Raw genomic sequence first — 66,903 nt, forward strand, 5'->3', positions numbered from 1 at the left:
CCCAGAGCTGCTGCCTCTTTCCTCGCTGGGGGAAACTGGGGGGCTGCATTTGCTCAGAGAACCTGGGAGTCTGGAAAAGCTGAAATGCAGAGCTTGAAACACACGTGCTCGTGTTCTCTTTCTACCGCCAGTGCGGGCGGTGGTTGCAGACACCAAAGCTCTTCCAAGGATCGGGGCTCACCCGTCCCGTCCCACAGCACCGGGAGCCCGAGCGCAGGGCCCCGGGGGAGCCCCGGCTCTGTCTTCTGCTGCCTCCCACACTCAGTCACTTTCCCCTTTAAAACCTTTATTGAAGCTTCGCTATTCCAAGTGAGGGGTGTTTTAAAGTCCTGGGCAATACTGCAAACTCTCAGCAGAGTAGGAAAAATTCAGGCTTGTTTTTCTGCCCAGCACACAAATACCCAGGAAAGGTAACTCGGCAGTGAGTGACAGAACACCAGGAACACCTGTGCTTATCTATTTCTCTGCAACATCATCTACAAGAGCACAAGAAGAAAAGAGAAGTGCAAAGAGGCTCCCTGCTACCTCATCCAGCTGAAATGAGCACAGGATGAGAAGAACATTTAATGTCGTGTTGCTTATGAACCGGGAGCAGGACAGCTCAACGAGACGCATTAGCAAGTTCTGAACTGCTCACTGTCCTGGAAGTAACTAATGCAACAATGCAGTCAAAAATCTTCTAAAAGATGAAGCCATTCTTTTCCTTTATTGGGCGGCGTTAACAGACCGAGGACCGAGTCACCGAACAGCAGCCCTTGGTGCAGGGACGCGCGTGCTGGGGAAGAGAAAAGAGACCGACTCCAACTATCCTAACGGGTTTGCCTTGGAATGCAGTCTGAGATCTCCTATGCCTCCAGAAAGCATTTTTGAAGATAGTCTCATTCGTTCCCTTAATAGTGATGACTTTCAAACAAGAATGATGCCACTGGGGTCCAGTCATCATCATAACCAATTTCCTACAAAAACTACAATTGCATCTAGGAATTCATGAGGCTCTCGGCTCGGAGGAGATGTTTGGGAGGAGGGACCCGCAGAAGAGACAGAAACGAGCTCTGCGATCGTATCACCGCTTTCCCAACAGTCAGAGTTTGAACAGAAATACAAAAGCCCATGGCAGAGCTCCTGTGCAGGAGGTTTCCACCGCAGAGTACAGCATCCCGCACCTTTCCTTTCTACTGCTGGTTACATTGACTAACGACCTCTCTTCAGGCTGGACAGACCCAGGCGTTAGACCAACGCAGACAGCTTCTCTGAGGGTTTGTTTCCCCTGCTCACCAACAGATCATGAGCAATTGCAGCTGTCCTGAAGCCCGTGGGGATGGGGGGGATTTTGGGGAGTCAAATAATCTAAGTTGGAGGTGTTCCTCCCCATTCACTTCTCAGTGAGTTGACCCCTTACAGCTTCACTTCGCAGGTCTGCAGCGACTTTGGAGCTGACACACGAGGGGAACGAGGGGAACGAGGGGAGAGCCGGCCCGGGTCCCCAGCCACTCACCTTCCCGAGCAGCTCCCACGCTCCAGGGCCCTTCAGGCTCATGGAAGAGGAGAATTTGTTTTCAAGCAGGCAGGAACCATGCAGTTTTACCCCCAAAGGGCTCTCCTGCAGCCTGGGCACTTGAGGAACTGCTTGCCATCCAGCAAGGCTTCCTTTATAAATTGCCAGTTAATTATTCATCTCCACAAAGCAAGCACCTGGGACTCTGCTTAATGCCCTGGGCCAGGAACAGCTGTGGCTGCAGACGGCCGCTAAGCGGCGGTCCTGCTGACCAAAGCTGGGTTTTGCAAAGCACAGGCTCTGCCCCCAGCCTTGGAGCGGCTTGTGGGCCCGGCCGGGCTCTGGGGCTCCGGCGCAGCCGGTGCCAGCGTGGGGGCGGCTCTGGGTGCACCCGGGCCGTGGTGACCGGGGGAGCAGGGTCGCTGCGGGAAGGTGATTCAGGCACTTGCTGTCCTGCGCTGCTTCCCCAGCCGGGCTGAGCTGAGCCGAACGCGTCCTTCGGAAGCACAAGTCCAGTTTAAATGGCACCGCACCAGCTGGAGGGTGCTGACCAAAGACTAAGCCAAAATACAGAGATGCACCCAATGTCACAACAGGAGCTTAGAGGTGAGAAATGCTATTCCTGTCTTTAGCTCTAATCCTGATCCCTCCGAAATGAATGGCATTCTTTTCATCTGTGTTTTCCTAAACTTTTCCAGAATTTAGCCCTTTTGAAACACCAAAAATAACAATCTGGTTGGGAACAGGATGTCTCGTTTCGTGTGCTCAAAACAACAGCACCTCTAACGCTGGCCAAGAAAGGTTTTATGCGGCTGGCCACCAGGGTGTACCTGATTTGCACATAAATCCCACCTCCAGAAGGTATTATGAATTTTTAATTATAGACAATCCGCAGCAAAGTGGCCCTGGGTGGCATCCAAACTTCTCCCGGCTGGGCAGAGGGTTCTGCCCCCGGCAGTTTTTAAAGCGCTTCAGCCAAGGATAACGCTGAAACAGCCTTGAGAGTCTGGAGTGGAAGCGGCTATTAGTGCAAAGTTGTTGTTATTATCAGCAACAGCTTCTTAAGTTGCTGAACCTCAGATGCTAGTACAGAATGTCTCTATAATTAAATATCGGCTCTTTCTGAGTCATATTGGAACACGTGCTGTGAGGCAGCCCGAGGCAAAACAAGGGCCCTGCACACAGAGGATGCCTTTCCACCCGGCGCCGCGGCCGTGCCTCGGCACGGGAAAGCAGCAATAATCACGAACAGCTGACCCAATATCCAAAAGCATCGCAAAGATCCCTATGTGTGTGAAAAAAAATCCAATAAAGTATTTTTGCAGAAGCATTTGGTTAAGGGTTTTTTAATTTGTTTTCGTGCCTTTCTTCTATAGAAAAAGCAGGCCAAGTGAAGACAAGAGCAGCCCCGTATTTCTAGTCTCCATTTTGGCCAGTCTGTTACTAATTAGCACTCAGGCAGTAACGATCGATTCTGTCTCCCCGCGGCCAGCGGGACTCGGGAGCTGCGCTGATGTCCGAGCGCGCTGCTCCGACAGCAACCAGAACCTCGCCCGGGGTGCTGGTGAGGAACACGGGCACAAACCGGGTGCTGGGACAGCGCGGCAGGGAGGGCTGGAGAGGGTCAGCCAGGGCTGGGGTGACCTGCACCACGCGCAGGGTGACGCGAGGGAGGGGAACGCTCTGGGACGCAGACGGTGGCCCTGGGGCAGTCGGGAGCGAGGATCCGCGGGGGTTGTGTCTGGGGCTGTGCCGGAGCGCGGGGGCTGCTCTGCCTGGCAGAGCTGTGACGTGGACCGGAGTCCCCTGTGACACCCGGGCAGCTGTCCCCGAGCATCACTGGGAGCCTTGCCATGACATCAAGTGTTACGCTCTCCGGCTGAATGTCTGGGGTGAGCTGCAACCTGCTTTTCCTTTCTGGCTGCTTGAGTGAAACAATGGCTATGGCGTTTACATACTTATGAAACAAAGCCTGTGCTAAAAGCAAGCTGACCGGTCTGGAAAGTGAAGGCTTCTGTCTGACAGAGCTCCATGGTGAGGATTTCCCCGTGCTGCCCCAGCTCGGGCGGTCTCGGCTCTGGGGGTTTCGGGGACACGAGGGGCAGCGCCCGTGCCTGGGGCTGCCGGGACCGCGGGGGCGATGCTGCGGAGACCCAGAGCTGACAGGGGCGTTCACAGCCCCTCTGTTCTTTGAAGCGCTAGAAATGAGAAACACCCCATTGTATACAGCACAGGAATACTCTCCAGGCTCATCTGGCACGGGGACCCTTCGCCCCAGCCCTGCCCTCCTGCCGCTCCGCTCCCAACTCCCCAGCACACAGTTGTGTCAAATATCTTGCACTTGCCTGTACCAGACATCTTACCTCTGCCTGCCTCGATTTTTATTTAAATACTAGAGAAGATAGAAAATACGTGTAGGAAGGAGGTAAACCAGCAGTCTGCGAGGCTGTGGGATGTGCCACGAGGTTTACATCTCACCTAAGCTGTGTTTTTGCTTCTCGAGTGCTCTTTGTCAAGATACCGCTGTCCGTCATGACACGGGGAACCAGAGCGTGGGTTCGCTGTGCGGCAGGAAACACAGGTCAGGGAATTCAGCAATCTCCCTTATCTCTGCCTGCAGCCCAGAAATGGGATAAAACAGTTTTTCTAGAGTGCATTCCTCAATACTTTGGCAAATTTTACCGTTTCTTGATAACTAGAAACAAAACACACATTTGTAAACTGATGGTGTGTTTTGAGCAGCTGCAAAACTGTAAGTTGTTCTCTCTCGAAACACCACCTTAGCTAAACAGCAGCCATCTACTCAGCAAGTGTAAGGAACGGCCCCGCCAGACCCGGGAGACCCTCAGGCGTGGGTCAAACACCACGAGGGCAGCAGGAGCCTCCCGGCCCAGCCACCGCTGGGTCCGATCCCTCGCTGGAGTCTTTGCGTTTGGGAGCGGAACCCTTGGCTTTCTGCACACACGGTTTGTTAGAAGCTTTGGGTACTTGCATCTGGTAGCTCAGCACATTTGCCAGTGGGCAATGGAGCAGGTCGGCACAGGGTCTCCCACGGGGAGCCCACAGCTGCTTTGGACAAGTTGTGTCTGGGTAGCCTTCAGCTTTCGCATTAGGTTTGTTTATCACGTAACTCCAGCTCCGTGGTCACCTTTTCACGCAGCAAGTACTTTGTCCATGGCGGACTTACTGCCCAGCGGCACGAAGCCTCAGCCCCTGCCAGCCCCCGGGAGCCAGTGCGGTGCTCGTTGGAACGGGAGCTTTGCCATCAGCCCAATTACACAGCGAGCAGCGCCCGGGCCGAGCCTGCGGGACCCCAAACCCACCGCCGTTTCAACTTCTGAAGCCTTCTTACCATCCGGGCAGCTCATAGCTCTCAGCTGTTACACAGCTCCCAGCAAAAGGATTATTCTTGACGTGCTCATTTGCAGAGGCACCCGTGGGCTGAAATTGCTGAGAACAAACTGCGGGTTCCCAGCCTGTCTGAGTGTTTCTAAATGGTGCTGGTTTCTGCATGCAGTGCGAGCAATCCGAAAGCAAGTGCCCGAATAAGTACACACGGCTCCCAGGTGAGCTGAGGAACTCTCGCTGTGTTTGCAAAGCGGGGAGGAACATGTGAGAAAAATGCCTGATTTTCCACACTGTACTGTGGGGCAGAGATAAAAAATGAATGAGTGACTGAGCCCAGGGCTTCATCAATCCCCTCTCATTTGAAACTCTCAGTTTAAGCAATGGCTAGAAAAGAGAGCTTAGTCATCCAGAGGCAACAAATTGTCTCCTTTTCAGCCGTGCCGGAGAACCCCTCTCAGCAACGGTTTCAGGGCTCTGGAGGAGCCTGTCCCGCAGGCAGGAGCCGGCGCTTTTGTACGGAACTTACAGAGTCACGGTGACAACAGCCGGACGGTGACCGCGCGTGGGGCCCCCAGGCTGGCGGTGGACAGCCAAGGGACCCTGGCTGGGTCTCCCAGCCTCATCGTGGAACACCTCATAGCTGAGGATCGCTAAAGCATCACGAGCCACGCTGGCACGAGGCTCGGGCCACACCTGCAGGACAGGGAGGGGACGGCGCAGCCGCCGCGTTCAGGTGACAGCTTCACTCAGACGCTGCCCTGGGCTTCTGCCAGTGGCTGCAGAAAGGGACAAACCCCAGACCGGGCCCCTGTAGGCTCCAGTCCCAGCCCAACCCGTTCACTGCCTCCCCAGCCTTGCGCAGGTCAGGTTCCCTAAGTAATCATCAGGTATGGAAGCAGACAACTGAACTGCTCCTGCCCTGCAGTTTATGTAGGTGGCCGGCGTTGTTTATAACAGATACGCTCACTCTCTAAGTTTCAGATGGCAGGAGGCACTGGGTAAATCTCCTGAAATACAAAAAATGAGAGAGTGAGAAGAACTTCTGTCAAGAATTTACCCATACTGATTTTTCTTGTAGTTTCAGTCATACCTTGCAAAAATCAAATGAAACGTTCCAGTGGCATCAAAACATCTTTGTAAACAGACAAGATAATTTCCATTTTCCATTATGAACACCTTTTAAAGACAGCTCAGACAAAACCTCCCTCAGGTTTTCAGAAAGCAGAGCTGGAATGCCTGATTCAGTTTTATGGAAGCAAAACCTTCCAGTCAGGAGATGCACGTTGGCTTTTTCTTGCAGAACAGCAAGAGCACAGCTGAGGAGCGGGACGCGCGGGCGCGCCTGCGGGAACCGAGACGCGGCGGCCGCTCGGCCCTGCGCCCGCTGCTGCGGGACGGGACGGGATGGGACGGGATGGGACAGGACGGGACAGGACGGCATGGGACGTCCCCGTGGCCACGGCACCGCCAGCACCTCCTGCCTGGCACACGAGACTTTAACTCGATGCTGCGGACCAGGCCAGCGCAGAAGCGTGCACGTGTCCGCAGGCACCCATAGTCCGTGGATTTATAGATGTGATGGTGAACGTGTTGGCCAAAGCACAGGTTAAATGAAGGAATAGCTCTCTCCACAAGAATGATTTCTCTTGCACTGAAAACGAAGCAGAAAGGAAGTTTTCTGGGATAACCTACTGAACTGTATATTCGCAAAGCATTGGTGAAAGAAGGTTGAAGAATAGATCAGCTTAATGCACCGCTAACGAGCTCCTCCAGACGAGCTGGAGCACGGCTGTGCTCCCAGTTAAATGCAATCCAGCTAACAAGGCACCTGTATTAAAGCCCACGTTGCTGTGACACTTTGAGGTTTCTCGATGTTTAACAAATTCAGAGCCTGTGAATTGGATTAGTGGCCATCCTTACGCTCAGTCCTGCTCAGCAGGCTGGGTTTTAAAAGCCTGCCCACTCCTAACTGTGAATCCCCAGGACACGGTCCCCAGCCACAGCAAGAGCAGAGCGCTGCAGACCACCAAACGTGGCGAGAGCAGAGCGCTGCAGACCACCAAACGTGGCGAGAGCAGAGCGCTGCAGACCACCAAACGCGGCGAGAGCAGAGCGCTGCAGACCACCAAACGCGGCGAGAGCAGAGCGCTGCAGACCACCAAACGCGGCGAGAGCAGAGCGCTGCAGACCACCAAACGCGGCGAGAGCAGAGCGCTGCAGACCACCAAACGCGGCGAGAGCAGAGCGCTGCAGACCACCAAACGCGGCGAGAGCAGAGCGCTGCAGACCACCAAACGCGGCGAGAGCAGAGCGCTGCAGACCACCAAACGCGGCGAGAGCAGAGCGCTGCAGACCACCAAACGCGGCGAGAGCAGAGCGCTGCAGACCACCAAACGCGGCGAGAGCAGAGCGCTGCAGACCACCAAACCCAGAGAGGGAGGCTGCGCAGGGGCTCACAGCAGTGGCCTCTGCCGCACTACGTGTTCGGCTCAGGAACTCTCTGGTTTTGGCACGGGCAGGCAGTGAGAGCCCCCTCGCTGGCAGCTGAACCCCCCAGGGCCAGCACGTCTGGGTCGCCGCCCAGCACAGGGCGCCCATGGACGGGCAGGGACGGCCGCTCCCTTGGCACCCCCAGCTTCGCCTCCTGCCCGCTCCCTTCTCACAAAGCGAGGTTTAAGAATGCAGAATGAGGCCTGTTTTGCAAGAACACTAAAGGATGTGAGGTTTATGAAGAACACCTGCTGAGTATAGATCTACTTTCCCCAAAATAGGAGCAAATTAACAAAGAAATTGATTTCCAAGACAGGCTGTCTCTGAATTTTAACACCATAAACACTAATTTCCAGTAATAGCTGTTTCACCAGTCACATGCCCAGTCCTGCTGTTCTCACATTAGTTTAGTCATAGACCATTCTGGCAATGGTTTGTGAGACCAACGCTTTGGCAGGTTCGGTACCTTGTGTTCCCCTCCTGCCTCACTCCTGTATTCCGCATGGGAATGAGCTGGAGGCTTTTACTTCTGCTCAGATCCATCCTCCGACCCTGCAGAGCCCTTTGTTTTGGCAGCTACTGTGCTTGAACTCCCTTCCGCGGGCAGTGTATGTGCACATAGCTCCAGACCTGCAACCACTCCCATAATTCGCTATGCCTACAAAATGATAACCACTGGAAACAGTCCACGTGGTATGTTATAAAGCGCATTTAATTCCAAACCAAAGACCGCATCACACCTCAAAGACATTCCAATCCTTTCACCGACAATTACCAGTGCCAGCCTCTTCCATGGTGTGCCTCAGGTTAATTTGACATGAACGCCTATGTTTTGAGAGAAAAGGAAGAAATGAAGACAAACGTTTTACACTTCTGTCCTGCCACCTGCACAGCCCGGCGCTGACTCACGTCTCGCATCGCAGCCGGAGCGGGAGCACGGAGGAACGGCAGCCGGACGCTGCCCGGCCGTGGCGCAGCGAGGTGACGGCGCCCGCAGAGCGGTGCGGTGGTGGTTGTGCCTGCCACTGAGCCAGGCGACGGCGCTGACAGAGGTGCGGTGGCGGTTGTGCCTGCCACTGAGCCAGGTGACGGCGCTGACAGAGGTGCGGTGGCGGTTGTGCCTGCCACTGAGCCAGGCGACGGCGCTGACAGAGGTGCGGTGGCGGTTGTGCCTGCCACTGAGCCAGGTGACGGCGCTGACAGAGGTGCGGTGGTGGTTGTGCCTGCCACTGAGCCAGGTGACGGCGCTGACAGAGGTGCGGTGGCGGTTGTGCCTGCCACTGAGCCAGGCGGCGCTGACAGAGGTGCGGTGGCGGTTGTGCCCGTTGCTGAGCCAGGCGACGGCGCTGACAGAGGTGCGGTGGCGGTTGTGCCTGCCACTGAGCCAGGTGACGGCGCTGACAGAGGTGCGGTGGTGGTTGTGCCTGCCACTGAGCCAGGTGACGGCGCTGACAGAGGTGCGGTGGCGGTTGTGCCCGCCACTGAGCCAGGTGACGGCGCTGACAGAGGTGCAGTGGCGGTTGTGCCTGCCACTGAGCCAGGCGGCGCTGACAGAGGTGCGGTGGCGGTTGTGCCCGTTGCTGAGCCAGGCGACGGCGCTGACAGAGGTGCGGTGGCGGTTGTGCCTGCCACTGAGCCAGGTGACGGCGCTGACAGAGGTGCGGTGGCGGTTGTGCCCGTGGCCGAGCCAGGCGACGGCGCTGACAAAGGGGTTTTCATCTTGGCCCTGCTGCAACCTTCCAGCCGCTGTCACGGAGAGGAGCGACAGCTCTGCAGCCACCTGGGACAGCCTGCGAGAGTCTGGGTGGCTTTGAATAGATGAGGGATCATCTAGGTGAGCTTCTGAGAAGTTTATCACACATAACTGGGGTCTAGAAGGGGAACACTAGAACTGCAGACAAACAGCAAATTTCTAGCCTTCTGCCTCTAGGAGCCACGCTAGTAGATTACCTGAGCACTTCTTTCTCAGTGTACACTATCACGACCCACTCATCTCGAACCAGCACAGAGCAGAGCTTTACCTCTGCTGGTTCACCCCGCACGGCAGGAGAAGCGGGAGCACCCACAGGACCCACGGCCCCAGCTGCGCCCGGAGCTGCTGCCACCCCACGTCCCCGCGGAGCAGCAGGGCCTGACCTCCCACCCACTGGGGCAGGGGCCCCTCGCTGGCCACGCGCGCATGGGGACCAGCACAGACGCTCAGGGTGCTCAGGTTTCCTGCCAGAGCAAACACACGTTTGTTCGCAGGCTCCAGCTCAGGGGCACCAGAACAGCGAAACCTCCAGCTCAGAGGCACCAGAACAGCGAAACCTCCAGCTCAGAGGCACCAGAACAGCGAAACCTCCTGCTTGTCGCATGCCCATGGGCTGGGAGAGCCGACTCCTGATTAGAGGCCGCTGTGAAGTTGCTGATAAACTGCTCTTCATCACAGTTCGCTGCAACAGAAAGTGTTAGAGTGTCCAAAGCTTTCCCGAGTGCTCCCAGTCTGGGGTGGAATTGCTTTGACACCGTTCCCACCCAACCAGCCACTCGGTTGTGGGCTCAAGAGCGTCCCAGCTCCCCAGGCCGGAGAGGAGACCTCTGCCACGGGTGCCGCACTTGGCCCCAAAAGCATTACATGGGCGACTTTTGGCAGCCGACTGTTGAAGGAACACGAACAAACCTGGGGGTGCAGCCCCAGTCCCGGTGCTGCCCCACCGCGGAGCCAGCACTGGCACCAGCTCTGGGCCCTGGCTGCAGTAAACACCATTACAATTCCTCCTTTGCCTCAGCATGGGCTCAGGACACTTTTTAAAATCTATTTTTTCCACAAGCCAAGGAGAAAAAGTTTCCTGCCCAGTTCTGCCTTCTGCTGACAGAGCTGCTAAAAACCACCCAGGACTGGGTAAACCTCTCGTTTGCAACGGCAGCTGAACCAGAGCTGACAATAAGCAAAGGGCACCCATGCTCAGAGCATTCGTCAGCCCTCCAGCTCCTCACCAGGCTTAATGAAGTGTAATGAAAGGAAATTAATGAGCTCTGTCCCCACTGCCAAAGGAAAGGGCAGCTGGAAATATGCACGACCCAATATGAATTGAGCATGATTAAGTATGTTATAACTATTGTTCTGAATAAAATGGTGCTGTTATACCTAAATAGCCTACAGCAGCCACTTGTCATTACAACCATTTAGCTGGCTCTGCTTTAATTGCCTCTGAAAGCCACCCAGAATGGATTTCTTCTACACCCTTCCCTATTTAAAACCAGGGACAGAAATATCCGAACACGAACCTGCATCCATTTAGATAATGGGGATTCAGTGGGTGAGCCAGGAAGACACAGATGTTTTACAGGGACCCACTTGGTACCTGACACACAGGGTGACACCATGTGGCTGTGTGGCTACCAGCCTGCAGTGTGGGCTACCGAGCTGCAGGGTGGGCCATGGGCTGCAGCCCCCAGCCCAGCCCGCGGCTGCAGGCAGCTGTGGCCACCGGAGCAGCTCCACGCACCGCAGCTGATCTCCTCCGGGCTGCCGAACCGCGCCGGCACCGCGGCCGTCTCCCTCTGCACCGCGGCCGTCTCCCTCTGCACCGCGGCCGTCTCCCTCTGCACCGCGGCCACATCTGCCTGGACAGAACGGCCCTTGCACTCCCATAACTCCAGCTCACACAGGCCTGAGCCTTAGGCTCAGCTCACAGCAGTGGCGCAGCAACAGCTCAACTGTGGAGACCATGTCAATACAATATATTTGAAAGCAAGAGAGCAAACCACAGCGCAGCACAGCCCAGCGGCCCTGTCCCTGCCGCAGGAGGAGGCTGAGGTGCAGCCCTGGGCAGGGCCCGGCAGAACCGCCGTGCAGGGCGGCCAGGACACCGCAGCTCTGGGAGAGGCTGCTGCTCCCACACAGGACACAGGTCCTGTCACCAACGCACGTGGCCCGGGGTGGCGGGAGCAGGAGGACGTGTCCCAGCAAGGCTGGTGGCGAGGCACAGCTCCAGGGCACCAGGACATGCACTGCCCTGAACGTCCATCTGTCCAATCACTCATCAAAAAACAGCGATCCAAATCTAAATTAACATTCTCTCTTCTGTATTCTTAATTGATTCACAAAAATGAAAAAATTATCTTCCCCTCTTCAGACTAATCATTCAACGGCTCGCAGCTCCTTGCGAGACAATCCCAGCTCAGCTCTGGCAGTGGAGCAAGACAGGAATTCGGCCGACGCTTGTCTGCTGAGAAGGGCCAAGCGGAGTCGTTCTGGAGAGAAGAACACAGGGGAAACGTCTCTACCCTTCCTCAGGGAAGAAGAGTATTCTAGAAGGACACTTTTGTTACACATCTTCAGTCAGTTCAAGGGGTCCCTGGGTCTCTCCTGGACAGACCTTTTCTTTACGGAGTGCTGAGGAGAATACATGAAGAGGTCAGGGCTCTAGCTTCCCCTCCTCAGCTTCTAGAAGTACAGTGTACGACTTAAATGATGCCCCAAAATCTTTGCTGCGGACAACGACCCAGCCTTGCCCCAAGCGCACAGCCCGAAGTTTGTATGTGGCTTTTATAGCGCCGAGTTCTTTTTAGACATCAGTTTGAATCCATCGTCCAGGATGGACCTTCGATTGCGTCTCAGCCTCTTCTGTCTCTCCAGGTAGACGACCGCTCCCAGGAGGAAGCAGGCGACCAGGAACAGCACCAGGCCCGCGATGGCCAGAGCGATGATTGTGGCCTCCACCTGACCTTGAGCCAGCTTGGATCCAAAAAGCCTGATCTTCTGGGACTCATCTGTATCCTCAGGTGGCAACTCTGAGAGACAAACAAAAACACAGTTCCAGTGAGAGCCAGAAATTCTACAACTAAAAGGTTCTGGGAAATACAAAAAGAGAACAAAAGACAGACCCAAAACGAGTCAAAGACGGTCCAGTTGCTGTCCATCCAACAGACCCCTGTCCCCAAGGCCACACAGGAATTTGAGAATGAACGGTTCTTTCCCTAATCCGCTCTGCCCCAGGACCTCAGCACGTCTCACAGTATCACAGTATGTTTGGGATTGGAAGGGACCTCAGAAGATCATCCAGTGCAATCCCCCCGGAGCAGGAGCGCCCAGGTGAGGTCGCACAGGAAGGTGTCCAGGGGGGTTTGAATGTCTGCAGGGAAGGAGACTCCACAGCCTCCCTGTTGGGCCCGATCAGCCAACCATTGCTGCTCCCGCTAAGGAGGGAGGTGACCCCAGGCTGCTGGGGACTCGGTGGCTGGGCTGTGGAGACAACAGGTGTCCAGAGCAGGGCTGCTGTGTGTCCCCCGCCCCAAGCCCCGCACGTGGCTGCTGTGTGTCCCCCCCACATGCTGCTGTGTCCCCCGCCCCAAGCCCCGCACACGCTGCTGTGTGTCCCCCGCCCCAAGCCCCGCACGTGGCTGCTGTCCTGAGCACCTTCCAGGGGTCCCCACTCAGTCCTGCCATGGGGAGCCCTGAGACCCTCCCAGCTCCCCTGCTCCGGGCAGGGGCAGCAGCCTCCTGGGAGACGGAGCTGTCTGCACAGGTAGCAGCCGCGCATCGCGGTCCTGCCTGGTCAGACGCAGGCTGAGGGCCGAGGACGGCATAAAACTGAATTATTTAATGTTGTCGCTACTGCTGACGCATTTCCTACTCCTCTTTACACGCACTTTGAGTAAGGGAAACATTGTTAGGAAGGAAATGACTGAATTATCAGTAGAGAAAGACTGAGGAATTGTAGGTCAAAGGCTGCATTTTCAGCTGCTCTTAAATCAGCCCAGCTGGATTCATTCACAGCAGCTGAAAGATGGAGTCGGAGAAAGATGAGAAAATCCAGGAAATAAATCATCACCATAAACTATTCAGACGTTTCCCAGAAAACTTTAAAGGGATCTTATCTACCACTCCTCTTCTCCCTCGTGCTGCCCAAGCAAACGTCTTCTCACATCTGTTCTCTCAAATACCTGAAAGGCCCGGGATATGTGCTCAGGCTCTTTCCTGCGAAGAAGAGGGCAGATGTGCCCGTTTACGTGCTGACTCAGTCCCACAAACCACAGTCACTGACTGTCAGCGGGAGGACACCTCATCTCGGGTGCCCCTTGGGTTTGGATTGAAACAGATAATTAATCTCCCTTGCAGCACCCTCCTTCAAAGCGCTTTGAGCCCTGCCAGTTCCTCAGCGCGCACAGGCCTCTGAGGACGAGCCCACACAAACCGGTACAACAGGACATGAGGCCACTAAACCTTTTCACCTAACAAGGTCTAACAAGCCCAGCCTCGGTGTTTTCAACCATCAGCGCAGAGGTGGAGAACACACAAACCAGCCCACCTGGAACCCTCCCCGCCCCCCCCGGCAGCCGCAGCCCAACAGCGGCGAGCGGTGCCCGCGCCCCTCCAACTCCGTGCTGACCCGGGACGTCCCTTCCCCGCTCGCACCGACAGCGCCTGGCGGCGCCACACACCCCGTACCTGTGCTGGTGTTCAGCACCAGAAGCACCGGCTCTGAAAGGAAGCAAAAAGAGGGTGAGAAAGTGCTGGGCTGGAAGCAGCAAGTCCAGAGCAGGGCGTTCGGATGGGATCGGATCCGGGGCAGCACGGCTCCCCAGGGGCCGCAGGTTCTCTTCTCCTGTCAGCGCTTTCCCTCCTTGCACATCACCGGAGTGTTGTGGCATTACCTGCTTCCAGAGCGGTCCTGCTGCCGCACAGCCCTGCGCGGCCGCCGAGAGAGCGGCACAGAGCCCCCCGGCGCGTGGGGGCCGACCCGGCTGGCAGGGACCCCGCGCCCCAGCAGGACCGCGGGGGGAGTCCGAGGCAAAACAAAGACAAAAAGCCTTGTGGGTTGAGACAGACACAATTTAATAAGTGAAGGGTGGCAAGGAAGGGCCAAAAAAGCCCAAGCGATGCAAAAGCACCGGCCACCAGCAGAAAGATGCCCAGCAACAGCTACTCTGGAAAAAAACCACCTACCCACAGAGAGGCAGACCCTGCAGGGCACGAGCACCACCCAGCACCACCCAGCACCAGCCGAACCACGGGTGTGTTCTCAGCCCTGTTTTGGTAACAAAGCTGAGCCACAGCACCGCAGAGGCTGCCCTGAGGAGCATTAACTCCATGGCAGCCAGAGCTCGGACGGACTGCCCCGCACCTCTGAGCGCCCTCCAGCACCTCCTGCTGAAACGAGAAGCCTCAGGTGTGCATTTAGAGCATGGGCAATGTTCTTAAGAATAATTACTAGCTGATGGCTGAACATCACTTCTCATACACAAGCTAAAATAAAACTCATAATAATAATGTAGGCAATATAAACCTCAGAAATTGATTTGTTAGTAATTCCAGCTGCAGGTATTACCACGTTCAAAGGGAACATCTTAAATTAACAGTACTTAAGTACCGCTAACTGCTCGGTTACCTGGCTGTTTATGGTATGTAAAGGAGCTCTAAGTGTGATGTAAACACCCAATTTCGCAGTAGTAGCAAACAGCACTGTCAGGTGTTTTCTGGTCACAACCGGTGGCAGGTCCCTACCTGGTCTGGGCAAGACCGTGAAAAGCGTCTCCATCCCAGCGTGGATGTGGTCGGACACATGGCAGTGGAGCAGCCACGTCCCGGGGTTCCCGACCAGCATCTCCACCATCTCAAAGGTCCCAGGGAACAGATCCACAACATCTGCTCTGTAGCTTTTGCCATTCTGTCAAAGAGAGAGGAGAATGTTAGCGTGCAGCTCTCTACTTCTTCTCAGACAAAAAACTCCGTCAGTGTCACTGAGACCACGTCAGGACTACTACGGTTTGTAAAAGCCCAAGAAAAGATTTCAAAGAGCAGCTCCAGGCCTGCAGCTGGGAAAACGAGCACTATCTGGTAACGCCTGATCCTAAAAAGGGTTAAACTAGACATAGCACAACGCAGAGGCTCAGCGAGTCTGATCCGGATGTGTAAAACCCCATCCCTTTCCTAGGTGGGTGAAGATGCTGTGAAGCTAAACGCTGAAAAGTTAAAGCTGAAAAACTTCAGACAAAAGTGATTCCATCAGTGGTCACTCTCTGCTTTATCAGCAGGACAGTCTTACCTTGTACACGAAGGTCTCGGCATGAAAGTGGACTGTGTGGACATCAATCTCCTGACCCATTCCCAGCAGGTACCAGTTCACCCGTTCACCCTGGAACATGGTCAGCCCAGGCAGGTTGGAATAGAGCCTCCCATTGATCGCTGTGCAGTAAATAACACGCAGAGAGCAGAAAAGGCTGTTACTGAAGTGTTAAAGACGCCAAACCACCTCAGGAAAAACATGCGGGACAAGCTAGATGCTGCAAAGCTCATCCAGAACCAGAGCACCAGCCGTCAGCGCCTTCCCGTGACAGTCCCCGAAGCTCTGTCTCTCTCCAGCTCAGCCACCCATCCACCCTGTTAACTCAGGTCTCAAGAACCACCTCGTGCTGAACACCTGCAGTCAGTCAGCAGAGATGGTCACTCCTACAGGTCAAAATGCATAAAAATGGCCTTCTTAGCCCAGTGATAGGGAAATACATAGATATCTATATACACATAAATCTCTGAACAATTTACTTGCTGAAAGACAAAACCAGGTAAATCCTATCAACAGGCAACCCTGCCATTCTGTGTCCAAAGACCTGTGCCACATGTGTGCAGCAGTATTGACAACAGGCAGTCAGTGCCATCCGTGCCACTGACAAGGGGGCAGGGTGAGGACACTCTGCAGGAGTCGGGCTCTCGGGTCAGGGTGCCTGGCCACTTACAGGGGTCAGAGTCACCATCAACTTCGCGTAGACAGCAATGGGTGCCCAGGTGCCTAACGGGTATTACCGTGCATTTTGTTGCTTTCCACAAATTTGTCATCCAGCAGGTTGATCTCCTTGTGACTTCCCTTAGTGTAACGTTCCACATTCTCCTCCAAGTACCAGGACTGATTCTCATCAAACACCAGGAACAGCAGAGCGAACTCCCTCTCCACGTCCCTCCTGAGCCCACCAGCCCGCAGGGCCCCTCTCCGGCAGATCTTGAGGGGCCCGATCAGCCCGCTGTACACATCCTGATCAGAACGGAGGAGAAACCTCTGAGGCCAGAATCTTCTCACCCTCCCCTTCGCACGCAGCTCTTTGCCTTCCAGCAACCACGCTTTCTGTTCCCCGCATCACCCCACTCAAAACAAACGGTGCTAATGTCTGAGCACTCTCACTGCTGAAAATCAGCTCCCCAAGCACAAGAGCAGAGACTACAGAGGCTCTTTTGAATGCAAATCTGAAAGTCATAAATATGAATGTTTTCAAAATATTCCCCACTCTCTGGTTGCAAAAACATCTGCAACTTGAGATCAAAGGCAACGATCTCGGGGATGAACGGGATGGTTTACTGCAGGATCCTTGAGGTTGTTTCCCTGTGTACCAAGGCTACAACAACTGATCCTGGCAACGCTCAAATCTTTCTCCTTTATCCATGAGGCCTAATTCTGAATGATTTCCACCTTTCCAGATTAACTCTACGGCGCTCGCCAACAGAAACCAGGACTGACAGGGCGATGTTCTCATATGCTGCAAATAGCTGAAGGAAGGTTGGTGTCAAGGAGACAGCGGAATTGTTTTATGAAGGTTTGTGCTAGGAGGAAATACGGACAAATATCAAGATAAATTGGCAGGATTTCCTCTCCAAGAACACTGGAGATGTCACCAGATGGTGCTTCTGCCTCTCAACTGGGTCAATCTCCAAATTGTATCCAGCTCCCATTGTTTTCTAAAGGGTGTGAAAAACTGGTCTGACTGGGCCTTTCTGGTTCTAGCTTCTATTTTACCTTCACCGGGTCCACCGTGGAGTAGTAGATCCAAGGAACACAGGCTGAATCATTTGGCCCCGGACCAGACCTCTCAGGAACCTCCCACTGGTACGTCAAAATGTCACCTGAGCGGCACAGAAGCGCCATCAACACCAGTGTGACACTCCCGCAGTTCGCTGAGCAGCACACAGCAAAACAAGGAAAGAGGACCCTGTCTCCAAAGCGCAAATTCGGTTCTGATTTTGTCAGACATCCCATCTTCCTTCCCCAGGCACTGAAAGGCAGGGTGGAATCTCCTCTCCCACAGGTCACAGGACACACACCAATTATCTGCTATCAGCACAAATCCCTTTTGTCTGCACCTCTGCGTGCGGACCTGACCAAGGAAATTCCCCCTCTCTTCAGCACAGGTGGAGCCTGAGATGATCTTTCCACTCTTTGAAGTATATTTATGAAGCTTATTCAGATTATTTTTTGTAATTATTATTTTGCATATTAGTACTAGGTTTCAGAAAGGCAGGGCCCAGCTGAAAACCGTTGGTTACTTAGGCAGCCTGTGCGAGGTGAAGGGCACCAAAGGTTACACAGACTGGTGTCCGGATTGTGAAACAAACCGGTGATGTCATTCAGTGTCCTGGCGAGCGATGGTGCATTTCTCCTATCTCCTGTTATTTTCACACTATTGTGCACATCAGTACAGATCCCAAAGAAGGAGGACAGGGCCACCGAGGGCTCCCCGGGCTGTGAGGGGCTGCCATCACCTTTCTCCATCCTACAGACAGACCTGGGGGATCCAGGGATGAGGCTGCACATGGAAGAGTTTGTGCTACAGTTATCCTGGAAGCCAGAGCAGAATATGAACAGCCCGGGCTGCCGTTCCAACACAAATTGTATCTCTAAAGCCACGGTGAACCTGAAAGACCTGTTACTGCTTGGTTCCAGTTCCCTCCCAGAAAACCTGTACACGTAAGCCCGCTGAAGGAACCCAGCCGAGCTAAAGGCCGAGTTAGCTCTGCGAGCCCCCAGAGGAGCGGGGCAGGGGAGCAGGGACTCACCAGGGTTGGCTGCCGGCACCCGCCCCGTCTCCCGCTCCAGCACCCCGTGCGCGTGGATGGAGTAGGGCCGGCTGGCGTTGTTCTTAAACACGACGTTGAGAATGTCTCCCACTTCCGCCCACAGGAAAGGACCTTGGGATAGGAAGAATGTGCTCCGAGACCAGCAAACACTGCCAACCTATCTCCTGAGGATATTTCCTCCTCTCTCCCATCATCTTCTCCCCAGAGATGCTCCCCTACAGTATTTATGATGCTCCCCTCCTCTTCTCTACTTTATCCCTACCTCCCAAAAAAAGAGATGGAGGTCAGTCCCAATTTGAGTACTGAGCTTCACAATGAAGGTTGTTTAACTGTGCCCAGTACAGGTAAGGCTTGATTTCCGAATACGGCTATGCTATATTTCACATCAGTTTGATCGTACCTTGCTGCTGTCTTTAAAAATATGATAATAATCCATTTGGCCTGACAGTGCAACAGTGAAGAGCCGCGGCCTGTCTGGGACGGCACGCAGTGCCTCAGCCTTGCTGCCGTGGCACCAGCGTCCCGAGCCCCCACAGATGTCCACGGTCACCGCAGCAGCTCCTCCACCTCCCAGGGCCTGCCCGTTTTGCCCCAGAAGCATTTCTCACAGCTACGGATTTTCACCCGCCTCTCTCAGCCTGGTCTCCAGCAGCCAGCAGTTATTTCTGTTCTACAGCCAGAGAAATGCCCGTGTGAAAATGCTTTGCCCGAGACAGGAAAGTAGGTTTGCGCAAAAGCAGGCATGAGAATTGCTGTCCCCAGCGCTGGCAGAGCTGGGTGACAGCCTGAACTTCTCACTTGCAAGCACCGCAGATGCCTACGTATCTAGGAGGCCTCCGGATCACAGCCCGTGGCCACTGAAGTCGCGGGGTGGGGGCTGACGCACCCTCGGCTCGTATCCTTACCTAGGATCCCAAGGTGCTCAGCACCGCCTGTCCTGACCTTGGGGGTCTGGAAGGTCCCGTCGGTGTATTCCCTGTAAACCGCTTTCTTGTACCTGGAGCCAAGCAGTCCGTTCTCATTGCTCAAAAACACGTCGGCGTAGCTGAGAAATGCAGAAGCAGTGCTGAGATACCCGAAAGCTCAGGAGGAACCAACAGCTACCCTGGGGGGGCTCGCTAGGTGCTCTGGCTGCAAAGGGAGACGCGGGGGCTGCGCTCCCGCCGGCAGCACCACCGGCAGCGGCACAAGGTGGCCGAGGCACCTGAACGGGCTGCGGGGTCTCTGGGAACCAGAGGCCTCCCCAGCACGAGGGCTCTACCTCTCCACGGAACCGCTGTGCCGCTCCCTCTCCCAGCTCCGGTCAGGCGCGTAGTCCCACTCCACCTCCTCGGCCACGATGTAGTACGTCCGCACCCCTTTGTACTGAGGGGCAGGGGCAGGATCCCTTTTTCCACACTTGGAAACGGAGTAGCGTTCCCTCATCCCAGCCTGGTAATGATTGCTGGTCTGGCAGTAGATCTCAAAAGTCCCTGAGGGAGGCAGCACAAACAAGGAAATCGGCTTTTAAAGATCCCAGGAAACAGCCGCTTCCCACACAGAGCTTATGGCATGGCTGACAGTATCTGTGTGTTTGTTTAGGGAGCTCAGTTGCTACGGGCTGGGATTAAAAGGGGTTGTCAAAGAACGCAAGCAGGAATGACACAACGTCCTACAGAAAAATCATCTCAGGAGGCCTTCTTAGGCAATAACCAGCTTATTAGATGTGAAGAAACCAAGAAAGCGATGTAATCACGCTACCACTGCTGAGACACCAGTTAAGCAGAAGATCCAGCCTGTGAACGCCGCAGGGGAGGAGAGGACGGGCAGCTGAGGCCATCCCATCGTGCGAGCGAGACAGGCGCGACGAGCCTGCTCCGTGAACTGCGAAGACCGGGGTCTGTCAAACTGAGTCTCCCCAAGCCACAGACAGGGGAGTTAAGCACAGGCAACTGTCTGCTGCTTTATTCTGAAAGACATGTTAGTGTGGGTCCCAGGCAGGAACGTCCACTGGGGCTGCTACTCCAGATACTTCATGGGAAGTGGCAGCCTAGAGAATCAGTCTGGGACAATATGGGACGAGATCCTCCATCCCCTGTTCTCCTCCAGAATCAAATGCAGATACAGCACCTGTGGCCTCATACATGGGACCAAACAGGACGTAAAGCACAGCTTTGCGCTGTAAGGGTTTACGCTGTGCTAAAGAACCAGCCACAGGGGCAAATACTGCAACAGGAGCCTTCTGCTGCCCAGTCACCTGCGCAGGCACTTACCGCTGTTATCGGGTTGCATGAAGGCGGTAGCGAACGTGTGGGGAAACAGATTGGTGGAATCCCTCCGCATCCCATTGATCTGCAGGGTGTTTCCCTGGAACACAGCTCCGTGCACATCTGCTTCGCTGCCCAAGCCCAGAAGGTGCCAGGCCACGTTGTCTCCTTCACACACATCCAGCCCAGGCAAGTTACCAAACATCAGTCCATTGACGGCTGCAAAGGGGAGAACAATCAACGCTCCGCAGGTAGGTATCAGCCGGATTAATTGTGTGCGTGCACTTTGACAAGGCAGGGCTGCCACTGGAAACACAGCCTGCTCGTGCCTCACCCGACTGTCCTCGGGCAGCTGCTCGTCCCGCGCCCCACCCGCTGCCCCCCAGTTTCCAGCCGGTCCAGCGCAGCCCCCAGCCCCGGCTCCAGGTGAGCAGGGCCCCGGGTCCCGCGGGTTCACTCCCGCTGCACGCAGAGCGCGCCAGCCCGTACCGTGCATCCTGTTCGACTCCTCAAAGCCATCGTCCTTCACAGAAGTCTCTTCCATCTTCAGATAGTACTTTATGTTTGCATTTAAATACCAGCTGAGGTTCTCATCAAACACACTGAAGAGAAGGTAAAACTCCTTGTCGATTCCTTTCTAAGATATAATCACAATGATGGCTGTTAATTTTTTAAGTGGATCAATTAATTATCCTTACAGTTAGAGCCGTTTGGCCTGGCTCTCGCGTTCCCCTTCACCTTAGCTTGGCTCACTGAGGCCAGAGCTCTGTCCCTTTACTCGCGTTGAATGTTCCTCTTTTGTCCCACGAGAGGCACCATGTCTGGATTTTCCATGATATTTCACATGAGCAAAACCATCAGAATTCAGCCCAGGATCTGAAGCCACCACCTCCTTCCCCACAACCCTGCTCTTACGTGGAGCTTTCACTGCCTGTCCCCACCAGACCTGAGATGGGAGCCCAGCCCAGAGGCCAGGCTGTTCCAGCCCTGCTCCTGCAGGCCTGGGCTGGGTTTTAATTACCCTAAACCCCTGAACACATTAATTCTCCTAAGAAATGCACCCCAAAGCACGGTGTTTCCCCACTCCGGGAACACGCCCGGTGCTGTCTGCACTCACTGACGCCGGGCTCCTGAGCACCCGCGGGAGCTCGCCCGCAGGACTCGGCGCTCCCGCCCGCAGCACACGCGCGCACCCTTCCCAACCGAGCACGCGTTAAAGGGCTGCCTGAGATTGCGGAGCCACAATTGCTGCCCCAGGTGATTTCTCCCTGTCCTGCCTTTCCAAATAAGTCTGTCTCTTTTTTGTTTACACCCTTTCAATAGCTGCATGTGCTTTCTCATCATCACAGCTCATTCACATTGTGGGCTGTACATACTCACAAGCCTCTGCTCAGAAGATTCACGTTTCCACGCTGTGTAGCACCCTGCTCTCTCTGCACTCCTAATGCAGGCACGCGGTGCCACCGCTGCAGGCAGACGGAGCAAACTCACGGAACCGCTCCCTGGCTCGTCACCGCACGGCACGCGGGACGGCACGAGGTGGTTTTTCTGCCGCCTACAGTTTTTCACAAGGCTCTGCTAATCTGTCTAGCACTTTCCCAGTATATTAATTTACTGCCTTCTCTAGACTTGCTATCCCTGAGCAAAACTCCAAGAGGCAGGTCTGGCTGCCCTTCAGATTTCACTTCTTTCATCAAAAGCATAAAGACAGAGATTTTCTTATGCTTTTATGTAGTCAGCTCTGATGGAAAATGAACTGATCTTGCAGAAGAAAGGAGGCTCACCCAAACCCCAAAGCAGTGCACGACTCGAGCACAACACCTGCCAGTAAGTGAAAATGTCTTTCCAACGTTTGAGCCCGCAGTGACTATCCCACGGGACTGTGACAGCAGCCTGCTATGTGAGCCTGGGGACACAGTCACACCTAGGGCACGCTTGTTCAGCCACATTTGTCCACGAGCTTTAAGCAGAGCCCAGAACACACCGGCCACCCCCCGCCGAGACCCGGGCACCATCTCTCTGACGTCAGCATGCCTCCGGGCTGCAGCTCCGCTCTCTGGACCCGCACCGTCCTGTCTTGTTTTCATTATGTTCCTTCATGTTTCACCAATGCTCCCTTTCTCTACAAGAAAACAGCCTGCTAAGCCCTTTTCACCTGTCTGTTGTTGTCATCCAACGTGCCCGGCCTGCAGACGAGCAGAGGCCCCACCAAGCCCGAGCTGGGGTCCCTGACGGGGTCCACGGCCGAGCTGTACATCCAGGTCAGGCAGGGGGGGTCGCCGGGACCGGGCCCAGCGCGCTCCGGCACGGCCCAGCGGTACGTGAAGTTGTGCAGCGGCGCCACTGACACCCCGTTCTGGGACAGACCTTCAAAAGAGAGCGGCACGGTTATTCCCAAGGTGCCGGTACAAACTGTCACACCTCCTTACCAGCTGCATTCATACCAGGCTTTGCTTCGCTCACATCACCAAAACACCCGGCATGTCTGAAGCGTGATGTGGGTGTGTTTATAAGCACACGGGAAGATGCTCTTAGGGATCGTGTAAACTCCACCATGCCATGGCAGAGACGGGCACAGTGATGGGAGGTAACAGTGAATCCAGCTGCTTCTCCATTATGAAGATGGGAAGCACGAGGTTTTCTAAGCTGGAGCGCGCTGGACACGTTCCTCTGCTCACAGGGTCCCAAACAGCGGGAAGCGGTCTGAGCTTTGGTTTGCAATTCTCGTCTGAACAGTTCTGCCCCTGCCACCCTCCCTGGACACCAGCCCGGGGACGTGTCCTTCGGCGAGGCCTGGGCAGGCTCCGAGGACCAGGCTGGCTTCCAGCCACAGGGCATCCCGCCCCTCCTGGCTGCAGAGCCCCCGCACAGCGGGAAGGGCCGCAGAGCTCTACCACCAGCATTAGCTTTGAGTTACTCGAGAAGAGGAGGCACAAACCATCATGGTATCGCATTCCTTCCCATGCTTTGCCATAGGACACTCCATGAGGCTGGATGCTGAAAGGCCAGGAGGCTTTGTTCACAAACGTCACCAGAATGGTGTCTCCAACTTCAGCTTTGATCACTGGGCCTACACAAACAGCAGAGAGAGCACATTGGCAACAGAGCAACCCCCGGGTGACCAGACACGCCAGAGCAGCCACGGCCACCTTCCACCCGGGCTGGGAGGAGCAGAAGACGCAAAGAACGGTGGATGAGCCCATGCACCGGCACCGCCTGAGGCCGTCCAGCCCTGACGGGGGAGCAGGGGGCTGACAAGAATTATCTGACAGCATTTCAGGTCTGCAGGAAAGCTCAGAGGCTTCAGGCATTCACAGAAGGAGTAACAAAATCGCCAGATGTGCTGAAACACCCTCGGGAAGGCCCATGTCTCTCACTCGCCTACACAAGGCCCCTCAGTTCTAAGGGTGCGAGATGCTCTAAGCCCACGGCCCCTCTGTGAGCCCCTGCCCAGCCAGCGAGAAAGGAACCGTCAGTCTTTCATGTGCCTGTCGGTTCCCACCAGCTCGTTTCTGGCATCAATAGATTATCGGCCATTGCTGAGGCAGGACATGGACCCACACTCGTGCTTCCACCACGTACACCCCAAAGCCTTCATGTGTCATTCATTTGCCTCTGCACACTCTTCTCCTCTCACCCTTCTCCACCCCTGCTGTTAGCTGGCTATCAGAGATAGCACCTGCCTGGGAGAGGTTTTTTGTGAGAAACTGGGGTTTGGACCGTGCCTTGAAGATGCTCACTCAGAGCCACGTAGCTGTGAGCTCTTAGTGCGAGCTGTTCAGCTCTAGGTACAAACGCCGTACTGTGCCCTCCACCCCTGCCCTGCACACTGCCTGGCAGAAAAGCAGTTCTGTCCACTCCAGCATTCCACAGCCCAGGGCTGCTCCCCTCGCTCGCGAACGCAACCGCAGCGAGACAGGTCTGTGCCCCCCGCACAGACGGGAGGGCCGGCGCAGCACACCCAACACCAGCATCGTCCTCACCGGCACTGAAACAGGATTGATGTTGCCGGATGATTCCTACCGAGTATCCCGAGGTGTTTCTCTTCTTCTGATCGCTGCTTTTCCTCACGGAAGCTTCCATCTGTATATTCTACATACTTTGCCTTCCAATAGACTCCTCCAATTCGGTAGGGGCTATGCTTGAAAAACTGCTCCGCAGGGCTAAATGCAAAAAGCAAACATCAAGTCATTTCTACAACAATCAGTCCTGTTCTCCCGCTCCCTCCCCACACCCCTCTGACAATGCCAGCAGCATCTACACACCAAGCAGCTTTTCAGACCAGGCCAGTGTCTGCGGTTTGGAACCAGCACATCCTGTCTCTGCAAAGCCCCTTCCTCCCTCAGACTGACCTGCCCGCTGCGCTCGGGAGCTCCCGCGCACACAGCCCCCCCGAGACCGCGCATCCCACGGCACAGGGCTGAGCCGCAGCGCCGTGTGCGGGAGAGGGCGGTGAACACAACTGCGGAGCAGCGAATGGGAAGGTGGTGCTAAAACACCGAGCTCTTCGGAGGCCAGGGGACAACTGCAATCGTAACTAAAAAAACCAAGCAACGGCTGTAAAGAAAGACTTATTTCCTCCGCCACCGCCCTGTCCAAACACAGGGACGGACAACGTGCCTTGCAGGAGAGGCACCTTAGTGACACGGCCAGCTCACAGATCTACGGAGCTTTCAGTTCTAAGGTCTATATGAGAGCTGCTGCGTGGCCTTGGGTAAATCATTAACCTCTCCATCTGAAAGAGGCATATCCTCCCCAGCAGCTTCCCAGGGAAGGGAATGGAGAGGCAGGAATGCCTTTACTTCAGTCAGCTGAAGCCTGAACGGGAAAGCATTCAGCAGCGCTATCACACCCGACACGTGGGACGGAAGGCTGAGGTCCCCATCACTGCATTTCACCTCCTAGAAATTGCTCGCTGCAGCAAGGCTACACCAGAGCGTATCTGCAGACCCGCTCTGCCACCCTGTGTCTGCTGCACGCTCTGCTTTCCTCACTGCTCGTCGAATACACGGACCTGCTCCAGTTCGGCACAGCCGGCAGAAACCAAGCCCAGAGACAGGTGTGGCAGCCCGCGTTGTGCATCTGCTGGGACTGCTGGCCGCTGTGGGTGAGGCTGTGAACCCAGGACCGCTCTGAGCGCAGTCCGCCCACAGCAGCCTGCATTTCCAGATGGGATGGTCTGCCTTCCCAGGAAATGCTCTCCACACCAACTGCAGGTGTATTTTGCTAACAAAGAAATGCCACATATTCCTTCGCAGCCTCCCCGACGCAGACCAGAGGCTCCAGACATGCCCTGGCCCCCAGCCCCCACCTACCTGCCCGCCTCATTCAGCCGCTTCCCGCTGCTCGGGTCCAGCCCCGAGGGTCCGTAGTCCCACTGCACCTCCTTGGCTGCTATGTAGTACTGCCGAACTCTCCCCGCCAGCCTGGGCGCCGGAGCTTGCCGAGAACAGGGCCGGACTTCATAGAGCGCTGCCATCCCAGCTGTTTGAGACACAGGAGACCACGAGCGCTTAACGCCCTCAGCCAGTCTGACCAGCAACCAACACACTCCCACCTTCCTGCCACAAACCAGCGTTTTCCTCTCTTGTCCCAAAGAGCACACGGCTGGGAGAAGACAATTCGGTGGCTCTCAGAGCCAGGAGGGTTCTGTGCAGTGAGCAGCGCGCCTGCCTTAGCCATTGGATGTGATGGAAGCACGGACAGAGAGCAAGCAGCCTCTGCTGTCCTCGGGTGTCCCAGGCGAGTGTCCCAGACAGGGACTGGAGCTCAGCGGCACCGCCTCGCCTCAGCTCTCCGCCGTACCCAGCCTGCTGTCTCCACCGCTGACCACCATGAACACCACACAGTGGTGACGCCATCCCCAGGAAGTCTGGTCTGCACGTTACAAATCAATCCATCCCAGTTCATACAAGACAAGGAGTCACCCCCTTCAGCCAGGGACATTTCAGTGGGATGCTGCCCACAGAAGGCACTGTCCCCACCTCACCGGGAGAAAAAAGGGAGGCCGCAGGACATCCCAGGCCCTGCCTTACCTTGTATGTGATCATTGACCTGACAGCTCAGCAGCCACCTCCCGGGGCTGCTGGGGACCATGCCTGCTGTCACAAAGGTGGCTGGGAAGAGGCTGGCCACATCGGTCCTGTGGCCGCGAATACTGAGTGTTTCTCCATGGAAGTAGGCTGTATGAACATCGATTTCATTGCCCATCCCAAAGAGGTGCCATGAAACGTAATCCCCAGCACACATCGTCACCTCAGGGAGGTTCCCAAACACGTAACCATTAATAGCTGCAAAATCAAGCAAATAAAAATCGGAGATTAGAAAAGGGGCCTCCAGAGCTTCTGTCACTAGGTGACAGCACAGACACGTTTGGAGGCCAGACCTAACCAGAACTCATCCTGCTCTCCTTGTTCTGGGAAACCCAGCTCCACAAGTCACTCCTAACACAAAATGTATTCACAATCTTCAACCACCAACCCTCACCCAAGCTGAAGATCAAATCAGAACAACGCTCCATTTTTCTGGAGCTGCTGCACGGTCACTGTGACGATGTCTGCTCAGCACACGATCTCAGCCCTCGCTGTTTCCCTCCCCGCTGCCCACAGCCCCACATGCTGCCCCACAAGTGCGTTTCCAGGTCCCAGAGCACCGACCCCAGAGCGCCCGGGCGGCGGCAGTGGCTTCGCAGGGGTGACACTCACCATGCATTTTGTTGCTCTCTTGGAATTCCTCATCTTCTTTGTCTACGGAGCCTGGATCTGTGCAGAACGACGCGATGTTCTCATCCAGGTACCAGCTCAGGTTCTCATCCACCACACTGAACATCAGAAAGAAATCAATGTCCACATCCCGGCGCCTTTGAGAGCTCCCAGTCAGTATTCCTGCAGGGAGAGAAAGGCTGAACGAATACCCACCCATGCAGAAGAGCAGACGTCAGTCAAGGGATCCAAAGACCAATAGCAGAGTAACTCGTATCGCATAAATTGGAGACAGACGCTTTCCCCGCTGTCCGGCACAGCTCACTGCGGAGCTCCAGCTGCCTCACTCTTTCTAACACACGCTGCTAGCAGGTGCTCACTCCCGAGCGGCTCTGCCACCGCACGGCTGAACCACAGCACCTTCGGTGTCCTGACCCCTGCTGAAATCACACAGTCCTCGGGTTTCTAATACACAAACCAGGCCTTGGACAAGATTCCTTCGTTTAATAATGGATTCAAACAGCTCTCTCATGTCAAGAAGCCTCCAAGCTCACCTGCCCAGCCACTAAGGGATAAAGGCAGCGTAATGACCAGAACACAACCTCTGTCTTCTCCAGGCAGGCTGCATTCTCCCAGGAAGCCGGGAACTGCCCAGTGAGTATTTTCTCATCCTATCCTTGCTCAAGTCACCACAAAGAGCTTCACGGTATGAAACCGCAGCCCTCAGCTGCTTGCTCTTGGAGTTTTTACCTTTTTTGCATGTAAGTAACGGCCCAATTAATCCTGATGCAATGTCCTTTGGTGCATCGATATGAGAGTGGTAGATCCAGGTCAAGCAGTTTGGGTCATCAGCAGTTGGGCTGTGATCTTCAGGCACAGTCCAAGTGTAGGTGTAATTCCCTCCTGGGAAAACAGCATCATCCTTCTTCTGATCCTGAGGGGACATATCGGGATACAGGGATCCTAGAACAATTGAGCAACCACAACATCCATTCAAGAAGAGCAGAGATGTCCACACATGTAACCTTACACAGAGCTGCACGTATATACTTGAGGCGCAGATTTCAAAGTGAGATTCAACATCCTGAAGCTGAAATAGTGTTTAATCATCATTATCTCACAGAGAAACTGAGGCATGGAGCCACTGTGAGGCAACTTGCCCGTAAACAGGTCAGCACAGTCAGAAAGATGATTCCCGTTCTGCCTGTTGCCGTTAACCCCCCGATGTGCCACAGGCAGCCCCTCTACAACCTCCCGGGCTGCTGCAAACAGCACAGCTTTGCTCTCACACCTCACCACTCTTGTGAACCCCCTGAAGCTCCTCACACTGTGGCTCTTGTACTACAGCACTTCACATACCAACTGTAACCCTTCCTTCTGCACCCCTCTCCACTTGCAAGCTTTGGTGGTTTTTCTAGAACTCCGGCAATCTGCGCTGTGAGCTGCGCTACCCAGGCCAGAAACTCCTCCCGGACCCACGGACCCGCTGACCCGACACCAGGGGACCTGGCTGAGCACCCACGTGCGGCTGCTTCGAGGCAGCACCGCGCTGGGCAGCCAGGTCTGCTCTGGGTGCGCGCTCCTGAGCCCCCATCTCCTTCATGGCAGCAGCTCATGTACCTTCAGAGTCCTTTTCGTAGAACACGCCGTGAGGGTGGACTGTGTACGGTCGACTAGCAAAATTTTTTAGGTGTACTTTAATGGTGTCCCCCACTTCTGCTCGGATGATGGGCCCAAGGAACCCCAGCCAGCCGGGTTTGGGAATCTCGGTGGTGTACGTGGAGTCTGTGTATTGCTTATAGACAGATTTCTTGTACGTGCTCCCCACCCTGTCTTTGCCGGGCTGCAGGAACGTTGAGGCCTTGCTGTTAAATTCAGAAAAGGGAAAGGCACCGTGAGTCACACGTTATATCAAACAGCTGGCTGATAACACGACAGAGTGACGACGACACAGCTTTCCCAGGTGAGCCCAAAAGCTCTGGGGTTACACAGGCCCTGCTGGGCTCTCCCCATCTGCAGCCTCCTCCTCCTCCCCCCGCAGGTGAAGCCCGTGACAGAGACAGGAGCGCTGCCCGCGGACCCGTCTGCTTTCCCAGCACGTGAAACAGCGGGGACGGCGGCGCTCGAGCAGCGGGTGGGCCCGGGACACGGCCTCGGTCCTGCTCCCGCGCAGCCCCAAACGGGGAACAGGAAGGGCGGGCTCCCGCCAAGCATGGCGCTGATGCGGGGAAGAGCAGAGCCCTTCTCGTGCCTGCACCAACCTTCACGGGCCTCTAGAAACTCACTTCGATGCCTTCGTGGCATTTGCAGCGCAGTCACAAGAGAGGGGAATCCTGAGCTCTCTGGCCAAAATCCAGTCTAAAAGATGATTTTCTACTAAACAGATTCTGAGCTCCTTACAGAACGGCAGACAAGTCAGGCAGGTAAGTACCCAGCCTGTAACCGGCCTCCAGAGTTAAAGCCTCATACAGGTACTAAAGTTCAACTCATGAGTGTATTTGCTCTTTATGGCTAATTCTTAGTAGATAAGAGATGAATCATGGTCCAGGTATTAGGCCAATCCCACTAAATGAGAACTGAGGTTACTCCCTACCCAGTGTCAGTCACCCTACGGTGATCCAAGCACTCCTGAAATACAGGCGAACTCTGACGGTATCTCCTGGGAAGAGTTCGGAGCACAGCGCGACGCGCTGCCCCGCCACGCCGGGCTGCAGGGCGCCGGGCTGCCGGCACCGCAGAGCTCACACAGGGCTCACACCGCATCTGCGGGTCCGCCTCCTCCACCCAGCGCGTTTCTTCCCAACAGAACCACAAATTCTGTACGCACCTCCGCACCTCTGTCGTTCAGAGCACCATCACATCTCATTGCTTGCAGTTTGGTTTCTGCAACCACTGCGCAAAGGAGTCCCATCAGCTAATTGTTGGCAGTGAAAGAACAGTTTTTAAACTGCTTTTAAGTTTAATGCCCTTGAATTTAATTCTCTTCAAGTACTACAAGAGGAAGCAAACATAACCCACTGCATTCATTATCACCGCAGGAGTCAGTGACAACATCTTCATTAATCCTGAATTTGAGTTTCCTCTTCTGTGACCTGGTTTGTCTGTTCAGCACCTCCAGAGAAGACTTTTCCACGCCAGCCAGACTGTGACGGCTCCCTGCGAACCCAGCTGCTCCTGCCGCGCTGCGCCCCACGACGCGTGCAAACCCCAGCGCCGGGGCCACGGCGGGGATGACAGAGCAGGCCATGAAATACAGGTTATTTGCCACAGAAAGTGGGTGGGAAGAAAAAAAGCACAAATGCCTTTAAAAAGCTGTGGAAAACCATGCGAGAAACACCAACTAAAACCACCACCAGCCGTACACATTGGAAAAAGGTTTGGTGTTTTGAAAACCAAAAACAAAGCCTGTTTTGGTAGTGACTCAAAGCACTTATTGCAGGTCCCAAAAACAAAAATATTTTTCAAACCGCCCCTAACATTTCATTAAGGAAGTTCCATTAAGTCTAAGGCTCGAAATTTCATTCAAAGAAAAACAAGCTGGCTCTGTGGAGTCATTTCCAGAGGTGAAAAGTCCCCGTGCCTCAGGATACACACGCTGACCACCAGCTGGAAAACGAAACCCCGGGGCAGAACATTGCACAATCCGCCCTGCTCGCGCTTTTACTTCCCTCCAGCGAAGGGGCCCTTGATGCTCCATTAAGCTGACCATTCGTTCTCCCATTGATACGGTTCCTATGTTCCTACCATAAAACACGTTAACCATTAAGCTCATAAAGACCAGACATCTACCAGACTGTGCCTCTTGCTTGCTTAGATGCCCCAGAACGCTTGCAAAAACAGACTCCTAAAATGACTGTTCTAAGGCAGACCCAGGCCCAGTTCCCGCGGAACCGCACGTACGTGTTGTGTGCGATGCTCTGGTTGGCGAGGACGTTCCTTCCTGTCGGTGCGTAGTTCCAGGCCAGCTCGCGGATCCCCAGGTAATAGACGCGGGTGACACCTCCAGCAGACGTGGGCGACAGCACGAGGAGGGCAACCAGCAACAGCCACAACCACCCCATCATAGCCCGAGGCGAGGGCTGGTGTGGGGGTGATGCCCAGTGGGGAGAAAAGAAAAAAAGCAATGAAACAGCAGCAGAATATACGAATATACTAATATATTATGTGGTTTGAAAGTACTGCACATTGAGAGAGCATGGAAAAAATAATCAGGTAAAAGTGCTACTGGGATCATTATTCAAACATCCGTGGGTTCTGAGACACAGAACTCACTCCCGTACCAAAATGAACACACGAGGAGGATGGCGGTTATGCCCTGCTAATCAGCCCCCAACACCACATGTGCTGCTCTCATAACAGTTTGATGAACCGTGGGGTTTTCTGCGTGCAGTGCTCTTCCAAGTGCTTTGTTCCGCAGTGCTGAGCAGACACCGCTCGTCCAGCACCGCTTCCCCAGCAGAGCAGCGCACAGGCTCCCACAGGCACCACGTCAGGGCACGGGCATCGCGTCTGGGCACGGGCACCCACAGGGCACGGGCACCGCGTCCGGGCACGGGCACCCACAGGGCACGGGCACCGCGTCCGGGCACGGGCACCCACAGGGCACGGGCACCGCGTCCGGGCAGAACGCGCCACTCACACCGGAACAACAAGGGACTGGTTTTCCACCACCCCGATGTCCCAAATCATCTTACAGGACCACATTCAGACCTCAAGGAAGCAATCCCGAGCCAGCATCTCTGCATTTTAAACCGTTGCCACGATCTCTCTATTCTACTAAGCCACCTAACGAAGTGTGATTAGTCACTACAAAGCAATTTTAAATGTTAACTTCTTTAAAGACTGTTCTTACAGAGTGGTTCTCCGTAATCCTGGAGAGATCTCACATGGGCTGCACAAGGCTTTTCTGCTTAGTCTAGTTCCATTAAACATTTTCCCCATGATTTAGACCACAAAGTAAGGAGCTTACTCATAAAACTTTCAATCAACACCAAGGTTGGTGTGAATAAGCACCAGAAATACTCTGGAGATCCAGGGCACGTTGCAGAAGTTGCCCGAAATTATCAGAATAGAGTTTTGTGAATACAAGTTCAAAGAGCTACCTGTATGAAGAAGAAACCGAGACAACATGGGGCAGCAGAATTACACCACAGGATAATAGCTTAGGGTTGAACTAAATAGAAAAACGTATGAAAATGCTTAAGGAAGTTCTCATCCAGTGATACAATTAACAAAGCTGGATGCAACCAATAAACAAACTGTCATCTAAAGCAGACGTCCAGCTCTTGAGACAGAAAACAGCAACTTAGGAAAAGCTCAGCAGAGGCAAACAGAAAACAAGAGAATTAGAAAAATGTGACCTAGCACTTAAAGGAATCCATGTTCATTAACGTCCAAAAGAAGGGATTGCGACATAGCATCATGTCAGACAGAAAGGGTTTTTAAAGAGCTTGTCACTAACTTTCCCCCCCATCTCTGGTAACAGCACCATGAATATCTCAGGTTTATTTGCAAAGCTGGATGTCCTGTGAGCGTTCAGCACAGCACCGCGCCAGGACAGCTTTCCCAGCAAAGCCGTGGAATCTCACATCCCATACCCAACACGCAGGATTCGGCCCCAGCTCATGGCAATGGACTAGATACCTCCCAAACCTTATTCTGGTTGCCAAACACGCTGTGCTGTCCTCAGAAACTAATGACAATCGATCGAGTATTACTGGTTCTAAACAGCCATTACATTAAGAAGTTGAGAGAAAGCAACTCTCAATTTAGAAAAACCTCCTTTCCCTCCTTTCTCGGGAGGTGCCTGTAGGTGCCTGTGCAGGTCAGAGTCGCCTTTGACCCACCAGCACAGCTCTGCTCCAGCAGCGAGCCCTTCGGAAGGTCCCACGCCTGAAGAGCCCGGGTTCAGAACAGTCCTTGCCACGGCCCCCGCCGAGCTGGGACGGGCACAGCTCAGCCCCGCTGCCACACACCGTCCAAAACCCCACCGACCTGCTCCTGCCGCTGCTCCGGGACTGGAACCCCCGCGCTCCCCCGCTCCTCCGGCGCCAACAAAGGCGTTTAAAACCAGGTTGCTCGGGAAGCTGCACCCGTCCTGTGCCACAGACACATCCCGTCGCAGCAAGAGGCAGTGGTGACAGCAACCAGGAAAGATCAGGCTGGCAGCGCCACAGCCCTCAGCCCGAAACGCCCCACCCCGCGGGCACACGCCCTGTGGGAAGGGCAGGGGATGCTCCTGACGCAGCCGGAGAAGTGTCACCGCGGGCAAAGTCCGGAGGAGCAGCTTCCCGGGGACAGCGTGCCCGGTGCATGCAGAGGGCACCCCAAGGACCGTGTCGGCCAGTCACTGTGGGCTAATCGTTATGTCCTCTCATGTTAAGGGGTTTTACAAGCAATATCAAACCCTGGGAAAGGGCAAAGCTTAGACTTTATACCGAGGACGAACAGCAGCTCTTAAAGTCGGCTGTGAAAACTGCCTACTCAGACAAAGCCCCGCTGCACCAGCCCGTGATTTCTGCGTGGCAGAGTCCCTGCTCACCACATGAGAGCTCTGCACTGCAGCATCAGCAAACTCATCCGATAAGCCAGACTGGACCAGAAGTCACGGCAATCTGAACGCCCTGTGAGCATGCTCTGGCGCCGAAATACATCGAGGAGAAAGCCTTCGGGACAGCGCTACTGTGTCTCTACAAAAGTCCCATTGGGACCTCCGGCTGCAGTTCGATGAAGACGCTGTGCAGACCTCTGGCAGTTCTCAGAAACAGCAAAACAACACCCTCAGAAACAGCAAAACAACACCCTTCACTGAACACTGACCCTAATGACCGACTGTGTGCTCGACATTCTCTTCACAGGGACCAACCATCACTCATTTACTCTGCTAGTCCAAGGTGAAAGAAATCGACAATTTTAGATTATTTTCAAAAAAGTTAAATCTTTCTTCAAAATGTATGCCTTGATTAAAAAAAAACCAAACCAAAACAACAACCCAAACTTCGCATTCCATTCATCCCTAAAGCTTGCTAGTTCACAGTAGAATGCCTGCTCCCAGGACTGCCCTTTGCTGATTCATCAGCAGTACAGCAGCTGCGAACGAACAGAAAATCACACTCCGGTCCGCTCGGTATCGGGGCAGATAGGAACGCAGGTCCCCTCCCGACACCCGCCTGCAGAGAAACCGCTGTCCGAGAAAGAGAGAGAAAAGGACTGAATAAACGAAAACCGCCTCACCGTTCCGTGCGGAGCGGGCGAGGACTCAGCCGGGCGACATCTCCGGGAGCCGCGGGACGATGCTGCAGCGCCGCGGGGACAAAGTCTGGGCTGTAAAAAGGGGCGAAGCCTCAGCTCAGCCCGGCCCAGCTCAGCCCGGCCCTGCCCGCCCCGCCGCACTAGACCCGCACACGGGGCCCCGCCCCGCCCCGCCCCGGCTCCCGCACCTGCCCGCCCCGCCCGGTTCCGGTGCCCCGCGGCCCAGCTCGGCCAGAGGTTCGGGTCCCCGCTGTGGCAAGCCCCAGGAACCAGGGGGCAGTGAGGCGGGGCAGGGCCGGAGCCGCGGCACGTGGGTGTCGGTACCCGCCGGTACCTACCTGCACCTGCCGGGCGGAACACGGGGATAGAGGGACACGGGGCACCACGGCCCCGCCTGAGGGCTCCCCCGGGGACGCGCGGAGCGGAGCGGCCCCTTTAAGGCGCCCGTGGTGTCACGTGGCCGCGCGCCGCGCTCCCTGGGGAGAACAACAACAGTCACGCTCGCAGCCGCAGGGCGGGGCCAGCGTGGGGGCGGGGCCAGGCGGCACGCACCAATCAGCGAGCTCTCCCGGCCGGAGGCCGCGCCCCGCGTAGCGTCACGGTCGCCGTTGGGCGCCCCGCCCGCCCGGCCCGTTGCAGCGGAACGCGGCCCGGCCCGAGGATGCGGGAAGCGTCGGCGCTGCCCGGCGCCCCCGGCGCCGCCCCCGTGCCCGGCTTCCTGGCCAAGCTCTGGGCGCTGGTGGAGGACCCGCAGAGCGACGACGTCATCTGCTGGAGCCGGGTGAGGGCGGCCCGCGGGGCCCTGGCCCGGTACCGCCACCCGCGGGGCGGGGAGCCGGGGCGGCCGCGGGGGGCGGTGCGGAGCGGGCGGGGGCCAGGGTGTCCCGGGAGAGGGCTGGGGGGGTGGCGGGACGGGTCTTGACGGGTCCCGGGAGGCGGCGGCGGGGGGCTCTGCTGTCCCGGGGGACCGGCGGGGCCGCTGGAGGGGCGGGCCGGGCGGGGTCCTGGGTATCGCGGCGGGTGACCCGCGCACAGCGGAAGAACCGGCACTTCGAGGAGTAATTAACTCGTCATTTTCTCCCGCACGAGGCGGCCGGTGCCCCGGTGCCCGCGGGCCGGGTCAGACCCAGACCGGTGACACCAGCGCCCTGCGGGGGTTGTCCCGGCTCTTCCAAATCGCCGGGGCTGCTCAGCTTGGTTCAGAGCTTTGGCCTTTACAGAGGCAAAGGTGAAACGAAATGTAGTGGATTTGATCTCTTGCTGAACAGCTGAAGATGTACAGAGACCTGCCCTGTTTCAGTGAGTTTGGACAGGAACACGCGATGAATCTGAAACTGCTGGTGTCTCAGTCGCCCTTTCAATACTGGGTTGTGTTGTCCGAACTGTCGGTTACTTGGTTATTTTTGGTGGTGACATAGTCCGTACAATGGAAGAATCTCGTCAGGAGCCGGGCAGCTCTGATCAAAGCAGATAAGAAGCCCTCTAGCGGCATGAATTCCATTGTGCAGTGTTTATGTTGCCTAGGGACGAATACGTGGGGGTTTAGAGTGATTTCTCTTTGGATTAAGATGAAAACAAATGCCCTATTGAATAGGAGTGTTCCACGTAACTACCTTTGTGGATTCAAACTTCTTAGTGCAGTCCCAAGGACTCGGGAGTGCTCACACAGTCAATTCCCTTTGCTACGTGTTTTGCCCTTCCCTGTTGTAGGAACTGCCTCTGATTTATGGTCTTGACTTACGAGCAACACTTTAGAAAACCTGTGCTTGTTCTCTAACAGTTGCTTTTGCTTGTTTCCTAGAATGGTGAGAACTTCTGCATTCTGGATGAGCAGAGGTTTGCCAAGGAGCTGCTACCCAAGTACTTCAAACACAACAATATCTCCAGCTTCATACGACAGCTTAACATGTGTAAGCATCAGCTGTTCTTATGTATTCTTTCTGCCAAGTTCGTTGCTACTTGGCATCAATTTGAATTTCTTTAAACAAACCAATTGACTTGCCAGATCTTTCATCCCTGAAAACCTGAATTCTGGTCCTGAGTTTGCTTTGCAAAAGAAAACAGTAACAGTAGAGCTTGGTTTAGTTTTTGTTTTCCATGCTTTAGCTCTGAGTCCTTCTGAGCAGCACCTTTACAAATATATTTTCAAGTGCTGCGACCTGGAGCTCGGGTGGAGTTCACCTGGCTCCGGGGGTCGTGGTGATGGTAACGGCAAACGCGTGCATACCCTGAGGAACACGGGCTGTATCTACACCAGTGCATCTAGCAGATGAAAAACGGCCCGGATCGTGCTGCTGCCTGCACTGCTGTGTTGAAACAGGATTAGTCACACGGATCGAGGTCGTTTGGTGGTGTTGTGGTTGTGCTCTCTGGCTGTGAAGACCAGAGCAGTCAGATTGTTGAGCACCAGAGAAAAGCAACTTTGGCTATTTTTTCTGTAGTTTCTGCTCCTGGTAGCTGTAGTGCTGTAGGTGTTTCCATAGCCACAGGGTTTTCTTTCTCTCTGTGTTTCAAGTCAGCTTTGCACTGAAAGAAATGACTTTGTTAATCGCTCTCCACAGATGGTTTCAGGAAGGTGATAGCACTGGAGAACGGTATGGTTACAGCTGAGAAAAGCTCCGTCATTGAGTTCCAGCACCCTTTCTTCAAGCAAGGGAAGGCACATTTACTGGAAAATATCAAGCGCAAGGTACAGTCTGAGCATGTATTTACTTCAGTTTTTTTGTTATGAGAAGTTTTGTTATCAAGAGCATGTCTGGGGGTTTCAAAGACTTTACAGCAAAGAAATTCCGCGTGAACCAAGGCTGTGTGTCAGCAGGCCTTTGTAACTCCCTCCCGAATGTCAGGCTAACGCTTGCCTTGGCCTCCTCAGGCCAGCTCTTGGACAAAACACGCCCTGCTCTTGTTCAGCAGTGCACTGGGGTAGGACCATAGACTCCACAGCTGTCAGACTAGAGCCGTTTTCCCACGGAGAGTTCATATACACAGCTGCAGCTTAGTGTGCAGTTCTGTCAGCACAGCAGAGCTGGAAGGAGTCACAGAGTGAAAGAAGTAAAAGATAACATTCCCATTTGGTGCTTATTGAAAATTAGCAAGGGCTTCAGTAATCAGTGGATTTGGGAGAGTTTGTATGAATTATATTATTCCTCCAAAACTATGCTGCCACTAAGCTACGTTTTTATTAGCACTTCCTAGTTTTCTTTTGTACATTCAGGCCTTGTCTGACCTGTTTCTGCACAGATACTGATCCTCTGTTGGCACATTACAGCCCATAGTATCCTGGCTGCCAGAGAGAGAGAGTATAGTGATACATCATGTTGACATTTGAACCGCAGAATCTTTTATTTGGGATGCCGTAATGTGGCAGCTACATTGCCCAAGTTAATAAAAGCACGGGGTAGGTTGGAGAGTCACAATTGTGTTTGGATTGATTCTTCACTGAGCTGCCTCTCTCGGAACCACAGCTGATGACAAATGGTTGCTGGGCTGCCGCTCTGCCCCAGGCCGCGCTCCTCCCAGGGCTGTAATCCTGGTTTGCCGGGGCTCGTATGGTGCTGGGTGGAGTGTTCTGGATGGGAGGACAAAAGCTCTGGTTGGTGCCAAGGACATTCACATGAAGCTGTTGAATAGGTCGGTGAAACATCCTTGGTAGCACAGGAAATGTTAGTGATTTTTTTGCAAAGTGTCCATTAGTTTTCCCTGCTCTTTTACTGGCCGTAACGGAGTCATGTTTCGGTACTTGTGATGAACTGGATTTCAAGCCTCTAACAGGAACGCGGCTTTGAATGCAGGACTTCCTTTATTGGCTCCCTCTCCGTGTTAGCTCCGTGCCTCGGTCTTGACACCCTTGCTATCTAGGTAGAGACTCTGAAGAAAGCGGTTCCTTGCACTTGGGCAGAATGTTTTAGTTTGGCCCTTTTTTAGAGGCAGAATGACGACATTTGACATTTCCAGCTGCTGTCTGCATCTTTTGGGTGTCTTCCCCATGGAGAGGTGGGATGCTGAAGAGAAACCAGACAGCCAAGAGTTAGATTTGGGATACAACTCACGTTCCTCAGCATCAGATGTTATCCTCAACAAATAGCGAAACATCTACAAATGCGGACAGAGAACAGTCAGGCTGCTCGGTCCATCCTTTGTAACACTGGGTTATGTCAAGGAAGTGATGAGTTGTTTCTGTGGAGTAATTGTATAAAAATTCTGCCCTGTTTCATCATGAGGTGATGGGATGTTATAAAATAACACTGGAGGTTGACTTCTGACCATCCCATTCTCCTTTGGAAAAAGGAGAGCCTCCTGCATGGAGGTCATCTAGGAGGTTATCTGGTTATCTAGGAGGTTATCTGGTTATCTAGGAGGTTATCTAGTTATCTAGGAGGTTATCTGGTTATCTAGGAGGTTACCTAGTTATCTAGGAGGTTACCTAGTTATCTAGGAGGTTATCTAGTTATCTAGGAGGTTATCTGGTTATCTAGGAGGTTATCTAGTTATCTAGGAGGTTACCTAGTTATCTAGGAGGTTATCTCGCACTTCAGCAGGCCGGTCCCAGGTGCTCTCACCTCCCTCTTGGAATTTAGTAGAATAATAAGAAAAATCACAGCATGCTGTAGGTTGGAAGAGACACCTGATGCGACTTCTTTTCATTCAGTTATGGTTGGTATTTGGCTAAATGGTGTTTAAAACCATGCCCACGAATCTTAGACATCATTCAGACTGTGATGTTCCAGACCCTCCTTCTTCAAAATCCTGAATCCTGCGTTAGCCGTCAATGAAGGAATGGGAAAATTTGGAATATGAAGGTGTGGGGAGTACAGAGTGAGCTTTGTGCTTTCTGCTGACTCTCCGGGCATCGTTTGAGGAGGTGGCGGTCGTGGAGTCTACTGTGGCAGAAAAGTGGCTTGCACTCTTTCTGGAGACAAGTCTCCGCAATTTTGAGATGTCATTGAGTGGAGAGGCAATAGAGGGAGTGCCGGCACAGGAACGTGCAGTTCAGGTGGTGTGGGACAAATTTTCAAATCGAGTAGGATGTGTATAATTAGACTCTTGTTTTGTTGTTGTTGGTTGTGGTTTGTTTGTTTGGGTTTTTTAACCCACACCTCAAAGGAATGCGATCATCTCGTTCTCACTCCCCTCTGGATTCCCGCTGGTTTTGGCCGGTGTGTTGCTCTCTGACACCAGAGGCCAAGCTGCCACCAGCGCTGTCAGGACCCCGGGGGGGCCGTTTTCAGTCAGTAGGTTTGTGTCGTGGGTTACAATGGTGAATCTGCGTTCCACACGTACAAAGTGCTAATCTCGTGCTTCCATTGATACCTTGGTTATTTTCAGACTGCAGACAGTCCAAGGGCTGCCGTCTGTCGCATCGCGGTGTAACTACACTGTTCCTGTAGGAAGGGGCGTGCAAGGCACCGTTCGTAGTAAAGCGTGTGTAACCTGGTCCTGTTTAGGTATCCGCAGTAAGAACTGAGGACCTCAAGGTCTGCACGGAGGATTTGCACAAAGTGCTCTCTGAAGTCCAGGAGATGCGGGAGCAGCAGAACAACATGGACGTCAGACTGGCCAACATGAAGAGGTAGACTCGCCTGTTTCAGGGACGCTTAGACGTTGAATGTTGGTTCTGTCTAATGGAGCTTGACTCTAACGGCGGGTTTCATTTGAACCGGAAACAGGTGACGCTGTATTTTTCTTTAAGAATTGCCATTCCACCTCACACAACATTCTGGACCTTGTTTGTTTTCATAATTCGGTAACAGACATTAAGACTGGGAGTTTGTTGACTGTCTTGAGATGTTGCTTTGGTTGCCATCACCTGTAGTAGTTTTTTAGGGCGATCAGAGCATTTCCTTTTCTGAACACAAGACAGGGTTAGATGCAGAGAGGGAGAGAGGATTAGTGTTTGGTTTTCTTTCTGATTGGAGGTGGCCTTTGCATGTCCTCATCTCTCTTCCCTCAGATCCTTTTTGTACAGACACTGGTAATTCTTTCAGATCACTGGTATGCAAGCAGTTATCAACCAAAGCTGAGGAGATACCTTCACTCCACTCCCTCCGTTCCTTAAAAACAACAAAAATAACCCAAACCAAAGACAAGCTCTAAAACGGCTCTGAGGTGGTGTGTGTTACACTAAGCCTGTTTCCAAACACCAAGGCTTTATTTTAAGGCTTTGAAGGAATACCTCCGATCGAGATAATTGGCGGAGCAGCAGAGGATGCGGTTGCCTTTATTAGTGAGTGTTCGGTCCCGCCTGGTGGAAAATGGAGTTAAATCAGCCCAGAGTTTATACTAGCGGATCAAATTGAGCAGTTGTTAGTTATCCGCAGAAGGAATGTTGCCATTGGTCCTGCAAGGTACTGTGAAAGTTTGAAAGCTGTAAAACTAGAGCATATGAAGTAAACTCTGTTCATCCTCTGTCTTTCGATTTATTCTGCATTGCAGAGAAAATAAGGCCCTGTGGAAAGAAGTGGCAGTTCTAAGGCAGAAGCACAGTCAACAACAGAAGCTGCTGTCTAAGGTACCATTGCAGCATCTTCAGTGCTACCATCCTTACTCCTGCCTCTGCGACACTCGATGGCATTCTTTGCTGATGTAGAATGACAAATGACACAGACTGAACAGGCTATTTTAATACAGCACAAAGGAAATGTTCACAGTTCCTGAGAACAATCCCAGAAGTAGTGCAGTAAATAAGCACCAACAAAATACTGAGGAGAAGTCTTAGTGAGAAGGGTGTCACTGTGTGTGGAGTCTCAGTGCATCTTATTTGGAGAGAAGTCAGGACCCCAAGCTGAGCGGGGTGACGGTGGGGCTGGAGGCAGAGCGCGGTGACAGGAGCGCAGGGACACGGGCTGGGCTCTGGGAAACGTCTTGGACCACTCAACAAGTCAGCTTGGAACCCAGAACCTATAGGAGCTTCTGCACTGGTCAGGTTTTCTCTGCTCACCCCTCAGCTGTCTCTGGTCTGGAATCCTCTGGTGGCTCCTGATGTTATATTGCATTTGAAAAAATAGAAGAAATGTTCAAGCGGGATAAGTTTTCAATGCCCTTTGTAACTATAATTTTGGTTTTTAAGATACAGACACAAATGGATATTCAATTAACCTGTTAATTTCAGTCATAAAACTGCATAATTTTATAGTAAAGTCTGATTTAATAATTTAATAAGAGGATTGCTATACTGACCACTTGCTTTTGGTTTTTTGTTTTTTCTTTTTAGATTCTTCAATTTATACTAAGTTTGATGCGAGGAAATTATATTGTTGGGGTCAAAAGAAAAAGGTAATTACTAGATAAGTCACAAATCACTGTCAGATGTGAATTATAGGGACAAATCAGCTTCTACACGCAAGATACTTTTCTTAAAGTGCGTGAAGAACATTTTTATGTTTTGTGGCTTTTATTCAAACTTGAGAAAGCTGATGGTAGTTGAATAAAGCATGAAATGAAGAATTCTTCTTCCTTATCACTAAAAAAGATGGGTGGGAAGAGAATATACTGTACAGTTTAAATTTCAAAGGGCATGGTTGTCAGAAATGGTAACTCTCTTAAAATTTGCCAATGTGACCGACGTACTACAAAACAAAGACCTGTTTAGAGTGCGGCCTGGCTGCAGGACGTCAGAAGGGAGCATTTCCAGAGCCCGGTTTTCTCAGAAGCGGGAGAAGAGCAGCTCTCACCGCTACTGCACGCGGTGACAGCGGTTTCCTGCGGAGCGAGGTGCTCAGGCCGTGTTTTGTCTCAGGTCTCTCACAGATGCTGCGGGTGCTCCGCCTTCCAAGTACAGTCGTCAGTTCGTGCGCATCCCGGTGGAGGGCGGCCAGGCGGTGAGCGTGCGGGCGCGCGCGGGACCTCGCGCCGTTACAGCTCCCGGGACCCTGCTCTTACCAGCAAGCACGCTCTGCTTTGAAATGGGCAGCTCTGAAGCGTTGCGCTGTCTGTGCAGTAAAGCAGTACAACAGCCTTAATGAAACCTGAGCAGGAAATGGAGCGGGAGGGGTGGAGCTGCAGCATCGACCAAGTCAGACCTGTGGGTTTGCTCATCCCGGTTGCTGTATCCTGCAGGTGACTTTTCCTGAGCGTGGTGCGGATGACGAGGATGGCAGTGGTACAGGTCTCATCATTCGAGACATCACCGATACCCTGGATAGCGCCGGTGACGGTCTGCTGGCCGTGGCACACACCAGCGGCAGAGCCAGGTACGGTGCAGGACGGGCAGGTATTTGTGCTTGGGCTGTTAACCGGGTGGTTATGATAGTGTTGGTGATCCACACGAGTCTGGGAAACGGCCTCTGAATTGTTGCTCTGTCTGTGCTTGACAGGCCTGTTTGTAGGCTGACTTTCACAGCAGGTAGCATTGCTCGTGGTCAGCAAAGCCTTTTAAGAGCTCATGTCTCTTCAGGAGTACCTGAGGGCCTGTCTGTCTGCTTGGGACTCATTTGAGTTGCTGAGGCTTTTCTGTCTGTTCAACAAATAGGCACGTACTTTTTGACCAAGCAGGGACCTGAATGCAGGTATAGTTTACCAATAAGCAAACTCAAATGGATATAGATTACTAATAAACAAACCAATATGTGTGTAGTTTTCAGCTTCAGTAGTTCTCTGTCCTCAGAGTCTTGTGGAAACCCATTTAGTTGTTAACATTTGGAGGGAAATATGGACTGATTTGGAATCTGTTACTTCCGGAGATGCTATGCTATGAGTTTTCCTTCTGCGTGGTGTCCGTGTACTGTTGTGCTGTCTTTGGCCTGGGGGTGTTTTGCTCGGATACGTGCTACCTGCCTGAACTGTAACGAGAGATTTTTCATCTGCCTTTAGGAAGGCACTTTCCTCTTTTTCTAAAGACTAGTTGGTTATTTGAGCCCTTGACTTGCTTGACCTTATTCAGTATTAAAATTTGAGGTGCTAAACTTGCAATGAGTGGTAATGTAGCTGATGAATTCTCCTGTATGATGTTTCTCTTTGGGTCTCGTTTTAGAGAGACACAGGCGGCTCTGGATCCTGGCTTACCGATTTGTCAAGTATCGCAGCCAAATGAGTTAAATTATGCAGAACCTATCCCACCAGTTCATATAAATGATGTCAACAAGTCCAGTGAAATAGGAAATTCTGCTGTGGAGCTCCATGCTGCACAGCCTACCGCTCCAGAAGACCCCGTGTCCGTGATTGACTCCATCTTGAACGAGAACAACCCTGGAAACCAAAGCGACCCTTTACTGGACAGGTATTCACTTGTTTCTAGAAACGGTTTTGCTGTTGTGCTCGTGGGATCTTCTCCAAGTTGTAGAGGGTGTTCAGCAGAACACGGTGAATTGGCTTTTTCAACGTTGGACTGAATTTTCTGCCTCTTCGTTAGTAGGTCTTGGAGAAGGTAAGTGTTGGTGTCATAGAGGAAAAGCAGGACAGTTGTGTGTGGTAGTGTGCCTGGCTTCTGATGTGGCGGTCTGAGCTTGGTGAGGTCGGTGTCGCGTCAGCCCGTGTCCCCTGCTGCTGGCGCTGCCAGGGTGGCGGTTTCAGGAGGGCACTGCGCGCCCCGTCGTTCCTGATAGCAGGGTACGTGTTCGTGTGGGTGCTGGTCTGATGCGTCGCAGTCGTGTCCTTTCCGGGCTCCTCGTTTCGCAGAGGTTCCTGCCCCTTGCGCTGTGGGATCGGACTCCACAGGCGGTGCTTTCGCGCTCAGCGGACCTCGATGTACGCTGATGTTGGTTCATAGGCTGGGGTCTGAGAACATTCAAAAGATGTTAAAATGAAGGAGGAAGCAGGTGTGGAAGGGGCGCTGCGGCTTGGTGCGCTGCTGGTGGTCCCGGTGTTCAGACAGCCCCCTCGTGCCCGTCCTCCCGAGCGCTGGGCCGGGACAAGCGCAGGAGCGCGGTTTCGCTCCGTCGCCAGTTGGCTGTTCTGTGCGTGAGCAGCCTGCCCGGTGCTGCAGGAGAAGGCTGGAGCTGCCCACTGTTCTTACACTGCTATGTAATTTTGTCTTTCTAGAGAGGAAATTCAAGATTTTCTCAATTGCATCGATGCCAGCCTCGAAGAACTTCAAGCAATGTTATCTGGGAAGCAGTATAACTTTGGTTCTGAAGGTTTCAGCGAGGTGAGTGTCTTCATTTTTTCTGATTTCTGAAAAACACTGATCAGGATGCATTACGAAATTTACCGGTTCATTCCATGTTGTAATGGGCAGGAGGGGGTAAAATCCTGAAAAGCTAGTAGTTACGGATAGGATGATACGCAGTCAGCCTAGAGTCAGCAGTGTATGAGGTAGCACTGGGAGCCTGTTCAGTTCATGTGGGGTTTCTGTTATACGCAATTCAAGGGGAAAAAAGAAAAAAATTGGACTTGCTTCTTCTCAAGCCTTTGTGGCCTATCAGCACGTCCTGATTACGTGTTTGGTTCTGCATTCCGATAGGGAGTGAAGCTCTGGTGCAGCCTGGGGTGGCTGCGCAGCGTCCTTTCTCCCCGTGACACAGCTGTGCTGCTCGGGCCCCGGCGCTGCAGCTGCAGGGCTGGGCCGGGTCCTGCTGCTCTGCCAGGAGCAGCCGCAGCTTATAAACGTATGGTCTGGTTTTCTTTTCAGACGCTTAATCCTGAGCTGCCAGCCCTGGATATGACCTTGATGGAAGCTTCCCCTGGTATGGAAAATGTAAGAGTAAGATTTGCTTCTCTGACGGGGAGGGGTGATACGATGTTGAGACCTGAATTTTGCCTCATGCAGTTTGGGGGTCGGGACTGCACTGATAGCGCAGGAGGACACTGCCCTTCCACCTAGTCCTGCTGACCCAATGGTTTCAGTCATCCCCCTTGGCACATATGAATTTAAGGGGGCTCTCAAGATAATTTCAAGTCTTGTGTTCCAGGCTTCAGCAGTGCCCTCGGTGGGGTGCTTTAAACTGCCACTTTGCCTTGGATTACCTGTCCTGAATACGCCTGAGAACATCAGGAACAGGGAAACAAACTGGTGTCTGTTGAATCAGCCTCCGTATTGAGGGACTTTTTCCTTCCTTCCTGTTCCTTCTGTAGCTGCGGTTTGGAATGAAGCAGCTACAGTATCTAGTGTCGCTTTGGTCTGAGTGTGTGCGAACAGGTTCTTGGCTTGTTTCTCCTGGGCCTCATGATGTCGTTTAGCCAAGTAATAGCTGGCTCTGGGGTTATAGTTCAGGTTAGATTGTGTCTTCAGTCCATCTGAAGACAGAAGGAAAAGTACTAAATGAAAAATATAATGCAATATACTGTATTTATTCTGAACATGGCTGTATGAATTTCCTCAGAGAATGTACAAAGGTTCAGTGCAGGTTTATATTTCTCTTGGTCCAGTTCCTAAAATTGACTGGTGTTTAAAAAAACCACAGCACCAACCTTGCAAGTGTCACTTATTTAGTAGTTCTGAAATAATATTTAAACTAGAACTTCCCAGTCATAGGAGCTTAGACCACAACTGAGGTAAAATGCAGCTCTGTTCAATCAGTGCTTGCAAAATGTAATTATATTGGTGAAATCTTGTTTAACAGTGTGATTCCAGCAAGGCAGACTATAATAAACCTTCTCGCTTGGAAGGTGAAATGAATGTTTGCTAGCCAGAAGCTGTTTGGCTTTAGCGAGTGGAGTTTGCCTGTACTGTTTGCTGGCCCACACGTGCAAAGCTGGGCTCGTTGGTCAACTGGTGCATTGCTCTTCCCTCCTCCCACCTTTGATCCTGTGAACGTCTCAGTGAAGGCTTGCGTTTGTTGTTGAGCATTCTGTCTCATTCTCCGTCCATTCTGCAGATTCAGATCGCAGACCTGGCAGAGGGCGCTGAAGATCTGGGAGCGAGTGAGAGAGCAGCGGCGGGGAGCAAAGGTGGGCAGGAGGGAGCGCTTGGGCTGGGACAGCTCCAGACTCTCCCGGCACTGTACATTGACATGGGATTTTTGCAGCCCGTAGCATGGTTTGTCTCTTCCCTTGGTCTGGGCTTAAAATTTTTGTGAATACTGGGAGTTTGACCTTCATGTGCCTCAGCTGTAAGAGGCCCCATCCCATGGCCCATGTTGGCCTTGACCGTCTCCTTTTCCTCCATGTGAGCAAGTGCCCTGCAGGGAGCGGAGCGGCCGGTGTCCCTGTGCACGTTCCTCTGTGTGCCCGGCGCGAGGGCTGGGGCTGAGCCGCGGGTGCCCTGAGGGCTGGGGCTGAGCCGCGGGTGCCCTGAGGGCTGGGGCTGAGCCGCGGGTGCCCTGAGGGCTGGGGCTGAGCCGCGGGTGCCCTGAGGGCTGGGGCTGAGCCGCGGGTGCCGTGAGGGCTGCGGTTGAGCCGTGGGTGCTGGTGGCACGGGAGCCGGCAGCTCAGAGCTCAGCCATGTGCGTTGCTTCAGGGAACCAAGTTCTGAATCAGCCTCTCCCGTTTTCCTCGTCTTGTGTCACCTCGGGGAGGCTCTTGCTCAGGAGCCTGCAGTCTGAACTGTTTGTTTCCCCTCAGATATGCAGCTGATCCAGTACAGGGCCAATCCTCTGCTTTCGTTATTTGAAGAACCACCTTCCAGTGAAGCCGCAGGGAAGCTGGAGGATCCGAAAGACCTTCTGCTGCCGCCCCTGGAGGACAAACCTGCTCTTGATCCTCGGCCGGGCAGCGGAGCGGCCCCGCCAGCAGCCCCGGCCGGCCCAGCGGAGCCGCTGGATGCGCTGGGAGTGGGGGACCCGCCGCTCCTCGCGGAAGACGGGAACGGGGAGTACAAACTGTTCCCGCTCCTGCTCCTCAGCCCTGTTGCCAACTTCATAGAAGAGGCCTCCGAGATAGAAACTTCTTGAACTCTCTTAACATCTGCAGCTGCCTTAGTGCGGTGGAACAGGCAACAAAGGAATGGATCAGAGAGACCCTGACGGCCCTCGCCTGCCTCCTGCGTGCCGCGCCCCGCACCGGCACAGGACGGCCCCGCAAGCAAAGGGCGCACCTGGAAAAACTGAAAACAAGCTCGGAACGAGCTGGTGGGAGCGAGGGCACCGGCCGGGGTGAGAGCGGCCTCCTGTAAATGTACCACAACGTATGCCCAGACTTTTTATCCAATATCCTTATTGCAAAAGGAAATCTGTTTGTATGCTGTTTGTAAACTTGGGTTGGAGTTTTTTGTGTTGTTTGTTGGTTTGTTATTTTTTCATTTGTTTTTGATTAGCTGGATAGTAATGTGGTGTTTAATATTTTAATCGTGTGTTTTACCCTTCTGAGCGCTTGTTTCAGTAGTGGCTTGTCTACTGTTTGGAATTAAGATTTTTTAGTTTGTTTTTAGTTTGAGATTTGTTTGTTTGGTGGTTTGTGGCTACAATTGTTTGCATCTGCTTAGATCACTTTCGTATCCTAGATTTGCTCCTAGGTACAGGGAACGTTTTTCCTATGGAAAATTACATTTTAACTGTGGAGTATTCCTTTTTAACACGCTGACACGCATCCATCGCCACGGGTCGTAGGTGTTGCGGTAGGAAGTGCTTGCCACCCTGCATACGCTGATTTCTCATGCACATTGCATGGCAGTTCCGGGGTAGCTCGCACCTCGCTCACAGGCCGCGTGTGCTCGGAGATGGTGCGCAGGGCCGGTCCGCATCCGGCAGAGCCCAGCGGCTGCCCTCGCGGTGCCAGGGAGGGAGTGGCGCGGTGACGCGTTCACACCGGACATACCTTCAGATTGCCCTTCTCTTGCTGCAGCTCCGTGTTCACCTGCCCCTCTACGCACACTGGGCTTCTTCCTGCGTTTCCTGCTTGTGGCATCTCACAGCTAAGTTACCTACATGCGCTTGAGTCCTTCGACAGCGAATTACAAAAACTAGTGCCTGTTTAATGAAAAAGTCTTTCCCCAGAGCTCTTCCCCGTGCTGTTTCGTGCTGTGCCCGCCCCTGCTCCCTGGCTGGCGCAGCCGTGGAGCCGCCTGCCCGCGCGGGGCCCGCGCTGCCGGGCTCGGAGGGGCCCGGGGCAGGGAGGCAGCCCTGGACGTATCGCGGGATATTTCCTACCAGCACAGTTACTTGGCCTTGTTTTCAATTTTAGGAATTCAAGCTGCCTATGGGCTTTGTTCTCTCCGAAGTTTCTGAACTAGTACGTTTTGAGATCTTTTCTATTCAAGAATCCAAGTTAATCTGATATTCTAAAGCCTACTAGATAATGCACGTTATCTATGCTGGCCTTGTTTAATTGGGTTTGTGCTTTGTTGTCCAGTCCTTTGAGTTGCAGAGGACCTTCCCGCTGTGTGTACGTGTGCAGTGTCCTCACGGGCTCATTTTATTCCCGCGCTTCTGTCCTTTACCTCGTGACCCTTCACGTTTGTATCTTTTGAATTGCCTTTTGCCACCTGTGTCTTATTCCAGCCTTCTCTTGGCTTTCTGTTGCTGACTTCTTGAGACGAAGGGCTGAGTAGTCTCAAGTTCTCGTGAGCTAAAGGGAGAGGGGGAGTGAGTGAACTGCGTGTGTCCGGGGTCCGCTGCCTTTTCATTTCATCCCACAGGCTTCGGTTTTGCCGAGAGCGAAGCAGTAAAACCCGGAGTGTTCTCTGTGCTGTTCTGACAGCGTTCCCGCTGGACCAGGGCGCGCTGCGTCCCGCTGGGGTCGCTGTCCTGTTCTTCCATCATGGTGTCCCCTGCTCTCAGTGCATCTCCTCGTCAGATACTTGATCTGATTGTGTAATAGGTTTTAAATACACTTTATCTCTTAAGAAACCAAGGCTTAAGAAAACTGCAAATAAAACTTGTGCATCTGTGTCTGATTTATGTACAGGTCTAGGAAAAGAGTTTATTTGTGCAAGTTTCTGGGAAAGATCGCAATGGAAAGGGCAAGGCTGAACAGCAAGAAAAACCCACATGCTGAAGTAATTAAACTCAAGAATTGCAAAACCATTACTTTGTTTTCTGTACATTCTTTTTGTGTGTATTCCTGTGTGTGCCAATACTTCCCCGACCTGCGTACTGCGTTGGTCGAGGGGGAGCGTTGGTGCTCTCCGGGGCTCTCGCTGTGCAGCTGCTGCTGGTGCCCAAGTACCCGCAACGCTGAGTTTGCCTGCACCTGCGCTCAGAGCCGGCAGCCCGAGAAACAAGTTTAGGTTTATTATCGCGTTACCCCGTGTCCCACATCTCCTGGGATGGGCGGGTGGGAAGGGGGCGACCAGCAGGGCTGGGCTGTGGGCTCCTGTTGGGTGCGGGTGGGAAATGGGCTGGCGGTGCAAAGCTCCCCGGTTGCCAGCTACGAGTCGTGATGGTTTGTGTGCTGTGAAACAGCAGCTTGAGGAACATGCTGTATAAACACCTGCTTTCCCTTGCCTTTTGGAGACTATTTCAGCTGGAATGGGACACCCGGATACTTCTTCCCCCGTCACTCAGCCCAAGCCCTGTGCAAGTGTCCCTGTGCCTGCCTGCGGGGCCAGCTGGGCCTTGTCCCGCTGTCCTCCCAAACAGCCATTTCCCAGCGGGGCTCTGCCGGGTGAAGTGCACGGGGTTGTGTTCTTCATGGACTCGCTCAGAGGGGCCTTCGGCTCTGCAAGGTATTGCTCAAAGTACCGTTTGCAGGAGACCACAGGAGACGGAACCAGGGCAGAGCACGGACGCCCTCCACGCAGAGCTCTGGGCTGGGCCGGCGCTCTGCAGAGCGGGGCGGTTTGCCTAGGAGTCAAGATCGTTTGTCTGAAAACGTGCTGATCCACTCCAAGGTCAGGACGGGACACAGCAGCGGTGCCGTCGCTGGGAGCCACAGACAGACCCCGTTAGCATCAGCTGGGTACGTCTGTCTGCGGCCGAGGGACACCTGCGGCTGAGGGACACCTGCGGCCGAGGGACACCTGCGGCCTGGCATGGCCAGAGGCCGAGCAGCACAGGGGACAGGTGGCCGCGGATGGCTGACCCCTGGGGTACAACATCCCACTGGTTGGGACCACAACACCACTGCACCTCAGTGCACAGCACGTTTGTGTCACCAGGACCACGGTTGCTTCACCACCATGCAAGTTTCCGTTCCAGGACACGGCAGCTGCTTTTACTTCTCAGATTTAGCGTCCTGTGTCTGGGGAAGGAAAGGTTCTCCTGCTTCACTTCCCTGTGCTGAGAGTTTACAGAACACACCCAGGCATGGTAAGCACCGTGCAAGGAAGTGCGAAGTGCCCCTCACATGCTGCTTTCCCAATTACTTTTCATGGTGTTTCAGACGAGCCCTCCGCGCAGGCCATGGCAGCCTGGCCGTCCAGCTTTCACCTTGTGCTGCTTTGCGCTTGCTAGCTCGGAGCTTTCCAGAGCGCGAGAAAAGCTGGGTTTGAGCTGCGTCTCCTGGACCGCCTGGTGCCGCCTCGCCTGGTCCTCGCTCAGCGCGTTACTGGCTCCTAAACAAGATCCCAGGTTGGAAAGCAGAGCCCGTGCTACCGCAGCTCCCCAAAGCAAAGGCAGGAGATTGCTGCCCAGGGTCATCACAGCATCCAGGTGTCTGTACCTGCACCAGATAAAGGGCAAGAGATTTCTCCTGCTGCTGCCACCCCGACCAAAAAGGTAAATGTCAATATAAATATATACATAAATACATAGACACATACACACTTGTTTTTTCAGGCAGCTTGAGTTTTAGCTTCCCGGCTGGTACGCACCCTGCTAGTGGCAGGTTCCCCTATGGTGTAGTCCGGCCCGGTTTAGGCTCCTGCGCTCCTGCAGCCAGGTCCCTGGGAAGAGCTGCACTGCGTTCGACTTTCCCGAGCCGAGCAGCCCGGGAACGCCGCGGCCCAACCCAGCGGGTCCTGCTGGAACCGGCTCCCAAAACCTCCCGAATCTTTGCTGAACCTTTTTTTAATCAGCTTTCTCAAGAGGGATATTTTCAGAAGCATTTAGACCTGAAGACGGTCAGGTATCCTCTTTAACTGCAGGTGTAACTGCAAGTGTGGTAGATGGTAAGAGATCAGTTGAACAGATGATTGTCTAGGCTGAGACTGATAGACAAGCACAAGGACACAGATATTTTCTAACCAAATAAAGTCATGAAAATTGTGTGCAGTAAAATCAGCAGCCTCAGGAAACACCTCGGAGTGTTGTAACCTCAAAACGACCAAATTCAAACTCGTCCCAACAACATTCTCCTAATTAGATCAACGTAAGTAACAAGTAGCAAATAACAAAACCACACTTCTCTATGTATATATGCTTCTAAGCACCATTGTTTTGCAGAATGAACTATCGATGACTCTGAAACAAGGACATATGTAAAAGCAAACAATATAATGCAAGCAAGGACCTCGATGTAAAAGGAACAAGACCATATCCGAGCTCGCAGGGCTGTACACACAAATCTCCTGGTTTTCACATTAAATTGCAAACCAGCCCAAGGAAGCCGCCTGCTAAGGACGGTGCGGGTGGAGCCGTCTTTAACCCACACACAAGGCTGTAGGAAATGTTCCTTCCTCCCGCTGCCGCCGCCCCGGGCTCAGGTACGTGGGTGGCTCTGCTCTCCGGCACCGTCTCGCTCTCACCAATGGAGGGTTTGCTGCAGAACGCCATCTGGGACGCCGTTGGCTGTGTTTAATTATTCTGGTTACCTGCATTTGAGGACTGGATGTTGAATTTGGATGTAACAGCACGAAGGGCTCATACTGATTTAGCTGAATACGATGACAGAGGTTTTGTCATTAGGGAGTAAGAAAAATGAAGAGCTGCAGAAGACAGAAAGAGATGTACAATCTCTTGAAGATGTAGCAGATGCTTCTCCTGGATGGGCCTAGTGCTGAATTACTTAATAACACAGATTAACAAGTATTACCTTTAATTAATAATAACATGTGTCACAATTAAGAAGTCATCATTTCATAGTCTCAAAGATTTTCTACTTTGGTAAGTTCTTTTTTTTATGTTCTCTCTAGGCATATAATAGTTCACCTGCTTCCAAAGTCGTCTACACAGAAATGCAGGTGGCCCTCATCCATGAGTTCTAATTGAATGCAATTAATCAATTAAACCAAGCAGCTAAATTGCTAGATGAGAAAGAAGGGTCAGCCTGATATGGAGTGGGGTGGTCAAGCCAGGTGCCTGCAGCTCTCAGAAATTATTTGCTTCTAGGTTTGTACACCTAAATGCTCTACTTCTTCAATGGAATGCAGTGACATAGAATAGAATATTTCAGTTGGAAGGAACCTGCAGTAGTCGTCTGTCTCATACTGGTAACATCAAGATGCAGGATGTTTTGGAAATCTGGATTTAAAACGTGGTGAGGTCCCTGGAAAGGCTGGTGGGAAGATGACCTTGGTGGTTTAGCTCCTAGGGAGCGCTCAGACCTGCTTGTACGTAACAGGCGATGTGAAATGGAGCAGCGCTTTTTCAGCTCTCTTCTTTGCACCCTCCCTCAGGCCGCCGCTCCGCTCGCAGCTCTGACGGGCAGCGCTGGGACAGCACCGGCTTCCGAAAGAAAAGAGGAAGGAAAAAACACCAGCAGCTGCCATGGGTTCCTGAGAACAACGTGAGCGAGGAAAGGGAGGTGTTCCCGACTCACGCCGGCCCGGGAGAAGGGTCCGCGCTCGGGACGGGGCCGCGGCACCTCGGGAGGATGGGGCCGGGGACGCTGGTGAGAGCGGCCGCGCTGCTCAGCCCCCTGCTCCTGAGCAGCGGTGAGTGCGGGAGCGGCTCCGCGGGGTCTGCGGGGTCTGTATGGGCTGGGGCTGCCGGGGAATGGAAACACAGCAAAAGGGCCGGTGCCTGTGTGTGCTGCTGCTCGGTGTCCAGGTGTCTCAAACGCGGTGGCGTGTGGAGGCGATGGGAACGCTGCCCGCGGGCTTTGAGTGCGCAGAGCCCGTGCTTGTCGGGGTGGTCGTTTCACAGACCCCGCGCTTGTCGGGCTGGTTATTGTCGGGGTGGCCGTTTCACAGACCCTGCGCTTGTCGCCCTGGTCGTTTGGCAGGGTGCAGTGAGCAGCCCACAGCAACGGGTCTGGTTGGTTCTGGGTTTCCAGGAAAGGGGACATTTGGAAACCAAGGGAGAAGGGCATAGTGTCTGTGCGCAGGTTCAGCCCCAGGTTCAGTGACAATAAGCACTGGGACAAAGTCAACAGACCCAATTTTTATAGAAAAATTTAAAGAGTTTTACACTTCTTTGATCCCTTGCTCAAGTTGCTTAAGCTTAGTCTGACAAAGCACCGTGTTTGAGGAGAACAGAGGGGCAGCAGGGAAGAGCGATCTGTGAGAACTGTGGTTTGCTGGTGGCACGCGGCACCTCCCAGGGAAGCTGGCGGGGGAGGTGGGTGGCGGGACGGGCGCCAGCGCGGAGCCGTGCAGCCCGGCTGGAGACGAACCCCTGCCCTCGGCTCTGGGCCGTTGCTACTCCTGACCCTGAGCTCCTGTCCCTCGCCACCTGCAGCGGCTGCTGGTGCCGCGTCGCGGGGACCTCCCTTGCTGGTGCTCTCCCCACCACTTCGGCACCAGGAGCTGCCTTCTCTGCAACTGCTTTTCAAAAAGTGTCCTTTCTCCATTCTTCCTGCAGCTTTTCTGGACCTGAGAGGCCTAAATGAGATCAAAGGTGTTTGGAAGGGATCTGTCACCTTGCCGTGTGTCTATGTGCCTGTGCAAGACTTTGTGCAACAAACACTCACATGGACCATGGTACATGACCAGAGCCTGGGCACTGTGTTTCGGAGGGATGGCTCTGGCGACCACGTTCTCCTGTCCAAGTACAGGGACAGGGTCAGTGTCCCGAAGGACACCCCAGGGAACGTGTCCCTTCACATCCTGAACCTGGAGATGGGTGACAGGGGAACCTACACTTGCCAGGTCACCTGGACAGCCAGCAACAACAGCCTGATAGTGAAAGAGATCACCATGAAAGTGGAGGTTGTTAGAGGTAAGCACGAAAGGCAGCTCTGCAGGAGCGGGTGGTTGGCTCAGGAGGGGCTCAGGGAGGGAACAGACCAGCAGGGACCAGCTGGCACCATGCAGGAGCGTTTGCTGAGCGGTGTCAGGCTCCGGGGAGGAGCGGCGAACAGGCTGGGGGGCAGTTCTGCCTGAGATGCTGCGCCCCGGGGGCTGGGGGAGGATCGGCAGCCTCTCACTTACCGGTGGGTCCCAGTTCCACCTGTGTCTGGCAGCTCAGTGTTCCCACGGGACGCGCACCAAGGGAAGTCCCTGGGGTGCTGCATTGCTTTGCTTTGGCCAGACTGCATCAGCACAGGTCCAGCCTCCCTTTGCCTGGGCAGTGGTGATTTACAGAGCAAGAGAGGTGGCATCAGCCCTGCCTTTCTGGAGGAGGGGTAATGGTGGCATAGCTGGCACAGGCACGGGTGAACTGAGCTTAGTGTGCACAGGAGAGCGGTGCCTCTTCCTCCTGGGGAAGCAGAGCCGGAGCGTGAACTGCCGTGGAGGGGGGACCTTCCCCACCCCTGCCAGGCCCAGCGTCACTGTCACCCATCCGCTTTGTGTTCCAGTTGCGGTGACCAAGCCCGTCGTTGTGGCCGGCGAGCGGGGGCTGACGGTGCCGGCGGGAGCCAGGACCAGCCTGAGCTGCGTGGCCAGCGGGTCCCCCCCCATCAGCTACCGCTGGTTCAGGAGCAGCCCGGGGGGCAAAGCCCGGCTGCTGGGCCACCAGGCCGAGCTGGCGTGGGACAGCGCGCAGCCCTCGGACAGCGGGACGTACTACTGCGAGGCACAGAGCAGGGCCGGGGCTGCGCAGCGGAGCGACGCCGTCCGGCTGACGGTCACAGGCGAGTCCTGGCCCTGGGGGCACAGCTGGGGCAAAACATCTGGAGTCCTCCCCTGCTGGAACAGAGCGGTGCTCCTGCTTCCCTTCCCTGAAAGGGGAAAACACAAGAAGCCTCTGGCTTCTGCGCTCCGGAGCACTCACCTCCAGCTCTGCCTTTCTGTCATTTTATTGCCTGTGCTCATTTCCCTCCTGCTCTTCAGAAGAATTGCTCTTTATTGGTGCAAAAGAGGCCTTGTATTTAAAACACATATTTATTCCTCTTCAGCTTTTTAAAAATTCTTGCTGGCTGTGTAATGCTGCCTGTTGCGGTCTGGCAAGTCTATACGAGGAATCAGGACCTAACTTCAGTCTGAGAACACACAAGTGGTGGCTCGGTACCTGAAAAAATCAAACTGGACGTTGTTCCTTCTGATCGGCTGCACGTGCCCGGAAAAGACACGGCACTTTGTGCAGGCTGACCTGGTGTGCCCGGGCTCTGCAGGGTCCTGTTTCCCTCGGGTTCCTCGTGCCGCTCAGCGGGCTGGGGGAGCCGGCGTCGGGGACCAGGCGGGGCGGGAAGGTGGTGACAGCTGTTGGTTGTTCTTCCAGAAGAGAACCAAACGGAGCTGGTGTTCACAGGTACCTCAGTGGCCTCTTGGACTCCACAGGTCTCTACCGATATTACAGGTGTGTGTATAGGCATACATATATATATACACACACACACACACACGTATCTATACTATGTATAATATCTATCTAGTATGCATATATAGCACTACATATACTCTCCTTATACTATACTGTAACTGTAGTACTTATTCTAGAGTTTTCCTATTTTCAGTGCCTTGTAAAGGCGATGGAGACGTTCCCCTTTGATCCCACAGCTGTAATCCCAGATCTCCGGGAGCTAAAACGAGCACTGGAGATACAGTGAACCTTTCACTCCTGTTTGTTCCACAGATCTGCCTGCAGCAGCAGTGACTCCTGACAGTGCTGTGGGACATCCAGGAAAGAATTACACAACTCAGAGTAAGTGGAGAGCAAAACAAAGCTAAGATGAGACCAGGGACCCAACCCGGCCACTCTGTACTCATTCATTACCTCCAGCCTCAAAATCAGTGTTCAGCCTCTGGCTGCAGGTCGTGTCAATGGCTGCTCCCAAGGGTGACTCACGGTGACTCGTTGAAAGACTCTGGGTGTTCTTATGGGGAAAGAAAAAAGCAGCAGGACCCTGGCCAGGCCGGCTGCCGTGGCCCCGGGGACGCGGCCAGCGTCGTGCGCCCGCCGCTGCGCCCGGGCCGGTCCCCTGAGCGGCGCTGCCGTGTCGCTCCAGGTGTCCCGAGCGCGCGCCTGCCCCTGTACCTGGTCATCCTGATCGCCGTGGGCTGCGGTGCTGTGGTTTTCCTCCTCATCTTCCTTATCATCTGCATTCGGAAGCCCAAAGATGGTGAGTAGAATGTTCTGGAAAACTGGAATGTGTTGTGCGTGCCCAGCTTGGTTTCACCTTTATAATAATTACTATCAAATACTCCTTTTGCCTCTTTATCTTATTTTTATAAAGAAATCCAGCATAACGTCTTTCTAAATTGTCCATTACTGAACTTCTAATAAATAGGAAAATTGTGGGAACTGGAAACTTACAGTTTCTAAAGTTATCTCTACCTGTGACCTCGGGCTGGTTATTTCAACCACGTTGTGCTACAGCTGGGAATGGGTTGTTTTCATTTTCTGGGGCCGAGTCCTGGAAACAGGACCCGTCAGCCACCTACTGTGATCGCCAACGTTCCCAGTTCCATTCTGTCTTCAGCAGTCGCTTTCTAATATCAAGGAGACATAGTAGAAATTTCTTTTTTATAGTATTAATGCAAATTATTGACACACAATTCTTCTTTTCCAGCTCAAGTCTACGAAGTAAAATAGTGAGTATAACCCTTTTCTCACATAGTGCGGAGTCTTTGGGGCCTGTATCTGAGCAGGGAAAAGAGAAAAGCAGCTACTTAGCGGTGCAGATGAAAAGCCTCTTAAGCAGTACGGATGAAGAGGTTCACGATCAGCTCAGTATCAGGTTGTACTGATGGTCTATGGGCTTTCCACACCAACACAGCATGCAGAAGGAAAGATCTTTCCCTTTTCGGTATGAGAGCCCAATGACACCTGTTGAAGACCATTGCCAAGGATAAATTCCCGGTATTTATTCAAATGCAAAGAACAGGAATTCCCCCTTCTAGAGAGAGAAAGCTCCCAATGCACAGATTATACTCTGATTTATCCCTGAAATATCCCTGGCTGAACTCGCCTCTTCTAATCCTGGCTGTGGCAGGAAGTTCCCACTGTTTCTAAACTGGGGTTTCAGCACCCTGATCCCCGTGTAACCCACGCCAGCCGCACTGAGAGCCTAATAATCCAGCCAAAGCACACAGGAGGATGACCTCCGTAAATCACAGCGCTGCCGACACGAGCGGGCCGGGACGTTCCATGCCGTGCTGTGCCGCGGTGCTCGCCCGGGCCTCCGTGTCCACGCGGCTCCTCGGGCAGCTCAGGCGCAGCTGAACCCCGAGCAAGCGGCGCGCTGTGCCTTCTCCTCGGGGGAGACACTGCGTGAGTTGCACTCCGTTCACCTTTTACCATACCTCCACCACTTTAATACGTTCCTGTATGTATATACACATTTATTTATCTTGCAAAGAGCAGTTGTCTGGTTGTGCCCCTCCAAGAAACGGTGCTAATCCTTGTGTTGCTTATGAAGCTTTTGCTGCCTCTGGAGCTGCCCCTGGACTGGAGGCAGCGCTGCTGTGATGTCCAAGGTTCTCCTGCCACCGGGAAGCAAAGCACAAGGTTCTCTCCTTCGGGATACTGTCATAGTCCAATGGCCCAGGTTTACATGGGTTTAAATCGAATCACAACCTTGCTCCATTTCTTGATGGTTGGGAGATGCTTTGTCTACTGTCATTGCAGCTTTTCTTTCATGTTGTATTTTGATTTCAGCCATAACTCGAGAGCAGCAGCTTCTTCAGTGCAGGAAGGTACAGGTCATTATGAGGAACCCATCTGCGTCACTGAAAACAACTACGTGATGGAACCTATAGAAAACAAAAGGTCTGAAGAAATAAATGCAAAGCAGAATGAGGATGACGGTGTTGGAAAGGCCCAGGAGTCTGAATATGAAGAAGGGGACAATGTTCGAGAACCAGCGGTGCTGCACCGGTAGCAGTCCCGGAAGGTGCATCCAGGCAAAACCTCTCCTGCTATTCACCTTTGCCTCTGAAAAACTGGCTGAACAAGCAGCTTTTGCTCCTCCGCGGTTTGTGGAGCCCGAACAATCCCTGCAGTGACAACGCGAACCTCTGCAGGGACTTCAGCTACCGCCCGCGGTGTGGATGGCCTGACTTGCTCTGCTTGCTTCCCTTCCACCACCCCGTAGCAGAAACCCCTTGGAGAGCTCGAGTGTGAGGATCCTGGGCCAAGAGCCCTGTGCTGAGCCTGCTGCTGCGCAGCACCAGAGGGACCTGTGCTCCCAGCTGTGGTGTGCGGAGCAGAACCAGCACCCAGAGGTGCCCAGCAGCCCAGCACCTTGGGGTGGGACACACAGAGCCTGGCCCAGGAACCGGCGTTTCTCCTCTGACCACCTCACGGGCTGCGTAGGTGGTGGAAATGTCCTCTCAGAGCCTTAAAGAAACACCAAGAGACACTTGACGTGCTGATAATCCAAGGACCTTACCCGCCAGGAGCAGCAGGAAGACAAGAGATGTCCGTGTGCCCGTCGCACGGTACCCAACACGTTCTGTCAGCACCCCAGTGAAACGCAGACACAGCTTCCGCAGTCCGCAGCTGGACGGCTGGGCAGCTCTGACGCTGCAGCAAGGCACATTCTCTCTGAGTTCACCTTCTCTGAGGTCTCTTTTAACACATGTTTAATGTTTGACAGAAATTACATACTTTTCCATGTTTGTGGATAGAATACTTTACACACACCTGAATTATTTTTGCATGGCCAGTTCATCTTTAAAACGCTGGCGGGCACTCACGATCACAGCTCCTCACTGGATACTCGGGGAGGACTTTCCTCACAGCTCAGAGGGCCCAAGACGCGAGTAGTGAGCTGAAGAGCTCAGTTATTCATAGTTTCTACTACCCTGAGTAAATCTGTAACATGGACACTGCAGAGTTACAGCAGAATCTTGTTACAGCAAGGCCGGGGGACCACCGCGTCCCCTTAGAGCCATGTGGACAGATGTAGAACGGAACAGGCGATGTGCGGTGAGGGGAGATTGGTGACACAGGATTAGTGGACCCTGGATTTGCTGCTCACACTTGAGAAAATCATTAAACTTAATCCTGCAAAGTTAGTAGATGTTGTTGTACCTCTCTTTTTGCCTGTGAAGGTGGGCGTGTGTGGGTGTGCGTGAATGTGTGTGCCCAGGGGCTGCGATCCCAGGAGAGTGTGGGGCCGGAGCCGCGGAACCGCCGCGCGTCTGCTGGTGGGTGCTGCGGCCGTGCCGCCCGGCGCTCGCCGGCTGCAGCCGCGGCTCGGGGCCGGGGGGATGAGCGGGGGCTGCTGGCCCAGTCTGAAGTTCAGAGCTAATGAAACAAGATGTTCAGATGTGAAAAAGAGAGGAGTTGTACTGTGAGGAGGGTGAAAAGGCAGGGGAGCCTGGCAGCCTTCCTTCCCGAGCAGGGCGGTGGACGGGGCAGGGAAAACGTTGCACTAGTATTGCGAAGCACGCGATTGTTACTGAAAGTGTTTTCTAGATAACAGCAGAAAAGTCATGACTGGAGACTGCGTTAATGTGATGACAAATTGGCAGCGTTGAAATTTTCTGGGAAGCTGTCGTGTTTTCTTAGTCTTCCAGTTCTAGGTGAGGTTGCAGTTTTTGGAGCCCTGCAGTAACGCCCTTGTTCTTTAAAATGAGCTTTGTCAAAGTGTGTGTTCGGCAGGGAGCGGGGGGAGGGAAGGTCGCTGTTTCTGGAAAGCAGCCCCTGCTCTGAGCTCTGTCCCAGAAACAACCTCACTGCCATGGGAATACGGGGCAGGCCTGTACCGGCTGGACAGGAGCCGGTGATGGTAAACAGCGCCATGTTCAGGCCAGCAGCAAAAGGCAGGTTTGTGACACAGGGAAGAAATCCATGAACTGGAGTGTCTGTGTGTTTTGTGTCTGCTTGCACTGCCGGACAGCTGGACAGTGCAAAAGGGGCCGGATCCTGGTTCGGTCTGGGTGTCTCTGCGATGAAAGCATCGCATCTTGTGCAGTGTGTGGTGGGAGGCAGAAGCAGCGCCACGCCTGGAAGACCAGCCGAGGGTAAGGCAGGTCTTGCTAGACCAGCACTCGTGTTTACCAAAACCAGAGCCCAGCCAGCCTTCGTGGAGCCGCTGCAGGAGGAACTGGGAAGGTCACAAACAGAGCGCTGGGACAGCAGAGCCTGCCAAGGCGTCAGCACGGGGCCAGCGGGATAACTGCAGGTAAATGGAAATCTGCATTGCTCGAACAGCTGAACTCCTGAACTGACCTGTGGCACCAAGGAGGACGTGAATGCTCAGATGGTACCGTATATCCGAGTCCCTTTCTCAGTGCCAGGAAGGATTTATAAGGATCTGGCCAAACGGCGAGCCCGGAGCTGATGCCGTTCGCCTGGGAATTCCTGGGAAGGGCAATCAGTTTTCAGAACGTGCACGTGTGCATCGCTGTTCTGCCACACGGGCCCTGAAGGACACGTTCATCCGCACTCAGCCTCTGTCTCTTTAGGTGGATCAAGGGTCACGTTTTCATGACTGTCTGTACAATTGTCTGGGGTATATGAGAGAGTCGCGGTGTACACGACTGTAGTGGCTCATACAATTAGCTTCTCTGGGACATCCAAAAAACACTTAGATCTGAAAGCTGGCTATGGATGGACCAAGTAAGAATGCCTCAGGTCTTGCAGTAAAAAACACCTTTTTGTTCCGGAGTGCAGGTGGTTCAAAAGTAACGCCTTGAGAACTTTCTTCTTCAGCCGCCTTTACTGTGCCCCTCTAATCAGGCTGAGGTGTAGTCGCAGAAGCTGCAGAACAAAGATACGTCCTGGTGACTTTGCCGGAGCTGTGACACTGAGGACACAACACCTGGCAGCGGCGCCCGAGCCGCCGGCCCCGCCACCGGGAGAGCGACGGGCCAGTCCCCGCAGGGACGCGGAGACGCGCACACTCCGCTACGGTAGACCAGGGAAGGAGCTGTAACGCCTGAGACGTTAAAGGCTTTTTCTTCATGTGTTCAGGTGCAAAACCATGAGGGGTCCCTCTGGCAGGAAAGAAATGGTCTGGTTACGACTGAGGGATGAGAAAACCAGCAGCTGCGTCTCTGTCCCAGGGAGAGAAAGATGCCATATATATCACGTTTGAGGAACTACAGTTCTTTGTTCTTGTTTTAGCTAAATATTCAACTTTTATCCTGTATAATTACAGCTTCAGGAAGTCTTGCACGTCCGGTTCAGAAAATAGTTACATCAGCAGTTTTAGATTGGGTTTTCAGCTTGTTCCAGGGCATGTTCCCCAAAATCCAGCTGCTTTTTAAAGCCTTTTGCATAGGAGGTAGCTTGTTAGAGCAAGGTTCTGTTGCCAGTCATGGGCCAGGGTGGGCAATAAGTTGGGTTTAAACGATCTCTGGAAATGGACTTGTATTCACTCTTCCAGTGACACTGACTGGATTTTAACGAGTGCTTTGTTGTTTGTTTGCTTGTTCTAGGCAGGACTCAAACACAGTTGCTGGCTTCCTGGTGGCAGGGTGGGCAGATGGGGTACAGGCAGTGTGAACTGGTCCATACTGGCCCATACTGGTAGCTTCAGCAAAGAAGTCAAGAAGAAAAGGCAGCAAAAACCAGGTTTCCAGCACCAGCAAGGATGTGCTCTGCAAGAACGAGTGGTGCTGCCCCCGTCCTCCCGGGCAGGGTGACACCAGGACGTGGCTCCTGGCCTGAAACCTCCTGTGAGTCTGTGGCACGAGGTCTCCCCACACCACACCGGAGCTTTCCCCCGTGCTCCCCGCGGGCAGGTTTTGCTGCAGCAGCGAGCAGAGCTCAGCTGAGACCGCACTCAGCAGCCCAGGCACACGCGGACGTGCAGCTGCGCTGCAGCAGGGACGGCTTCGGGGCAGCTGGAAGGCGACGGAGCTTCTGCAGGGACATGCCTATCATAGTAAAGAGCAGGATATCGGGTTTTTTTAAATACCTCTTCTCTGTGTATTTTCTGTTAAAACAGAAAAAGTAGTAAAAGTGACAGCCTAAGGTTTCTGGTCTAAAAAGCTGGGACTTTGGCAAAGCAAGTGGGGCTGGCTGTCATCCCGGCTCAGCGGTGACGGGGCTGCCCATGGGGACCCCAAGCAGCAGCGGTCGGTGCGTGCGGCTGGCGGAGGAGCCGGGTGCCGTCGGCAGCAGGGGACGCCGCGGGCACGGACGGAGCGCCAGCGCCTCGGTCTGCGCCTGCTCCCGCGCCGCGCGGGGAGAGCCAGCACGCCCACACCGGGGCTCTTCCACCGCGAGATGCCCAGGTTTTGAACCTCATGGTACAGCACGGAGACGCTGAGCACTGAGCCAATAACACCACCCATGTCAGAGGGAACTGAATTCATGTTTCACAAGCATCTTCAAGTTCGCTTCCCCTTGCTACCAAGTGCTTGACCGTGTAGTCATCATAAAGCTCTTCCACTGGGAAATAAATGTAAATGTAGAAAGAAAGAAAAAGAAAAAAAACCCCACAATTATGAAGAATTTCAAAAAGAGCACTATTCAGAAAAGTCAAGAGAATGGTAAGATGGGAACAGGGAGATGGAACTGGAGAGATGTGAATGGAACTGCAGAGATCCTTCTAGTCTGTCCATCCTTCACCCTTCACCTAAGTCAGCAGCGAAATGGACTCGTGATGTTTCAAAAAGAGGATCCTAGATGACAAAGGACAAAATAAAGGGAAGTGTTCTTCACTTGCCTTCTGGTCCCAGGAGCGTGGGCTCTCACGAAGTGCAAGGGAAGGACAGACCTGCGGTTCTGGGAGAATGGGAGCAGCTGTGTGGACAGCGGTGCTTGTGACGGCTTTCGTCAGCTGCCACGGTGAGTAAACGCTTCCATGCACAGCAACAGAAATCAGACTGCTAAGGGGGTAGGCAAAGTCTTTTTAATTAGTGTCTTAATTTTTAAAAATTATCAAGTGTAGCAAGTCTTCAGTTCCTTTCACAAATAATAGAGCCTGAGAATTCACAGGAGTCTCCTTTGGTATCAGATAGAACAAGGTGCTTCTAGGAGTGGAGCAGATGGGGCAGAATCAGGCAAAAGGGCAGCTCCGTGGCCCCAAAGCAAGAACAAACCAGGATTGCTCAGGACCCTTGGAGAGGCCCTGCTCTGGTGTCTTGGCTTCCAGAGCAGGCTTCGTGGAGCAGGACTAAGCGCTGTTCCAGATTCGGTAACGCAGCGCTGTTGTTCGCCGGCGCAGCCCGGCAGAGCTGTAGCTGTGAGATGACGTGTGGGCACACACGGTTTCCCTGCTCTCCCCTGATCCGCTGACCCCCGAGCACGTGGGGAGAGGTGATACCGGAATCTTTGCTCTGGTCGTGTGGCCGGGAGGGAAACGCGCCGCTGCCGCGGCACACGCACCGGCCTGGCAGGGCGGTTTTGGGAAGCGGGAGAAAGTCCCTCTAACCAGCTGCAGGCAGAATGCTTCTGGCATTTAGAAAAACAGGTTGAAGTATGTTCCCCATTTCATCACTAAAAAACCAGCTTGGGGATTTCTGGGGTCTGTCTCTCAGCGATTTACTGTGAGTTGATGCAGCTGAATGTAGCCAGCGCCCCTCTGAGGACGAGGAGGATGGGGGAGCGGGATAAGTGAGCCAAGTCCAGCAAAACGCAGGTAATTCTCTGCTTAAAGAGGCACTCCCCAGAGGAGCTGTGGTCTCAGTGGGCAGAGAACGGGAGAATGAGCCGGGTACAACAAAACCCATCCCTCTTCTCCTGTGCGCACCTGAGTGCTTGGCGGGTGCTTGTCTGGTGAAGCAGGTATGACCCCAAATACCTAGGTCAGATCTGAAGTTCTCTAAGGCTAAGGTAGAAAGATTGGGTTTGGTTCCAGGTCCAGTACTTCAGCGCAGATCCGTAAAGGCCCCCGCCTGCGCGGTGCTTCCTGCCGCCCGGACAGCTGCGACGGAAGGTGCTCGACTGTTTTTCAAAATCGGCCAGAATATGAGAGTTCCGGGATTTTTTTCCATTTTCATGAATTTTGCATAATACAAACCCCTCTGATCAGTCTTCTAATCTCTAATATAACCCTTCGGGCTTTTGCGCGGTCCAGCTCAGATTTCCCTCCAGTGGGAGAATTCACTGTGTTTGGAAGGCTACATCCCAGTTCAAGTGTCACTGGGAGGAAATATTTCTTTTTAAAATGCCATCTCAGGGATTTTTATTTTGCTGAGTGTCTCCCATTCCCTCTGATCAGCTCTGCTTTGGAGCCACCCCGCTAGCGTTGCGATCGCTCACAGGCAGAGCGCAGCGGCTCTGCGGGTGCTGCTCCGGTGGGTGCTGCTCCGGTGGGTGCTGCTCCCGGTGGGTGCTGTTCCAGTGGGTGCTGCTCCGGTGGGTGCTGCTCCGGTGGGTGCTGCTCCCGGTGGGTGCTGCTCCAGTGGGTGCTGCTCTGGTGGGTGCTGCTCCCGGTGGGTGCTGCTCCGGTGGGTGCTGCTCCGGTGGGTGCTGCTCCCGGTGGGTGCTGTTCCGGTGGGTGCTGCTCCCGGTGGGTGCTGCTCCGGTGGGTGCTGCTCCCGGTGGGTGCTGCTCTGGTGGGTGCTGCTCCCGGTGGGTGCTGCTCCGGTGGGTGCTGCTCCGGTGGGTGCTGCTCCCGGTGGGTGCTGCTCCGGTGGGTGCTGCTCCGGTGGGTGCTGCTCCCGGTGGGTGCTGCTCCGGTGGGTGCTGCTCCGGTGGGTGCTGCTCTGGTGGGTGCTGCTCCCGGTGGGTGCTGCTCCGGTGGGTGCTGCTCCCGGTGGGTGCTGCTCCGGTGGGTGCTGCTCCGCGGGTGCTGGTGGCTATTCCATGGCGCACAGCAACGCAAAACCGTGCGGGAGAGACGTTCGAACAAAATTGTGTCCAGATGAATACACTGGATAGCAAACGAACTTGAGTGCACCGAATGCCTTGAAGGTCTTTCTGAGCAGTTTTCTAAGTAGCTTCCACCCTTCTTAGTTTTTCTTGGTGGGAGTTTGTGAAAACAGGAAGAAGATAAATGGAAAACCTTTTAAGACAGATAGACCAAGGAGCTGCATTTGGCTGGGATGTGAGAGTTGAAGCTGTGCCTGCCCTCTCAAAGTCACTAGGTAAAGCAAAAGCAAAGTTCCCTGTCAGAAAGAAGCATCCACTTTGCTCAGCGCCGCGGTCCCTGTGCTGTCCCCATGGCCACAGCTCCAGCGACCCCGACCAGCACCTCCCGTCAGCTCCGGGCCCTCTCTTGTACAGAGAGACGGCTCCGCGTGCACAGCGCTGCTGGGTCTGGGGAGCACCGCGGAGGTCACACAAAAAATGGTGATGGTGATGGATGTAAACATGCGGCCCAACAAGAACGTTTAATTGCAGTGAAGCAGTAAGTTTGCTTTGTTTGTGCTTCCTCCCGTGCAGAAGGTAGAAGTCAACATTGCACGTGGTGTTGCCGGGGCATCCCGTGTCAGCGGGGAGAGCGGCTGCTGTTTGACCTCTCGTGTCCCTGTGCGAGCAGCAGCCAGGCAGCAGCCGTGGGGTGCAAAGGCCGGGTTAGAGGCAGGAACAGGAGATGGTCCTGAAGGTCTTGTGCAGATGTGGCTGTGACCAGTCTGTCACCAGGAGATGCTCCTGAAGGTCTTGTGCAGATGTGGCTGTGACCAGTCTGTCACCAGGAGATGCTCCTGAAGGTCTTGTGCAGATGTGGCTGTGACCAGTCTGTCACCAGGAGATGCTCCTGAAGGTCTTGTGCAGATGTGGCTGTGACCAGTCTGTCACCAGGAGATGCTCCTGAAGGTCTTGTGCAGATGTGGCTGTGACCAGTCTGTCACCAGGAGATGCTCCTGAAGGTCTTGTGCAGATGTGGCTGTGACCAGTCTGTCACCAGGAGCAGGGTTTGCGCCTCTCTGTACCGAGAAGGAATTGAGAACTGGCAAGCATCCAGAGACAAACAATAACGATAGCCATGAGGTCAGAGCAACCAGTTCCCTCTGCCTAGCAAGGTCAGGACAGGCTCTGGTTTGTCTGGCTGCGGTCCAGAGCACATCTGAGACGCGCTGGCTCCCGCCCCTGGCGATCCCACCAGCCCTGAGGACAGCCTGGTTCTTATTTCCTCCCTTTAACTGCCGTTCCCTGCAGCCCTCCTGGATCTGTCTGGTGTCCACCAGATCAATGGCACGTGGATGGGATCTGCCACTATACCGTGTACCTACCAGCCCTCGGAAGGTTTCACACAGCAAACGCTGAGCTGGAGCGTGGAGCGAGACTACAGCACCTCCACCATCCTTCGGAGGGACGATTCTGGTGACCACATCTTGTTGTCCCGGTTCCGAGACCGGGTCAGCGTCCCAAAGCACAGCCCAGGAAACGTCTCACTCCTAATTGAGAACCTTGAAATCCCTGACAGTGGACACTACACCTGCCAAGTCGTCTGGAGGTCTAAAAATAACAGCTTGATAACAAAGGAGGTGACCACTACGGTTAAAGTTGTCAAAGGTAACTCCAGCAGCAAAGCCCTGCTCTTGTATAGCCAGTCTGACCCACAGAGCGTGGAGAAGCAGCAGCAGTACCTGGGAACAGCCTTTCACACCGTGCTGTCTGCCCACCCCAGGCTGGGTGCTGGGGCATCTGCTCCCGTGCTGTGCCAGCGCTTCTCCATTCGGGGGGGTAGGATGGACTGGGAGGGGTAGCAGTAGACACCTCAGTCTGGATCTGCCAATGGGCCACT

At 53.9% G+C, this 66,903-nt stretch overlaps 5 protein-coding genes across 9 annotated transcripts in view; 3 read left to right on the forward strand and 2 right to left on the reverse strand.

The window, feature by feature from the left end:
* Positions 1–8,027: 8,027 nt before the first annotated feature.
* LOC139828811 (uncharacterized) lies at positions 8,028–11,346 on the reverse strand. Its single transcript, XM_071813347.1, has 6 exons — positions 11,248–11,346; positions 10,825–10,942; positions 9,661–9,768; positions 9,477–9,550; positions 8,638–9,218; positions 8,028–8,589 (listed from the first exon to the last, which is right to left on the reverse strand). Exons 1-6 carry the CDS (start codon positions 11,344–11,346, stop codon positions 8,199–8,201), a joined length of 1,371 nt encoding a protein of 456 aa, XP_071669448.1. The 3' UTR covers positions 8,028–8,198.
* On the reverse strand, positions 11,044–34,848 carry HEPH (hephaestin). 3 transcript variants are annotated; one of them, XM_065846269.2, is made up of 22 exons: positions 34,698–34,848; positions 34,342–34,431; positions 31,009–31,187; positions 28,729–28,973; positions 27,859–28,071; positions 27,112–27,291; positions 26,443–26,697; positions 25,723–25,891; positions 24,431–24,570; positions 23,346–23,477; positions 22,563–22,774; positions 20,897–21,044; positions 20,414–20,626; positions 19,423–19,633; positions 19,067–19,206; positions 18,141–18,272; positions 17,104–17,210; positions 16,122–16,347; positions 15,367–15,506; positions 14,826–14,988; positions 13,770–13,802; positions 11,044–12,112 (listed from the first exon to the last, which is right to left on the reverse strand). In XM_065846269.2, exons 3-22 carry the CDS (start codon positions 31,170–31,172, stop codon positions 11,868–11,870), a joined length of 3,468 nt encoding a protein of 1,155 aa, XP_065702341.1. In that variant the 5' UTR covers positions 31,173–31,187; positions 34,342–34,431; positions 34,698–34,848; the 3' UTR covers positions 11,044–11,867. The 3 variants fall into 3 exon arrangements, with proteins under 3 accessions (XP_065702341.1, XP_071669730.1, XP_071669729.1); XM_071813629.1 differs by lacking the exon at positions 34,342–34,431; XM_071813628.1 differs by lacking the exons at positions 34,342–34,431; positions 34,698–34,848 and adding an exon at positions 33,103–33,208.
* A 127-nt stretch (positions 34,849–34,975) lies between these two features.
* Positions 34,976–49,193, forward strand: LOC136106448 (heat shock factor protein 3-like). Its single transcript, XM_065846780.1, has 13 exons — positions 34,976–35,140; positions 36,161–36,269; positions 36,921–37,048; positions 39,804–39,928; positions 40,792–40,867; positions 41,570–41,631; positions 42,095–42,176; positions 42,415–42,548; positions 43,328–43,573; positions 44,335–44,440; positions 44,924–44,989; positions 46,110–46,182; positions 46,795–49,193. The coding sequence occupies exons 1-13, from the start codon at positions 35,021–35,023 to the stop codon at positions 47,121–47,123; spliced, it is 1,656 nt and encodes a 551-aa protein (XP_065702852.1). The 5' UTR covers positions 34,976–35,020; the 3' UTR covers positions 47,124–49,193.
* A 3,487-nt stretch (positions 49,194–52,680) lies between these two features.
* LOC136106315 (V-set and immunoglobulin domain-containing protein 4) lies at positions 52,681–59,329 on the forward strand. Its single transcript, XM_065846601.2, has 8 exons — positions 52,681–52,921; positions 53,790–54,146; positions 54,727–55,002; positions 55,590–55,667; positions 55,944–56,012; positions 56,317–56,430; positions 56,881–56,902; positions 57,969–59,329. The coding sequence occupies exons 1-8, from the start codon at positions 52,861–52,863 to the stop codon at positions 58,189–58,191; spliced, it is 1,200 nt and encodes a 399-aa protein (XP_065702673.1). The 5' UTR covers positions 52,681–52,860; the 3' UTR covers positions 58,192–59,329.
* A 3,217-nt stretch (positions 59,330–62,546) lies between these two features.
* LOC136106494 (V-set and immunoglobulin domain-containing protein 4-like) overlaps positions 62,547–66,903 on the forward strand; it is an 8,456-nt gene continuing 4,099 nt past the window's right edge. For 2 of the 3 annotated variants that reach the window (XM_065846833.2, XM_071813631.1), the window contains exons 1-2: positions 62,547–63,056; positions 66,315–66,671. In XM_065846833.2, the coding sequence (XP_065702905.1) occupies positions 63,002–63,056; positions 66,315–66,671 (412 nt within the window). In that variant the 5' untranslated portion in view covers positions 62,547–63,001. The remainder of the gene's footprint in view (positions 63,057–66,314; positions 66,672–66,903) is intronic. The other variant, XM_071813630.1, reaches the window with a different exon arrangement.

Source organism: Patagioenas fasciata, chromosome 11 (assembly GCF_037038585.1).
Source record: "Patagioenas fasciata isolate bPatFas1 chromosome 11, bPatFas1.hap1, whole genome shotgun sequence".
Taxonomy (NCBI): domain Eukaryota; kingdom Metazoa; phylum Chordata; class Aves; order Columbiformes; family Columbidae; genus Patagioenas; species Patagioenas fasciata.

Coding starts and splice junctions, on each gene's coding strand:
- LOC136106315 (XM_065846601.2), top strand. CDS start 52,861: ATGGGGCCGGGGACGCTGGTGAGAGCGGCCGCGCTGCTCAGCCCCCTG. Junction 55,003..55,589: donor CGTCCGGCTGACGGTCACAG/GCGAGTCCTGGC, acceptor TTGTTCTTCCAG/AAGAGAACCAAACGGAGCTG. Junction 56,013..56,316: donor AAAGAATTACACAACTCAGA/GTAAGTGGAGAG, acceptor GTGTCGCTCCAG/GTGTCCCGAGCGCGCGCCTG.
- LOC139828811 (XM_071813347.1), bottom strand. CDS start 11,346: ATGGACGTTCAGGGCAGTGCATGTCCTGGTGCCCTGGAGCTGTGCCTC. Junction 9,769..10,824: donor CCCGGAGGAGATCAGCTGCG/GTGCGTGGAGCT, acceptor TTTCTGTTGCAG/CGAACTGTGATGAAGAGCAG. Junction 9,219..9,476: donor AGGGGCCCCTGCCCCAGTGG/GTGGGAGGTCAG, acceptor CTGCAGTTCTAG/TGTTCCCCTTCTAGACCCCA.
- HEPH (XM_071813629.1), bottom strand. CDS start 31,172: ATGATGGGGTGGTTGTGGCTGTTGCTGGTTGCCCTCCTCGTGCTGTCG. Junction 27,292..27,858: donor GTTACTTACATGCAAAAAAG/GTAAAAACTCCA, acceptor CTCTCCCTGCAG/GAATACTGACTGGGAGCTCT. Junction 12,113..13,769: donor GGTGCTGAACACCAGCACAG/GTACGGGGTGTG, acceptor TTTGTCTCTCAG/AGTTGCCACCTGAGGATACA.
- LOC136106448 (XM_065846780.1), top strand. CDS start 35,021: ATGCGGGAAGCGTCGGCGCTGCCCGGCGCCCCCGGCGCCGCCCCCGTG. Junction 37,049..39,803: donor TGGAAAATATCAAGCGCAAG/GTACAGTCTGAG, acceptor GGTCCTGTTTAG/GTATCCGCAGTAAGAACTGA. Junction 40,868..41,569: donor AACAGAAGCTGCTGTCTAAG/GTACCATTGCAG, acceptor TTTTCTTTTTAG/ATTCTTCAATTTATACTAAG.